This window comes from Melanostigma gelatinosum (assembly GCF_949748355.1).
Source record: "Melanostigma gelatinosum genome assembly, chromosome: 11".
In the NCBI taxonomy this organism is placed as follows: domain Eukaryota; kingdom Metazoa; phylum Chordata; class Actinopteri; order Perciformes; family Zoarcidae; genus Melanostigma; species Melanostigma gelatinosum.
This window is the reverse complement of record NC_136644.1, coordinates 25506175-25576528: the sequence shown is the minus strand read 5'-3', so window position 1 is coordinate 25576528 and position 70354 is coordinate 25506175. Positions and strand designations below refer to the sequence as shown.

The 70354-nt window shown below is 44.3% G+C and overlaps 6 protein-coding genes and 1 long non-coding RNA gene across 8 annotated transcripts in view; 5 read left to right on the top strand and 2 right to left on the bottom strand.

The window, feature by feature from the left end:
- LOC306785093 (slit homolog 1 protein-like) overlaps positions 1–8078 on the bottom strand; it is a gene marked incomplete at its 5' end in the record, with an annotated part of 100001 nt that extends 91923 nt beyond the window's left edge. Inside the window, 4 exons of the mRNA XM_079279318.1 lie at positions 1–35; positions 128–199; positions 736–807; positions 7759–8078. The exon at positions 1–35 is cut by the window's left edge and continues 37 nt beyond it. Coding sequence (XP_079135444.1) covers positions 1–35; positions 128–199; positions 736–807; positions 7759–8078 — 499 coding nt within the window. The remainder of the gene's footprint in view (positions 36–127; positions 200–735; positions 808–7758) is intronic.
- Positions 8079–10139: 2061 nt separating this feature from the next.
- Positions 10140–18697, bottom strand: arhgap19 (Rho GTPase activating protein 19). Of its 2 annotated transcripts, none has more exons than XM_079278928.1 (12): positions 18643–18697; positions 17745–18019; positions 17353–17433; positions 17044–17253; positions 16600–16826; positions 15430–15516; positions 15197–15262; positions 14756–14965; positions 14533–14634; positions 13785–13895; positions 13068–13169; positions 10140–12953 (listed from the first exon to the last, which is right to left on the bottom strand). In XM_079278928.1, exons 1-12 carry the CDS (start codon positions 18684–18686, stop codon positions 12891–12893), a joined length of 1578 nt encoding a protein of 525 aa, XP_079135054.1. In that variant the 5' UTR covers positions 18687–18697; the 3' UTR covers positions 10140–12890. The 2 variants fall into 2 exon arrangements, with proteins under 2 accessions (XP_079135054.1, XP_079135055.1); XM_079278929.1 differs by having other exon boundaries at positions 10140–12950.
- An 8859-nt stretch (positions 18698–27556) lies between these two features.
- Positions 27557–38857, top strand: LOC306785092 (basement membrane-specific heparan sulfate proteoglycan core protein-like; the record flags this gene model as incomplete). The annotated part of the gene is made up of 16 exons (XM_079279317.1): positions 27557–27635; positions 27957–28115; positions 28333–28593; positions 28699–28965; positions 29120–29389; positions 29721–29981; positions 30387–30656; positions 30841–30905; positions 31218–31271; positions 31302–31434; positions 31652–31921; positions 32253–32344; positions 32703–32934; positions 33152–33356; positions 38083–38140; positions 38774–38857. The coding sequence occupies 16 exons, from the start codon at positions 27557–27559 to the stop codon at positions 38855–38857; spliced, it is 2760 nt and encodes a 919-aa protein (XP_079135443.1).
- Positions 38858–44370: 5513 nt separating this feature from the next.
- Positions 44371–48717, top strand: LOC306785091 (Schwann cell myelin protein-like; the record flags this gene model as incomplete). The annotated part of the gene is made up of 9 exons (XM_079279316.1): positions 44371–44554; positions 44626–44847; positions 45563–45916; positions 45998–46225; positions 46606–46866; positions 46972–47232; positions 47342–47420; positions 47529–47586; positions 47681–48717. 9 exons carry the CDS (start codon positions 44371–44373, stop codon positions 47765–47767), a joined length of 1734 nt encoding a protein of 577 aa, XP_079135442.1. The 3' UTR covers positions 47768–48717.
- A 5533-nt stretch (positions 48718–54250) lies between these two features.
- LOC306784812 lies at positions 54251–55494 on the top strand. Its single transcript, XR_013772384.1, has 3 exons — positions 54251–54330; positions 54439–54496; positions 54591–55494. It is a non-coding gene; the product is annotated as an uncharacterized lncRNA (long non-coding RNA).
- A 1633-nt stretch (positions 55495–57127) lies between these two features.
- LOC306785090 (B-cell receptor CD22-like) lies at positions 57128–64897 on the top strand (the record flags this gene model as incomplete). Its single annotated transcript, XM_079279315.1, has 8 exons — positions 57128–57138; positions 59209–59222; positions 60171–60440; positions 60772–61032; positions 61438–61581; positions 62517–62689; positions 63484–63739; positions 64620–64897. The coding sequence occupies 8 exons, from the start codon at positions 57128–57130 to the stop codon at positions 64895–64897; spliced, it is 1407 nt and encodes a 468-aa protein (XP_079135441.1).
- Positions 64898–70232: 5335 nt separating this feature from the next.
- Positions 70233–70354, top strand: part of LOC306785089 (uncharacterized protein) — a gene marked incomplete at its 3' end in the record, with an annotated part of 1597 nt that continues 1475 nt past the window's right edge. Inside the window, exon 1 of the mRNA XM_079279314.1 lies at positions 70233–70354. This exon is cut by the window's right edge and continues 78 nt beyond it. Coding sequence (XP_079135440.1) covers positions 70249–70354 — 106 coding nt within the window. The 5' untranslated portion in view covers positions 70233–70248.

Here is a 70354-nt window from a genome sequence, read left to right as displayed (position 1 = left end):
CTGGAAGTTGGCCGAGATGGTTCTTGTTGAGGCGACTGGAGGAACAGAAACACGTTGGATTAGCGAATGCCGACGTGAAATAGAAGTGTGTGTGTGTGTGTGTGTGTGTGTGTGTGTGTGCGCTCACAGTCTCTCCAGCTCCTTCAGCTCATCAAAGGCTCCTCGCTCCACGTGACTGATCTGGTTCTCCATCAGATGGCTACGATAACAATAAAAGAGACAAAGAAATGAACACCGAACACACATGAAGGAATATATTGCTGTTGATTCAGACACGTATTCTTATTATGGTCTGATCAAAGGTCCTCATAGCTTTATGTTCCTAAAATATAATTAAGAAAACAAAAAACTTTGACGTGTTGTTATATTTTGCCTTTACAACATAGTGGACCACCGGTGTCACACTCAATCCCCTCCTGACAGCAACGAGCCCCGGGGGCCCCCAGCGGGCTGCTGATCTGATCTGAGCAGGCCTCCTGAGGAGTCATTCGTTCCCGGCCCGTCGTCTCTTTTAACACCTCGTGTCCGTCGCTGACGCTCCGCAACAGTCCCGGTCATCGGGTCAACACGGGAAACCCACTCTCCCAGAGGGCCACGTGCACCCGGGTCAAAGGGCGGCGGATGAACCCCTCCCTGTTGTAAATGTGACTGACGCCCAAAACAAGCACCTGTGTGTGGCTCGCGTGTCACTGCGGAGCATCGCTCTGTGAACGGGTGAATGCGGCTGCCACTTACAGGACCCTGAGGTGTTTGAGGCCAGAGAAGTCCGCCTTGGTGATGGTCGTCAGGTTGTTTCCGTTCAGGTCGCTGAAAAACAAGCAAACGGGACAACAGCAGCAGATCAGAGAGCAGGAAGTGAAGCGGCTCAATGTCGGTGCGTTCAAAATACTCAATGAAATCTGAGACACGTGCAACATGACATGGTGCAATTGAAAATGTTGTGGATCGGTCGAGATTCAAGGACCACTGATTGGTCGATGCAGCAACCTCCGGTTCTGCCGAGTGAAACCGAAACCAAAGTGCCTTAAAGCTGCATTCTCTCTAGTGTCCACCAGGGGGCGACTCCTCTGGTTGTATAGAAGTCTATAGAAAATGACTCTACTTCTCTCTTGATTTATTCCCTCAGTAAACATTGTAAACATGAGTTTATGTCTCAATCTCTAGTTTCAAGTCTTCTTCAATCCAGCGTGATGTTCATTTCGTACATTTAGAGTCAAGTAGATCATATCTGGAGCTCCCAGAGACGTATACGTCTCTACGTCACTCCTCCGCATTCCAAACATGGTACCTTGTGTGTGTGATCAGTTTTACTCTATTTTAGCAGCCACGTGATCCGGCGTGTATCATCCTCGAGCTCTATTTGTTCTGAAGATGAAGCTTTCCAAGGACACTTTCCATCAACGTACGCTGTGGAAGTGTCCGTGTACTGTACAGCCCATTGTTCCTGCTCTTTCAACTCATTTTCAGTTTGCAGAGAAGAGTTTTTTGTTTTTTTTACTGTGGGAGGTCACTGCGAGGGCAATCTGCATGTCTTTGTTTTGTTTCACTGTAAATCAGCCAGCGTCAGCTGAAAGCTGCAAGAAGAAGCGACCGAGCTCCTCAGCTGCTCCCTGCAGGGCGTCAGTGCTGCTGCACTCACTCCAAGCCCCTCACGGTGGAGGCGCCAGGCAGTTGGTAAACACACTTGAGGTAGAAGCTGTTGTCAGTGCGTGTTACGTGATATTGTCATTAGGCCGGCTCCGTTCTCAACACTGGCTGCTCCCACACCGGGAGGGGTTCAACCCTCCGCCCTCATTGTCCGCTTTGATTGACAGCTGCGGAGAAAGAGAGGGGATGATGTCACTCTTCCGACGAGGCTTTGTGGAAGGAGAGGGAAACTGAACCCAGTGTGCGTACCAGTGTGTGTGTGTGGTGTCATGTTACTGTACTACTGTGAAGGGTGGAGCAGAGTGTGACCTTGTCCTGTACCGTTTAAGAGAGAGAGAGAGAGAGAGACAGAGAGAGCGCGAGAGCGCGAGAGCGCGAGAGCGCGAGAGAGAGAGAGAGAGAGAGAGAGAGAGAGAGAGAGAGAGAGAGAGAGAGAGAGAGAGAGAGAGAGAGGACCCACGCCGGTATGATCTCAGATTTTCAAAGCGATATTCTTTTTGGCGGGACCAGTACACGCCGGCACCCTTTGCTTCTGAAAAGTGAAGCCAATGCTGATTCACCAGGTGCTGAATCCTCAGTGTGTGACTGAATGAAGGGGACACAACATGGAGGCAAAGATGTCTGTAAAAGTCAATCAACACCATAATTAGAAGACTGAAAACAACAACCGTAACGGCAACATGCAACAGGATTGGGGGATTGGAGTCACGGGGAAGTCAGAGATGCACATAACACACGTGCTCCTCTCTTCTGTTATGTGAAATCGTTACTTCCGCTTCCTGTCAATGGATTGGCGACGGACGCAGGTCTCTTACAAGTGATCAATCCAGTTGTTGTTTTTGTTGCTTTGGCTCTCGCAGCTGCTCCAACAATGTCACACGAGCTGGCACGGAGGACTGCAGCACGAGAGTCAAGGCTGTGGCATTTATTTTGGAGTGGAAGGCGACGTAATCTCATCCTACGGGGAAAAGAAACATTTTTGGAGGTCTTACAGTCTGAGGGTGGAGGTAGTACTGAGAGGGGGGGGGGGCAGACTGCAAGAGATTGGCTGGGACGGACGGAGGGAGGGATGGATGGATGGAGACGGGGTCCAGAATCACTCCCTGGATGTGTGTGAAATCACGCCGACAGTTCGACCGCACAGGCAAAACAAGCACGAGGAGGGAGAGAGATGAACAGCGAGGCGATGGCCATGTTGTCGCGTACGGATACTCGGATACACACACACACACACACACACACACACACACACACACACACACACACACACACACGAGTCTGAAAAATATCAGCCGCTGATTGCAAAGAAATCCTCTGCAGCCCTGACGAGGCGTGGTTAATGGAGTTCTGTGCAGCATGGCGGGGTCAGGGGTCAGCCGAGCGACAGACTCCCCTCGGGTGGCGACTCGGCCAAACAATAGCTCATTAAAGCAGAACGCGTCTCACACACACACACACACACACACACACACACACACACACACACACACACACAGTCACAGCCTCAGTGGGCAGCGAGGCAGTTGATCCGCTCAGCTCTGCTCTCCACTGTTAGATCTGACATATAGACAGGAAATATAGAGACGACAGTGAGTAGAGGCACTCATCCAGAAGTAGAGCCGAGTATCGAATCCTTTTTAAGCGCCATTAATTCCTCAACAGAGTGAAGCATCGAACACTGTGTCACAGTCACGTCACCCATTGGTCAGTGGACCGAGTCACAGTCACGTCACCCATTGGTCAGTGGACCGAGTCACAGTCACGTCACCCATTGGTCAGTGGACCGAGTCACAGTCACGTCACCCATTGGTCAGTGGACGGCCGTGTTGAAGTCCTGAGTTCGGCATTTTGGCCGAAGGGAGCGAATGCAAGTTTTAAGACATGCAGCATTGGATCCTGATCACATTGTCAGGGAGGGGCATTAAACTGCCAGTATTTAAAGTCAAATCATCACATTTCTTACCAACCCTTTTAAAAAGCAATACCTATTCAGAGCCATTGTGTGCAACCCGGGGCTGGTTTCTTTGGTCACACGAGAACAGAGCAACCAGCCCAAGACGTTACTGAGCTGGAGGTTTCTCAGGACCTTCAGTTGGAAACATCTGATTGTGGCCAATGCCCCCCCACACGCCGTCCTGCTGCTCTCAACCGTCATCTCCCCACCAGCAAAAGACAACCACTGAAATGTTACAGAGTCGAGACAGGACTGCACTGCAGATGTATAAGCAATCTTAGTCCCCCCCCCCAACACCTCTTTCATAGCACCATCCTTCCCTCTGTCACCTCCCCTTCTACCCCCTCCCTTATTTGGCCTCTCGTCCCTCCTCCTGTTCACTCCCTTCATCACATCTTTCTCCCCAGATGCAGCACTGTGGCTGTGACTATACACACACACACACACACACACACACACACAGATCTAATGACACTTCATTAGCGGCGTCTGAGGGGCTGCGGGGGAACTGGTTAGATGATTATAAGAGATGGACAGAGAGAGAGACAGAGGGAGAAGCTGAGGTGGCAGGCATTGCTAATGAAACAAAGTGTGTGTGTGTGTGTGTGTGTGTGTGTGTGTGTGTGTGTGTGTGTGTGTGTGTGTGTGTGTGCGTGTGTGTGTGTGTGTGTGAGAGAGGGAGACGGAGACAAAGATTGGGAATTGATATTGAAATGGAAGAAAAACTAAATCATTCGGCTCCTTTACAACTCTTTTTAAGATAGAGCAACCAACTCAACGCCATTCTGTTTGTGCTGCTCACAGTAGTGGAACAAACTAAAATCTAGCATGTCTCTTTCCAGAGACAATGTCCAGGTTACTCTGGATAAACCAAAGACGTCTCTGTGGACAGTTTCCACGTTCCCAAAGGGAAACAGCTGACTGAGGTCTGCGGGTCGTCCTGAGGGATCTGGACAGCTTCAGGAAGTCGTGTCGTGTGTTCACTCTCCAGAACGTAAAGTCGATGCAACGTCCTCAGAAGTGTGCTGTGCGTTCTGTGGTCTGTGTGACTCTAAATGGACCATAATGTACTAAATGAACATCATGCTGTGTTGAAGAAGACTTGAAACTAGAGATTGAGACATAAACTCATGTTTACAATGTTTACTGAGGGAATAAATCAAGAGAGAAGTAGAGTCATTTTCTATAGACTTCTATACAACCAGAGGAGTCGCCCCCTGGTGGACACTAGAGAGAATGCAGCTTTAACACATGAAGCATCGGCTTCACTCTTCAGAACCATGATGTTCATTTAATAAATGATGGTCCATTTAGAGTCAAACCATAAAGCATAAAGCAGAGTATGCATCAATATAACAACATCATTTTAAGGGGCCATTGCTCATTATTATCAAAATGACCATTTTCTTTTTACAAAACAACAATAGCCGACAATAGTTTACTGTGCGCTTGTGTTTCTTCGAGCAGGAAACAAACCGATTGATTTAAACTCTGGGTTTGAACTGGTCTGCTCTCTTCAACAACTCCCAAACATCACTCCTCCAGTACAAAGACATTTAGGATTGACCGGCGTTTCACCGACACCACGGCGCTTAAGTCCGGTCTCTTCTCTCGCTCGTGGACACGTCTGCACAGACATCCTCTTCCTCTCACACACGCTCAGCTCAAATAACCGTTCTCACCGGGGCCCGGAGGGGCATCCATTTCTCCGCGTTGCCATGACAATCCAAGGAGGGGGGGGGTTAGTGTGACTGGTGCAGTCACCTTGATGAATTACCCTCTTATTGCTGCCCGTCTCCCAGGGAATACTGTACACACACACCAGTGACTCTCTCTCCCCCAGCGGCTAGCTGTCCAGCTGACACACACACTCAGATCACTTTACATGCTAATTGGGCGACGAGCCCTTTTAACAAATAGCTGTTTAATGAGTTACTGCAGGGCAGAGGCTGTCTGCGTCTGCAGGACGGTGGACTGCTGCTCAGGGAGGAGGAAAGAATCCAGAGGACACACCGAACGGCACGGAGTGACCCGGACCAGTAGCCTATCAGACGCTGAGCATCCTGGCATAAAATGTCATGACATGAACTACATCTTCCCGCTCGACGGAGTGAAACTAGCAATAAAACGCGTGTCAGCGGGTGACACAATAAAGGATCGTTTAACTCAGTTACAACGACTTTGTCCGGGAGGAAACCATCTCAGGGATGTAGAATAAAAAAGACAAACGAGCACGCGGGTCTGCAGGCTCACAGCTGATTTTTTCCAGGCCATTCGTCTTTGACCGGGGGGGCCCGAGGCCCCGGCCCCCCCGGTCATAAAGATATCAGCCTCAGAGCGGAAAACATCCTCCACGCTACAGTAAACCAGAGAGGAGGAAGGATAATGTGTCTCTGCCGGGCACCGCTGACAATCATCAATTATTCACACACACACACACACACACACACACACACACCCTGTATATATATATATATATATATATGTATATATATATATATATATATATATATATATATATACATATATATATATATATATATATATATATATACATATATACATATACATATACATATATATATACATATATACATATACATATACATATATATATACATATATACATATATATATATATATATATATATACGTATATATATATATATATATATACATATATATATATATATATATATATATATACGTATATATATATATATATATATATATATATACATATATATACATATATATATATATACATATATATATATATATATATATATATATATATATATATATATATATGTATATACATATACACAAACACACAACGATGCAATGTTCATTAGGTTTTAGTTTTTTTTAAATAAAAGATGAGAGGAAAATTCTCTCGAACAACATTTGAAGATATTGGGGACATGACTTGCATTTCTGGGCTCATTTCTTTGGGAGCATCTTCGTTTCTTTTGTAGATAATTGTCAAAAGGGTTGAAACGGTTGCACTACAGCAGAGGTTACGCAGCAGTGGCAGTAAATCAGAATCAAACAGCGAGGGTTCATTCAGCGAGCACAAGGAGAGGAAATGACTGCGAGAGGCAGCAATTAAAGACGCCGACGGTGTCATCAGCGGACCACAATGCAGTGCAGCTACGTTACATCTTTGAGAGGATCAGTATGACCGTAACTTTGGGGTTTTTTTGGAACATTTGGCTTGTTCGCGCTGCTTCTCCGGCGGCTACGGACACTCTCATTGCACCCGTTGGTTTGTTGACTGCCGTTTCGAAACCTTGAGTTCAGCGATTTGGATTGAGGCCGTCGCCATCTTGGTTTTCTGCAACCAGTGAATGGATATCTGGACTGAGGAGGAGTGACGTAGAGACGGCATATTCGGCTCTGGTACGGACCTGTCAATCACAGTAAGCCCCGCCCTATGCTACTCCGACTGCTTTTTAAATGTTGGAACACATCGTAAAGACAAATCAACCATCTGAGTTTTGTCAGTGGTGGTTTGTTTCCCCCTTTAGTGATTTGACTGTCTCCACCATATGTACAAACGTTATGTTGTATTGTGAGTCTGTCTTACGGCAAGAGGTGCAACATACACAAACAAAATGAGAACATCTGGGCTTCTATCAGGTCGGTTAGTCGACCAATCGGTCATTTTGGTTTCAGTCAACTAAGATTTATTCGTCAATTAGTAGTTTTTTTATGCTTTTCTCGTGCTGAGTGACGTATTTCAAACACAAGATTTAAACTGGAGAAACTGAGCTTTACAGATCTATTGATTAAATCGACTAATTGTTTCGTCAACTGAGAATTTCTTGGGTGGAGGACGGCCCAAGAGATTATCGTGAAGTTGTAGCTGAACAAGATAGAGAGATGAGGTGAATGAGGAAGGAGCAGGAGAGAAGAAGACGATATGCTTGGAATTTGTCTCTCATAGGCGATGAGGAATTTACACACTGAATGATATTTGTGAATCGTGATAAGATGGAAAAAATGACAGAAAAATTAACCTTGTGCTGGCAACAGGGAACAATTACAGGAAAGAGCAATGATGCCGCAGACCAGCACTCTGAATCCTGTGAGTCAAGTGGAAAAGTGTGTGTGTGTGTGTGTGTGTGTGTGTGTGTTGGTGCAGGACTACTCACAGCCTCTCGGTCCCTCTGGGGATGTTCCTGGGTACGGAGTGGAGCCCCAGGCCATGGCAGTCCACCGTGTTCCCCAGGCAGCTGCAGGGAGCGGGGCACGCCTCCACACCCCGTCCTGCCACCAGCACCAGGACTCCCCACGCCAGCATCATCCGCAGCCCAGACGGATGAGCTCTGCCTGGGGCCGCCGCTGCCGCCGTCCTCCAGCCTCCTGACCCAGCTTCATCACCGCTTCTCCCAGCAGGCATCCTGCTCTTCTCCTGCGGCACTCCACCACACTGCAGAGACCAGCCGACAGATCCTCTCCCCTCCTTCACCATCCTTCTTCCAGGGAAGACTGACCGCCACCAGCAGCACCAGCAGCACCAGCAGCACCAGCAGCACCAGCAGCAGGACAACACCTCCAAAAGTGCACGAAAATGCTTAAAGTCCAACGAGTGAAATGCGTGAAAGAGGCTGAGACAGAAGGCAGCACAGCCAGGTGAAGTTCAGCTGCAACTTGATGTCAAGGAAAAAAGACAAGTATATCCTCCTCTTCTTCCTCCTCCTCTTCCTCTTGTTGTCTCTGGCTTTAGAGCTCCCTCCAGTTGGCTTCTCTTCTTCTACTCCTGTGCTCTCTCTCTCTCTCTCTCTCTCTCGTGCAGCCGTACAGTGTTTGCCTCTCCCCTCCACTTTTCATTGAGTCATTGTGCACTGAACAGTGAGCCACTAGAAAAAAAATAGAAAGAAAGGGGGGGACTCCCTCACTCCCTCTATCTCTCTCTCTCACACACACACACACACACACACACACACACACACACACACACACACACACACACACTCTGAGCAATCATCCATCAAAAGCTTTTACAAATAACAGCACTGAGACTCCTCCCACGCACCCCCCCCTCCCTCCGCCTCCAGTCACACAGTCTCACACACACACACACACACAGCACCCGGAGTGAACTCACATCTATTCAGTGACAGCAGTAGCCGCCACCTCCAGTGACGGCAGCCTTTTTGTCTCTCTCCCTCTCTCGCGCTCGCCCACACGCGCTCTCCTCCTTTGGGCAAGAAAAGGGGGGGGGGGGGGTTCTGCTAAACGTGATAAGATTCGGTTCAGTGCCATGACAGCACACCGGGCTGAGGAGCCTGGGTTAGTGTGTGTGTGTGTGTGTGTGTGTGTGTGGGGGGGGGAGCTTCCTCAGAGGTCTATTATGAATTCACTGGGCTCTGAAATCAGAAACGCTGCTTCTGTTTCATACCGTTTTACCGAGAAGAAGAAAAACAAACGTGAGTCATCAGGACGGTGAATATATGCCGCTCAGAGGTTTCTGCCTTTTTATGGATAAAATGTGGAACAAGTAAAAATCATCATTGATTAATGCCCCCCCCCCACACACACACACACACCATAACGTGATATTTGCTAATTCTGTTTCACCGATTCCAAAATGTACATGAATAGTTATGTTTGAGAAGCTTAAAGCTGCAGATGTTTGTTTTATAAAAGACGTTCTGCCATTCTATCGAGGAGAACCTTAGAGCTCCATAAACAGATGAATAAATCATCAGCATCACGAGGCGTTAAAGTTCTGCTGTAATAAGCTCAAATGAATACATTGTGTTGTTTTAGTCATACTCAGCATGACGTCATCGCTGATCTGGAAGCGAAGCCGCGAGGTCACGTGGAGAGTAATTACGTTTCCCCGGAACAACGGGCTCGATTGAGCGTTCGCTTGCAGTGTGACGATGCACACCTGGGGGCAGTTTACCCGCCTTCTTAATTCACCGCCACGCGCGTGATTATTGCTCCTCCCCGCGGACTCCCTCGCGCGACGGGTTCATTTAAGCGCCAAAAAACAAACTCAAACGAAGAGTCGACTGTCGACCAGCGGTCATGTCCGGTTCAGATCAAGCTGCAGAACTCAAAATGACAAAACATAAATACCGAAAGGAGAGAAGTGTGTGTAATTAATATATCACAACCTCCGCTCAGTGGAATGTTTGACTGTGCAGCATTCTACCACGACTCAGTGCACTCAGTGGAGGCTGAGAACCCTGAGGAACCACTGCTGACCCCCCAGCTGCTGACCCCGCGCTGCCTGACCTCTGACCTTCCTGGAGAGGGGAAAGAATTTCTCAATAAAATAGGATATTATTATTATTATCACTATAATGATGATTAAATAAGGAGAAGTTGTGAAGATGGGCAACAGAGTTAAAGGCAACATGTCAGAACATGAGCGCGTCTTTGTCTCTGTTGTTTGGTAGCTCCCCCTAGTGGGCAGGCACGAGTACTGCAGTGGAGTTATTCCCTCATACTGACGTCACAGTGGAAAGACTAACAAAACAAATACAATCAGGTGAATGAATAAAACAGACGTTCTGTAGGAAACAGTAAAAAAGGTTTAATCCTAAGGGGGGGGGGTGTTCGCTCAGGAATCAATGTGCTGTACAAGAGGAACTTATTTTACACTAAAATACAAAAAAATATATACAAAAACAAAGGTTACCACAGAATAAACACTCGGATGAGTTCGTCATGACACTGGATGAATCATGTTTTTTTTCTCCATCACCGTTAACCAAACGAAACTTTCAAAGTGATGTTTCTCCATCATCGTTTTTAATGACGCAACAAACATTTAGGTTGAGTTGAAAAGGACTTAAGCTCCACCCACAACGCTGCTGTTGGCCCAGTGAACAGAAGAAGTCCTCAGTGACAGAGATCAGTAACTAAATGTTTCACATTTATGAAAAAGAGATAAAGACAACAAACATCTTCACATCGTACAGAATGTAACGGCTCTCTGAGGAAGAAGAGAAAACTAAATAATGAATGAAAGTCAAAGTACCTTATTAAGTCTCGCTCATGAATTCCACCCACACAAAAAAAGACTGTCGTTTCCCAAACAGCAATAAATAAAATAAAAACAGAATCCACTGAGCGCTCCTTTAAAACAGTCTGTTGAGACCAGAAGAGGTTCTGCTGATGAATTCAGTCATAAAGATTTAGAAATAAAATAAAGGTCCACATGTAGAGTAGACCACTGATCAAAGAACACGACAATGTTCTGTAAAAACAAAAGGAGGTAATGTGTCCCAGCGTCCACCTGCACCGACATGTCAGTCACGTTCAATCACTTTCACCAAACCCATCGATACGACGTCCACCACTCTCTCCACAGACCCGAAGCACCGGGACCGGATCCCTCACACCGTGGTACCGGAGCATCCATCCCCAAAGACCGGATCCCTCACACCGTGGTACCGGAGCATCCATCCCCAAAGACCGGCTGCACCGGGACCGGATCCCTCACACCGTGGTACCGGAGCATCCATCCCCAAAGACCGGATCCCTCACACCGTGGTACCGGAGCATCCATCCCCAAAGACCGGCTGCACCGGGACCGGATCCCTCACACCGTGGTACCGGAGCATCCATCCCCAAAGACCGGCTGCACCGGGACCGGATCCCTCACACCGTGGTACCGGAGCACCCATCCCCAAAGACCGGTGCACCGGTACCGGATCCCTCACACCGTGGTACCGGAGCACCGGTACCGGATCCCTCACACCGTGGTACCGGAGCACCGGGACCGGATCCCTCACACCGTGGTGTACTACACAAGTGTGACGACACAATGAACTGAGCAGAAGTCAGCTCAGTTGAACCGTGACGAGTGGCGCTGAAGGACCGGAGAACTGTGCATTACACATATTTACAGGAGCATTTAGTCACATTTTCAGTGTTTGAACTATTTTTCACTGACAAACTTTAAGCAATGCCAATCAAAAGAAATGAAAAGACTAAGAAGGTGGATTGTTCCCTGTATCTAGATTTGAGTCAGGATTTTGTATTTCATCGGGTCTCCTCTCGACCTCTATGCCGACTGTGTCCGAGCTCGGGAGCCGTTGGGCTCGGCGTGAATAACTGGAGGTTAGGTTTCATCACAATGAGAATGAAACAGGAACAGGTGACGCTGCCTGACGTCAGGTTCCTTTCCTGCGTCACTCAGACTCGTGCTGAACCACCAGCGGCCTGTTCTTCACGCGGTGCGCCTCAGATACCAGACGGGTGCCGAGAAGAGACTTCTGCTCACTTCACAACACAACTTCCATTTAAACCACCGGCACCACAACGCTTCCCTCCACCCGAGCCGCCATCAGCCGGCTGAAGACAACAGAAAGGGAATAAAATGTTTAAAACAATAAAGAAAAAGGTATTTTAAGTCCTGTGAGTGCAACGTTTCATGTTAGGCAGATTCATATTGAATGTTTTACGATGAATGGTGATCATTCAGGATGAAGCGTTATAAATAAAGTAGAAACAATCATCAAGTGACCAAAGAGTCACAAAAACATCGGACCGGAAACAAAAAGCAACATCACAGTTTACAAACGCAGAACGAGATCAAATGCAGAACGTGTCCAGCGTGTCCCGGCTCCTCTACAGCAGACGGTTAGCCGCTCGCGGTCACAGGTTCTGATGCGGTCGCTACGACAACACGACGCATCCCGTCTCAGCTGGTCACATGAAGGTGGAGCTGCGCTTCATCACACATTGCTCCACAACGCTGGAGCGCGAACAGTGACGACGCGTTGTTGTCCTGGTGCGTTTGTTCTTAAAACGACTTTTCATCGACTTCAAACCCGAAAGATTCCGATTCAATTTCACAACTCGAAAAGCAGAAAGAGTCCAAAGTGCCGTCAACGTCACAATTCACGTGGTTAAAAAAGAAAGAAAGAAGAAGTTACGAAAGAGAGGAATTTGCATTCTAGTCCCACTCTTGTTCTCACAAACAAATACCTTTTGGGCATCGATGATTATTACTGAACTGAATCATGCTGAACGATATTCATTGTCTATCTTCACGTATTTTATGAAAGAGAATTGTTTTTGAAGCATTTCTGGAAGTGAAAAAACACAGATTTAGCTTATTGGATATCGTATGGAGGTCAGAAGTGTTTGGTGTTCATCGGAGTGCGTTTCTTTATATCCCGACCGTCGAGGATTTATTCAACAGTCGGCAGCAGTTTGTAAGTCGTGGTGAGTTCCGGTCACAGTAAAAACAAGAGACGTACGACCATGAACAACCATATTAATACAAGTCCTGTCCGAGACCAGGAGGAGGAGTCGGGTTTCATTCCAGTGAGATCTCCTGAGCAGGAGAGAAACACATCCTGGTCACAGAGGGGGAGTCCTGCTGAGAGAGGGAGGGAGGGAGGAATTGGAGAGCGTGAATTTAGCGTTCAACAAGCGGTTACGTTGGTGTGCCGCCAGATGAACGAACGGTATTTGGGGATCGTTGGCGTCGTACCCTGGAGACCTTTGAAGCTTTGTCCTTCTTGAAAGTAAAGTCTGAGTTTTTCACCACCAGCGCCGCTTTCCCCAACACGAGAGCGTTCAGCGGGCCGCTCACCTGCACACACACACACACACACACACACACACACACACACACACACACACACACACACACACACACACACACACACACACACACACACACACACACACACACACACACACACACACACACACACACACACACACGATTTCTGGTGATTTTGCGTCAGATGGAAGAAAACAATAAACTGTCATTCAACCACAATCAGAGCTCAACACGTGATTAAGCGTGATGAAGCGTGATGAAGCGTGATGAAGCGTGATGAAGCGTGATGAAGCGTGATGAAGCGTGATGAAGCGTGATGAAGCGTGATGAAGCGTGGTTAACAGGGCGTCAGCTTTCGGTCGCCATCTTTAGTATATTTGAGTAATTAAGACACAAACATCAGCACAATAATGACAGTGAGGATGTTTTCCGTGCAGCTCAAAGACTCAGGAATACTTCGTCTCCCAAGACTTCACACATTTCCTTTTCATTCAGGTTCATCTGCACATTCGTTTGTGTTGTTCACAGGTTAGTCGAACTTTTCCCTGCGCAATCTCAGAGCCAAGGAAGCAGATCATACAAAGCCAACTAAAGAGAGAGAAAGCACAAGAACACGAGGAGCGTGCGGCGTCGTGGACTTACTTGCAGGGCGACGTTCTCTTTTCCGGGCTTCCTTCCTGTTTTGGTGACGATGTCAGGGGAGACGTGTCGGACCCGCCTCTCGCCCGTCAGCTGCTCGCCGCGAGCTCTGCGCTGTTAGCGGAGCATCAGGAGGGAAAGTTATGAGCGGCTTCGTCGCGTTTAAGTCAAATAGTGAAATAAGTCAGACGGAGCGCGTCGAGGAGCCCAGTGTCCCGTCTGTTTATGTGGTTTAATACACTGAAAAACTCGATGAGAGTGGAAAACATTCAACAACATGATTATCACCATTAACAAAACCACCCAGAACTGCTCGTCAGTGTCAGACCAGCAGTCGGGAGAATCTAGCAAGCAAACGTTTGCACCTGTGAGGCTCGAACCTCAACCTGAAACTGTAACTACTCGTCATTACGGGTCATGGGACTTCTGAACAAAGAGACTCAAGGACTCTGACTAATCGCTGGAGCGCTAATTTAAATCGCCAGCCACAGAAATAGTGTTTGCTGTTACAAACATGGTCCCAACAGTCAGCAAAACAAACTAAATATCATATGTTGTGGTCACTTCCGTCCTCAAAGGCCGTACGGAACCAAACACTTGAGTGATTCATGATCACAACAAAAGGCTCTTGTACGACACGAACACAATGACTTCCATGATCTTAACGTGACTGCCAGTGAAGTGTGGAATACATCAGGGTCATGTCTACTTGCTGTATTGTTCTGCTGCGCCTTTGGGGCTTGTTCAGTACCTTGATGAGGCCTCCGAAGGAGCGGGAGCGCGGGTGTTTCTTGCTGGGCGCCGGAGGCTCCGGCTCGTTCGTCGGCGTCCCCGACGTCGTCTGCTTGACCAACTGCACATTGGACGAAGAGAACAACGCGTACACTGGATGTTAAAAAGACGCTGAACACACAAACTGACTTGGTGGCAGTTGAACAGCAGTCACGTTTGTCTCAGGTGAATAAAAGGCGAACCTGTCGGACGAGTTTCTTCTTCTTGGCGGAGTCGGGCATGTTGTGGTGGACGTGTCTGAAGAGGTCCTTCAGAGCCTCTTCTGTGTATTGCTGCGCCGGCGACTGGTACCGCTCCTCCTGAGAGCCGGGGCCCCGAACGGCCGTCCTCTTCAGGGGCAACGCGGCCCGCTGAGCGGGGGAGCAGCTCGCCGTCAGCAGCTCCAGATCGTCCTGAGAGAGGCGGCGGCAAGTTGTTCGGCCATTTTTAACAGCGGTTTCTCAAATTGTCGCAACGTGTTTTTCTGAATGGTGTTGAGTGGAGTGAGCAGGGAAGAGTCCACTCTTCTACACTTGTAACCAGAGACCACATAACAGAGGCCGCAGCAGGTATATACAGCAGGTATATACAGTATATTCATCAAATGAAATGTCACTTAAAGAGGAGGGGGCGTGAAGCTTAACCTTGGTGTGCAGAGCCGTGGTCCCAGTGAAGTGCACTCTGGCATAATCCCTCAGGTAGACCGGAGCCTGAGCGACACACAGCAGACACGAGTCACTCATCCTCTGCGTTTCATATCCATTAAACACGTCACATGCTACGCTTCTGTGACTCAAGAGCGGTACCGACTTCATGCTCAGAGAACAACAGAACTCATTCACTTCTAGCCGTTCGGCCTCGTGTCTCGGCGACTCACCCTGAAGAGCTTCTGCGAGTGTTTGATGAGGAAGGCCATGCTGCTGTTCAGCTTCTTCAGGTTGTCCTTCAGGTCAGTGGCCGTCATCTGAAGGACACAACGGCATCACTCAAAGACGATGATACTCCATCGCTACGGCCGACACCTCCAAGTATATACAAATCACAACATAATAATATAGATTGATCAACAGCACCGGTTAGGAGGAAAAGTATGCGTTTTGGGTTTTGGGATGAACGTCTTTAAAGTGTTATAAAGCGTTTGTGTTGCACTAGAGTATTTGTACTGTATATTTACACCAAATTGAACCTTTTCATTCCACAGAGAGGCTTCTAGGATAATGTGGAAGTAAACAGAAATGTCCTTTAAGGTGGATGAATATGTGTTAGTGGTGTAATGGACCAGTGATCCGGACTGATCCCCATCACGGCTCTTCACTCCCGTGAACCAGTTTCACGTTAAATACAGTTTTACTGACGATCGTTGTCCTCCAATATTCAGTCAAATATTTACATCATTCATGCGTTTCTAGTCTCTGATTATGTTTCATTGTAAACAACCAATCAGTGTTTAGACCAACAGGAGGAGAGCAACGTTAGCAGCACCGCTAACGGAGGTTCACCTCAGTTACCGGTGCATTATGATGCCTTCAGGCTCTGCTCAGGGAAAAGGAGTACTCATAACGTTTTGTTGATAACTTGAATAAAGTAGTTTGAAGATGTTTTCACAACATAAACAGATGTTAGAGATGAACTGTGAGATGTTTACACTAACTCATCATTAAAACTACTAATTACAAGATGTATTCATCATTAAAAATACAATCTGTTATTTTCTTATCATTTGAATTGTGTGAAAGAAAGCCACTATGAATGACTTTCACAGAGTATCAGGATAACATTTAGACTGTTCAGAGACTTCAGAGCGGTTGAAATGAATTCTGGGACGGATGGATCCGTGTGCACCAGCTGCTACAATCAAACAACAATCCGTTAATATGGATCATCAGTGATCGGCGGCAAAGAAACGTGATCAGGGATCGAAAAGTTATATTTGCTCCTTTCGTTCTGATCCGATCTGTGAGCAAAACAGTGTTCGGCCATGATGTTCCCATACGTTAAAAGACCCCGGTCCTCTCACCCTCATTGTGCAATAAAGTACAAATCTTACATGTCGGGGCCAGACGACATGCGGCGCAAACATGAGCGCCAGGTTGAAGGCGGACATCTTGTTCTCGTCCTGCTGCCGGGCCGTGTGGTAGAGCAGGTCCAGCAGCAGCTTGAGCAGCGAGCGGTTGGCCTGAGGCAGCAGCAGGAAGAGGAGCTGCAGGGCCTCTATCTGACGCTCCTTGTTGGGTACCGCGGTCTTGTTGCCGTGCTCGTCAAACAGAGTCATTTCTGGAGGCGGGACAAGGGAAGTGAAGTCATGAATAGATTTACCAAAATCACTGCAGAAGAAAAACAAAAGGGTTGCCTTGAGCAACTGTCCATGACAAATACTTCAGAGGTCCTGCTTTCTAAATTACGCAACATGTTTTTGCTGTAACGTCACGCTGACAGTGCTGCTCTAAGCGTTTAACACAAACACGGCACTGTTTTGGTCCAGTGTTCATACCAGCTATCTTCAGGTGTGCGTGGAAGTGTCTGTGTGTGAGCAGCGGCTCGGGCAGTTCTCCCAGGAACGTCTTGAGCAGCGTGGCCACGTCGTTGGGGTGGAAGTCTCCGGACTTCAGGTCCACATCGACCCCGCTGTTGAGGAGGTCCTTCAGGGTCTGCTGACGGACACTGTTCCCCGGAACCCGGAACAGACCCTCAACGTGCAGATCTGAGTGCGAGGTGGGTGCCAGCCAGTAAAAAGCGTTATTCTAACTACGCGCGTGCTCGAGCTACTGACGTTCGATTGTTTTTTTATTTAACGACTCACTTTTGCTGAGGTACTCGATGAGCTGGTAGATCTGGGCAATGCTGCTCTCCGTCAGCGGGGTTCCAAACACAACACCTTTATCTGCGAGCGCATCAGGAGAGAGCAGCGTCAACATTAACTTCCCGTAAAAGCTCTTCCATGTCTGCATGACAACAGGCCAGCCTCATCACAAAGAAAACGGGTTTAAAGCCGACGTTACCTCGAAAAAACTAATCTGATGACATAGTTTCAGAAGGTATTGGTACACAAAATCAAACGGCTACACAAATAGCAGGTAGCCACACCTCCTGCTGTGCTTTTGTCAGCTTCAAATCGAATTGTAGAGATCAAACAGAGTTCAAAAACAGAGCTGGATATTCACTGGGGCTGCTGCTGCCGGTCATTCCTCTGACCTTTGCGTTTGAGGAAGTTGAAAGAGCGAAAGAAGCCTCCGTTTCCACCCGTCTGGGTCTTCGGGCCTTCCTCGCCAAGGAGCTGTGCAAACTCTGTCCCGGGAAGATCGATGAGGCGAGTGATGTTACTGAGCACCAGCTCCAGGAAAACATCGGGGCTCTCGTGGCGGAGCTTTTCCACAAAGAAGTCCGGGTTGAAGATGACCGGTGGGCGGCCAGCGCGGGAGCCCCCCGGTGATTCCTCGTGATTGATCACCATGCTGCACACTGTACCTCTGAGGGGGGGGGGGGGGGGGGCACAGGAAGACTGTTAACAGAGGACATCATACAACCTAATCACAGCAATGGAGGAAGAAAACACAGAGTCATGAATGTGTGTGCTTCAACAAATAGAAGATCTTAATATTTAGGGATCTTTCAAATTCCACATGAATTGAAATGTGCGTGCACAGAGTACAGCCCTGATGACGTGTCATTAGGCGCTCGGGCTTTAGAGAGCTGCTTCTACAGCCACAAAAGGCCGAATAATGACACAACACGTCTGACAAGTCCAGCAGAGCTTGACCACTATGAGCCAAACAAAGGCAGGAATCAATGCAGATTATTAATATCACGTTCATACATCTTCTATGTCACGTACAACAGTTACATAGAAGGAGGAAACATATACGCAGTGGGTTCAGTCCACAGTCCTGCATACTGAACGTTAACTTAGTTAAATGAACGTGAGCTGACGTCACACCAACACACGATCCCTCAGCTGAGCTAACCGTGCTAACGTTAGCTAAAGCACGCAGATAATTCCCCACGTACAAATGTAAATACTACTCTAACACTGCGTCAATGGAAGTAGCACTGGAAACACGTATACACGCGCGCTTTCGTTCGTTCTTCTTACCTTCTGTTGTGTGTGTTGTCGTCCACATCTTTACCCGCAGCCATGTTCCGTTTGAATCCGCCAGGCCCCGCCCATCTCCTTCACCATTGGTCCGTTTGTCGAACGTCGGCGTGGAACGTCGGGTGCGATCTGACATGTCCCGCGCTGTGATTGGTCGGTTTGAATTGATGCAGTTTTGTTCAGGAGGAAAACAAACAGACATCAGAATCAGAAGCAGCTTTATTGGCCATGTAGGCGGACAAATTTGACCCCGGTTTACACATTGCTCTCAACGTGCATACATGGAATATACAAATACACAAGAACAATATAAAAACAAGGACATTGAAGACAACAAAGCAGAACAGAGAAACTAAGCATACACATGTCACTACTGTGTACAATATAAATATACATCGAAGAACATTTATGAACACAAACAACATAAACGACAATGGATGTAGGATATTAATGCAAACAGAGGTAGTAGTGCAGTATGACTGATTCATTGTTCATCAGACTGACGGCAGAAGGAAGCTGTTCCTGTCTGGTGGTTTTGGCGAACAGAGCTCTGTAGCGCCCTCCAGAGGGGAGGAGTTGGAACAGCTTGTGTCCAGGGTGTGAAGGGTCTGCAGATCTTTCCTGACTCTGGAGGTGAACAGGTCCAGGATGGAGGGCTGGAACCAATGATCCTCTCTGCAGACCTGACAGTCCGTTGCAGTCTGTTCCTGTCCTGTTCAGTGGCCGATCCAAACCACAGAGACAGAGGAGCAGAGGACAGACTGGATGATGTTGGAGTAAAACAGAAATGATGATACATCAATAACACTCAATGGCACGATATGCAAAAGCACATTTCATCACAGTGTACATCACATGTATACATTTCTTCTATCATGCTCTCTCTCTTTTTTTATTGGGTAAAAAGGAAGATGGACTATAGCCGAGTAGACAAAAAGTATCAGCGGTACAATGACGAAGCAGAGGAGCAGTAACTAAAGGATACAGAGGTGCACAGGTACGAAACAGAAACAGGATTAGAATGTGCAACTTGATTTCATTTGTAACATATGAAAGCTTGGGAATGGCTTTCGATAAACTTGCCTTATGTGTTTGAAATGTGCGATGTAGCTCAAAGGTTTATTGTTGTTACATTCTAATTAAGTGATGAGACCGAAGTGTTGTTATATCCAGTCTGGTTACGAAGAAACATTTCGATATCTTTCCAAAACACATGTGTGAAGGAGCGATGGCAAAGCAAATTCACAAGTGTGTCCGGCTCAGCGCAACAAAAGGTGCATTTAACATCCATGTCTCACGATGTTACACAGGTAAATGTTATGCAAGATGTTCATGTGAATTATTATGATTATGAACATGGAATTGGAAGGGGACAAATACATGCTTTGTGCCAGTTTGCATGATTTAAATTGTGAAGTAGTCCCACCAACTTTACCGCTAATGATAATAATAAGAGATAAAAGCTTCACATAAAACAGCTGCTAGTGAACATTTTAATGTGATGAGAGTCTCACCAGCTGTGGCTTCTCCCTGTGGCCAGAACAGGTAGTGCAGCTCTGAGGTCACCAGGGTTGGGATGAATTTACTGCCACCAGAGATAACTCCCACTGTACTCCATGCTGGACATGGTTGGAGTTCAAGACCTTTGTGGTCTTCAGAAGATGAATAATACTGCCTTTGGTGATCACCTGTCTTTTCCTCTGTCGAGACGGTGACGAGAATCTTGCAGCACAAACAGCTGCAAGATTGACTTCTTCATTGCCGCTTATGTATTTAGAGGCCTCAATGTGTTAATGCGCATTTTAACGTAAAGAGGAAGGAAACCAGGGCGGCGTTTTAACAGCTTGATAACTGTTTAACATAACTGTACCACCCACAGGAGACACAAGCTGACTTCAAAGACAACACGCTCCTTTTCAAAGTAGAAATGTTTCTGGTGACTTACTGACATGAAGTGTTTCTGATCTGCTGATTTAACAGAGAGGAGCAGCTATGAGTTCAACAGCAGCAGCCGCTGGATTTGTTGTCTTCCTTCTCTCTGTACGAGGTACTGTACATCTACATTTATACTGTGAGGCCGTTAGTGCTCCTCAGGACAACAGAGGAAGCTGTGTTTTCAGTTCATCAACAGATCTGATGTTATAAATGTGGTGCAACATCCACTTTCCTTTCTTTAGATTGAAGTGTTTACAGGACGACCAACACTGAGCTGTTTTTAACAGCAGCAGCATCTCTGTCCACTTGTACCTGAACATCATCAACTGTATGAACTGAAGAATCGTGCTCCATTAAAGACAGTAAAGTTGTGTTTATGTGGATGAAAGTAATGGCTGTACGCACATTAACATGATCTCTCTGTGGAACTTCCTCTAATCGTTCGACCGCAGTGAGAGTCTGTTATTCATTCTGAGTCTCTTCCTGGTTGGTGTCTCTTTGAGTGACATGTTGTAAGTTGGGGCCAGAGATGCTGCAAAGTCAGGTTTTGGGGTTTTAGAAAAACAAATTACATTTTTGTAAATTGAATTCACATCTGAAGTTTGTGTTTGTGTCGACTTCTGACTGTCAGTGATCCGTTCTCTACATTTCACACTGTTCTCTCACTCCTCAGTGTTCTGCATTTCTCTACAGTTTCCATTCACTCTGCAGCAGCTGACCACAGACAGAGAACCACAGAGCAAAGAAGACTCTTTATCTCATGAACTGCACCCTTCTCATATTGAAACTTCTGCTGTTTGATCTTGTTCACTGTGTTTGAGTTGACGGGTTCAATACGTTGCTGTTCCTTCCAACTGCAGAGATCATGTGTCGATGGTTGACTCTTTCTTTCCTTCACTGCTCATGAGAGTGTGTCCTCTGATGTCGCTCTGAGTCTGACTGTGGTTCCTGATGTGCTCTGTGTTTCAGTGATACAGAGTCAGGATGTCTGGGGAGTGACTTACAGTGCTACTGAGGTCTGTGCTGTAAAAGGATCAACAGTGGTAATACAATGCAGATACACATTCCCATCTAGAACACAGCACGGTGATGTCAGCAACAGATTCTGGTTTACTAAAGAGAAAGATGGTGAACCTGTGGATCTGACAACAGACTCTGAGTATTCAGGTCGTGTGACGTCTTACTGTTATAACAAAGTCTGCATTCTGACGATCACAGACCTGAGAGAGAGCGACTCAGCTGAGTACAAGTTCAGGCTCACAACAAACCAACCAGATGGGAAATATACTCGTTCACCTGGAGTCACTGTGTCCGTCACAGGTAACATTTTAATTCACATGTTAATCATCTCCAAATGTTCAACATCTAGAGAACTAGAATATAAAAGTCTTGTGTGAATGTTGACAGTTTAATAAAATAACATTTCTGATCCTTCTTCTCACTTCCAGGTCTCCAGGTGGAGGTGAGCAGAGATGATTCTACCAGGTCGTATCTGAAGTGTCTCAGCAGTTGTGTTCTGCCTGAACGTCCTGACTACTTCTGGTACAAGAATGGACTGAAGATCAACATAGGAGCATATTATTCTCATTACGTCTACTATGGTTATGCAGACAGCTATTCCTGTGCTGTAACAGAACATGAGGATCAGCGTTCTCCTTCAGTGTGTAAGTTTACTCCACTGTGGCAGCCTGTGGAGGTTCAACAACATCTCATATGGCGGCACCAGACTGACACTGTATGTGACTTTAGAGGAACCAAAAGTATGAAGCACAACATTCCTCAGGAGGTAGAGCTGTGGTCCACTAACCAGAGGGTCGGTGGTTCAATCCCTGGCCCCTCAGTCTACATGTAGAAGTGTCACACACACACTGACACAAGAATACAATTATAATCACAGCTGTAAACACACTGAAGTCTTCTAAGTCTTAAAGTACACACAGCTGTGTATTTATGAATTAATGATGTGATGAAAAGAAACAAAAAGAAAAACTAGAACTCGTAGAAGAAACTGGATAAAATACTATGATTTTCATACAGTGTGTTTAGCTGACTCAGCTGAATTATGTCCAGAACATAACTAGAAGTGATCTGCCAGCTGGGTGAAGAAACAATCAATAACTCCCTACAACAGCTGGAAGTGAGAGGACAGACTCAGCTAAGGACACAAGCAGCATCTAAAGAGAAGAACGTGTGGAGTTGTTGAACATCACAGATGATGAAAGCTTCTTATTGTCACTTTACACCAGCAGGAGTCTCACCTGTGACAGCTCCAGGATCAGCACTCTGGACAGCTGCTGTGATACATAATAGAGACAGTCTGAAACAAACGAACTGAAATATTCATTTAAATGGTAAATATTCTATGATAACATATTATAATCTTGAAGTATGTTTATTCTCTTTCTCCTCCAGATGCTCCAAAGCTTCCCTCTGTGTCAGTGAGTCCCTCTGCTGAGATAGTGGAGGGCAGTTCAGTGACTCTGACCTGTAGCAGTGATGCTAACCCAGCAGCTAACTACACCTGGTACAAGAAAGGAAATCCATACCGTCGTCCTCTCAGTAGAGAACCTCAGCTCGTCTTCAGCTCCATCCAGTCCTCTGACTCTGGACAGTATTACTGTAGAGCTGAGAACCAGCTGGGGACGAAGAGATCTGAATTCATCTCTATTGATGTGAAATGTGAGTGAAACAGTTTATTAAAGATAACAAACATCTTAAATCTGTCCAGTGTTTGCAGGAGAAGAGTTCACTGATCATAACTACTTTCTTCAGCTCTACTTGCTTCACATTCAGTCTGCTGTAATTCACTGAGCAGCTTCAGGACATTTTAGGGTTTTATTCTGTTTTGGGATCCAGATTCAAACCGTCACACATCCATTTGTCAGAACACCTTCAAAGTCTGAAATGCTGCTTCACACAAACATTCACAGGTTTTATTGAAATACCACTTGTTCTTCTGTTTGAACACAATCTTTACCGAGAATAATCTCTGTTAACACGTCTCCTCCAGATGGTCCAAAGCTTCCCTCTGTGTCAGTGAGTCCCTCTGCTGAGATAGTGGAGGGCAGTTCAGTGACTCTGACCTGTAGCAGTGATGCTAACCCAGCAGCTAGCTACACCTGGTACAAGGAGGACCAATCAGTGCTCAGTGGAGAACCTCAGCTGGTCTTCAGCTCCATCCAGTCCTCTGACTCTGGACAGTATGACTGTAGAGCTGAGAACGATCTGGGGATGACGTCTGAATCCGTCTTTGTTAATGTGAAATGTGAGTGAATTTAAAACAGCTTCAATCTGTAAAATGTGTTGCATCCATGAGGACACATCCACAGCCGTCCACTGCTCCGGTAGATGTTGAAGAGCTCGTATCAACTATTGGGTTTCATATTCACTGGACTGATTTATACCACAATCGCTCCTCAGAAGTTTCAGATGCTGCAACACAACTTAACCTCGAATAATCTCTGTTAACACGTCTCCTCCAGATGCTCCAACGCTTCCCTCTGTGTCAGTGAGTCCCTCTGCTGAGATAGTGGAGGGCAGTTCAGTGACTCTGACCTGTAGCAGTGATGCTAACCCAGCAGCTAGCTACACCTGGTACAAGGAGAACCAAACACGTCCTCATGGAGAAGGAGGTATCTATCGTTTCACCTCCATCAGCTCTGAGGACGGAGGGATCTACTACTGCAAGTCTGAGAATAAACATGGATGGATCGACTCTTCATCTCTAGTTATAGATGTCCAGTGTGAGTCAAGTGACTAACAAGGTTCATTGTATTCCCCATTTTACAAAAGTCTGTGTACCATGCATGCTAAAATGAATACAATATTTACCGATATGTCTCCTCCAGATGGTCCAAAGCTTCCCTCTGTGTCAGTGAGTCCCTCTGCTGAGATAGTGGAGGGCAGTTCAGTGACTCTGACCTGTAGCAGTGATGCTAACCCAGCAGCTAGCTACACCTGGTACAAGGAGGATGGAAATCCAGACCCTCGTCCTCTCAGTGAAGAACCTCAGCTCGTCTTCAGCTCCATCCAGTCCTCTGACTCTGGACAGTATTACTGTAGAGCTGAGAACCAGCTGGAGACGAAGAGATCTGAATTCATCTCTATTGATGTGAAATGTGAGTACAATAAAGGTAATAAGGAGCAGACACATGACATCTGTCAAATTGTTTGCTCTTTATTAAAAGAACACGACACATGAAGTAGAATTTAATGTTCAACAAGAAACCTACAAACTGGTCTGGCCAGTTCTTTTTTATGAAGCCTGTGGTGTTTAAATAAAGATGCTATTGATCAACTTATAATAATATATATTCATGTCCAGATGGTCCAAAGCTTCCCTCTGTGTCAGTGAGTCCCTCTGCTGAGATAGTGGAGGGCAGTTCAGTGACTGTGACCTGTAGCAGTGATGCTAACCCAGCAGCTAGCTACACCTGGTACAAGGAGAACCAAACACGTCCTCATGGAGAAGGAGGTATCTATCGTTTCACCTCCATCAGCTCTGAGGACGGAGGGATCTACTACTGCAAGTCTGAGAATAAACATGGATGGATCGACTCTACGTCTTTGTCAGTAGATGTTCAGTGTGAGTACAAAACATCATCACATCTGGTGTCCTGGTGGCCCAGCAGTGAGGGACATGTTCCATGTAGACACACCTGGTTCACCTGTTATTTATTTGGAACAGAACTCTCATTGAAACTCTCCAGAGAAGTGATGTGAATTTCTTTTTTATTATATTGTATTCATCCCGGTATGGCGGAAATGTGTCTCTGCATTTGACCCATCCCTGTATATAGGGAGCAATGGGCTGCCCATGACAGGCGCCCGGGGATTTTCCAAATTCATTTTGACTGTAATCTTTTTGTGAAGATTGTTGTTCACAAAATACATGAACTTAATTCAAAATGCATGTGACGAAGCCACGTTATTATTTACTACATACATCAACATCTAATGTGAAAGTCTTAAGTCTCTCTTTCTCCTCCAGATGGTCCAAAGCTTCCCTCTGTGTCAGTGAGTCCCTCTGCTGAGATAGTGGAGGGCAGTTCAGTGACTCTGACCTGTAGCAGTGATGCTAACCCAGCAGCTAACTACACCTGGTACAAGGAGGATGGAAATCCAGACCCTCGTCCTCTCAGTGAAGAACCTCAGCTCGTCTTCAGCTCCATCCAGTCCTCTGACTCTGGACAGTATTACTGTAGAGCTGAGAACCAGCTGGGGACGAAGAGATCTGAATTCATCTCTATTGATGTGAAATGTGAGTGAAATCTCTAATTTATAAAGGAACATACATTGGTCAGTTCCCAGGAAAAGGGGGTTCTCCTCTGTTTCACATGCCGTACTCATACAACATGTAGCATTTATGCAACTTGCAGTTCAATTATTTTTATTTCTATTTATTTATGCATGTCCAGATGCTCCAACGCTTCCCTCTGTGTCAGTGAGTCCCTCTGCTGAGATAGTGGAGGGCAGTTCAGTGACTCTGACCTGTAGCAGTGATGCTAACCCAGCAGCTAGCTACACCTGGTACAAGGAGAACCAAACACGTCCTCATGGAGAAGGAGGTATCTATCGTTTCACCTCCATCAGCTCTGAGGACGGAGGGATCTACTACTGCAAGTCTGAGAATAAACATGGACGGATCGACTCTTCATCTCTAGTTATAGATGTCCAGTGTGAGTCAAGTGACTAACAAGGTTCATTGTATTCCCCATTTTACAAAAGTCTGTGTACCATGCATGCTAAAATGAATACAATATTTACCGATATGTCTCCTCCAGATGGTCCAAAGCTTCCCTCTGTGTCAGTGAGTCCCTCTGCTGAGATAGTGGAGGGCAGTTCAGTGACTCTGACCTGTAGCAGTGATGCTAACCCAGCAGCTAACTACACCTGGTACAAGGAGAACCAATCAGTGCTCAGTAGAGAACCTCAGCTGGTCTTCAGCTCCATCCAGTCCTCTGACTCTGGACAGTATGACTGTAGAGCTGAGAACGATCTGGGGATGACGTCTGAATACGTCTTTGTTAATGTGAAATGTGAGTGAATTTAAAACAGCTTCAATCTGTAAAATGTGTTGCATCCATGAGGACACATCCACAGCCGTCCACTGCTCCGGTAGATGTTGAAGAGCTCGTATCAACTATTGGGTTTCATATTCACTGGACTGATTTATACCACAATCGCTCCTCAGAAGTTTCAGATGCTGCAACACAACTTAACCTCGAATAATCTCTGTTAACACGTCTCCTCCAGATGCTCCAACGCTTCCCTCTGTGTCAGTGAGTCCCTCTGCTGAGATAGTGGAGGGCAGTTCAGTGACTCTGACCTGTAGCAGTGATGCTAACCCAGCAGCTAACTACACCTGGTACAAGGAGGATGGAAGTCCAGACCCTCGTCCTCTCAGTGAAGAACCTCAGCTGGTCTTCAGCTCCATCCAGTCCTCTGACTCTGGACAGTATTACTGTAGAGCTGAGAACCAGCTGGGGACGAAGATATCTGAATTCATCTCTATTGATGTGAAATGTGAGTGAAACAGTTTATTAAAGATAACAAACATCTTAAATCTGTCCAGTGTTTGCAGGAGAAGAGTTCACTGATCATAACTACTTTCTTCAGCTCTACTTGCTTCACATTCAGTCTGCTGTAATTCACTGAGCAGCTTCAGGACATTTTAGGGTTTTATTCTGTTTTGGGATCCAGATTCAAACCGTCACACATCCATTTGTCAGAACACCTTCAAAGTCTGAAATGCTGCTTCACACAAACATTCACAGGTTTTATTGAAATACCACTTGTTCTTCTGTTTGAACACAATCTTTACCGAGAATAATCTCTGTTAACACGTCTCCTCCAGATGGTCCAAAGCTTCCCTCTGTGTCAGTGAGTCCCTCTGCTGAGATAGTGGAGGGCAGTTCAGTGACTCTGACCTGTAGCAGTGATGCTAACCCAGCAGCTAACTACACCTGGTACAAGGAGGATGGAAATCCAGACCCTCGTCCTCTCAGTGAAGAACCTCAGCTCGTCTTCAGCTCCATCCAGTCCTCTGACTCTGGACAGTATTACTGTAGAGCTGAGAACCAGCTGAGGACGAAGAGATCTGAATTCATCTCCATTGATGTGAAATGTGAGTGAAATCTCTAATTTAAAAAGGAACATACATTGGTCAGTTCCCAGGAAAAGGGGTTTCTCCTCTGTTTCACATGCCGTACTCATACAACATGTAGCATTTATGCAACTTGCAGTTTAATTATTTTTATTTCTATTTATTTATGCATGTCCAGATGGTCCAAAGCTTCCCTCTGTGTCAGTGAGTCCCTCTGCTGAGATAGTGGAGGGCAGTTCAGTGACTCTGACCTGTAGCAGTGATGCTAACCCAGCAGCTAACTACACCTGGTACAAGGAGAACCAATCAGTGCTCAGTGGAGAACCTCAGCTGGTCTTCAGCTCCATCCAGTCCTCTGACTCTGGACAGTATGACTGTAGAGCTGAGAACGATCTGGGGATGACGTCTGAATACGTCTTTGTTAATGTGAAATGTGAGTGAATTTAAAACAGCTTCAATCTGTAAAATGTGTTGCATCCATGAGGACACATCCACAGCCGTCCACTGCTCCGGTAGATGTTGAAGAGCTCGTATCAACTATTGGGTTTTATATTCACTGGACTGATTTATACCACAATCGCTCCTCAGAAGTTTCAGATGCTGCAACACAACTTAACCTCGAATAATCTCTGTTAACACGTCTCCTCCAGATGCTCCAACGCTTCCCTCTGTGTCAGTGAGTCCCTCTGCTGAGATAGTGGAGGGCAGTTCAGTGACTCTGACCTGTAGCAGTGATGCTAACCCAGCAGCTAACTACACCTGGTACAAGGAGAACCAAACACGTCCTCATGGAGAAGGAGGTATCTATCGTTTCACCTCCATCAGCTCTGAGGACGGAGGGATCTACTACTGCAAGTCTGAGAATAAACATGGATGGATCGACTCTTCATCTCTAGTTATAGATGTCCAGTGTGAGTCAAGTGACTAAAAAGGTTCATTGTATTCCCCATTTTACAAAAGTCTGTGTACCATGCATGCTAAAATTCATACAATATTTACCGATATGTCTCCTCCAGATGCTCCAAAGCTTCCCTCTGTGTCAGTGAGTCCCTCTGCTGAGATAGTGGAGGGCAGTTCAGTGACTCTGACCTGTAGCAGTGATGCTAACCCAGCAGCTAGCTACACCTGGTACAAGGAGGATGGAAATCCAGACCCTCGTCCTCTCAGTGAAGAACCTCAGCTCGTCTTCAGCTCCATCCAGTCCTCTGACTCTGGACAGTATTACTGTAGAGCTGAGAACCAGCTGGGGAGGACGTCTAGATACATCTATGTTGATGTGAAATGTGAGTAAAATCTCCAATTTATAAAGGAACATACATTGGTCAGTTGCCAGGAAAAGGTTGTTTTCCTATATTTCACATATGCCACACATGTATGTAGCATTTGTGCAACTTGCAGTTCAATTCTTTTTATTTCTATTTATTTATGCATGTCCAGATGGTCCAACGCTTCCCTCTGTGTCAGTGAGTCCCTCTGCTGAGATAGTGGAGGGCAGTTCAGTGACTCTGACCTGTAGCAGTGATGCTAACCCAGCAGCTAACTACACCTGGTACAAGGAGGATGGAAGTCCAGACCCTCGTCCTCTCAGTGAAGAACCTCAGCTCGTCTTCAGCTCCATCCAGTCCTCTGACTCTGGACAGTATTACTGTAGAGCTGAGAACCAGCTGGGGACGAAGAGATCTGAATTCATCTCTATTGATGTGAAATGTGAGTGAAACAGTTTATTAAAGATAACAAACATCTTAAATCTGTCCAGTGTTTGCAGGAGAAGAGTTCACTGATCATAACTACTTTCTTCAGCTCTACTTGCTTCACATTCAGTCTGCTGTAATTCACTGAGCAGCTTCAGGACATTTTAGGGTTTTATTCTGTTTTGGGATCCAGATTCAAACCGTCACACATCCATTTGTCAGAACACCTTCAAAGTCTGAAATGCTGCTTCACACAAACATTCACAGGTTTTATTGAAATACCACTTGTTCTTCTGTTTGAACACAATCTTTACCGAGAATAATCTCTGTTAACACGTCTCCTCCAGATGGTCCAAAGCTTCCCTCTGTGTCAGTGAGTCCCTCTGCTGAGATAGTGGAGGGCAGTTCAGTGACTGTGACCTGTAGCAGTGATGCTAACCCAGCAGCTAACTACACCTGGTACAAGGAGAACCAAACACGTCCTCATGGAGAAGGAGGTATCTATCGTTTCACCTCCATCAGCTCTGAGGACGGAGGGATCTACTACTGCAAGTCTGAGAATAAACATGGATGGATCGACTCTACGTCTTTGTCAGTAGATGTTCAGTGTGAGTACAAAACATCATCACATCTGGTGTCCTGGTGGCCCAGCAGTGAGGGACATGTTCCATGTAGACACACCTGGTTCACCTGTTATTTATTTGGAACAGAACTCTCATTGAAACTCTCCAGAGAAGTGATGTGAATTTCTTTTTTATTATATTGTATTCATCCCGGTATGGCGGAAATGTGTCTCTGCATTTGACCCATCCCTGTATATAGGGAGCAATGGGCTGCCCATGACAGGCGCCCGGGGATTTTCCAAATTCATTTTGACTGTAATCTTTTTGTGAAGATTGTTGTTCACAAAATACATGAACTTAATTCAAAATGCATGTGACGAAGCCACGTTATTATTTACTACATACATCAACATCTAATGTGAAAGTCTTAAGTCTCTCTTTCTCCTCCAGATGGTCCAAAGCTTCCCTCTGTGTCAGTGAGTCCCTCTGCTGAGATAGTGGAGGGCAGTTCAGTGACTCTGACCTGTAGCAGTGATGCTAACCCAGCAGCTAACTACACCTGGTACAAGGAGGATGGAAATCCAGACCCTCGTCCTCTCAGTGAAGAACCTCAGCTCGTCTTCAGCTCCATCCAGTCCTCTGACTCTGGACAGTATTACTGTAGAGCTGAGAACCAGCTGAGGACGAAGAGATCTGAATTCATCTCTATTGATGTGAAATGTGAGTGAAATCTCTAATTTATAAAGGAACATACATTGGTCAGTTCCCAGGAAAAGGGGGTTCTCCTCTGTTTCACATGCCGTACTCATACAACATGTAGCATTTATGCAACTTGCAGTTCAATTATTTTTATTTCTATTTATTTATGCATGTCCAGATGCTCCAACGCTTCCCTCTGTGTCAGTGAGTCCCTCTGCTGAGATAGTGGAGGGCAGTTCAGTGACTCTGACCTGTAGCAGTGATGCTAACCCAGCAGCTAACTACACCTGGTACAAGGAGAACCAAACACGTCCTCATGGAGAAGGAGGTATCTATCGTTTCACCTCCATCAGCTCTGAGGACGGAGGGATCTACTACTGCAAGTCTGAGAATAAACATGGATGGATCGACTCTTCATCTCTAGTTATAGATGTCCAGTGTGAGTCAAGTGACTAACAAGGTTCATTGTATTCCCCATTTTACAAAAGTCTGTGTACCATGCATGCTAAAATGAATACAATATTTACCGATATGTCTCCTCCAGATGCTCCAAAGCTTCCCTCTGTGTCAGTGAGTCCCTCTGCTGAGATAGTGGAGGGCAGTTCAGTGACTCTGACCTGTAGCAGTGATGCTAACCCAGCAGCTAACTACACCTGGTACAAGGAGAACCAATCAGTGCTCAGTAGAGAACCTCAGCTGGTCTTCAGCTCCATCCAGTCCTCTGACTCTGGACAGTATGACTGTAGAGCTGAGAACGATCTGGGGATGACGTCTGAATACGTCTTTGTTAATGTGAAATGTGAGTGAATTTAAAACAGCTTCAATCTGTAAAATGTGTTGCATCCATGAGGACACATCCACAGCCGTCCACTGCTCCGGTAGATGTTGAAGAGCTCGTATCAACTATTGGGTTTCATATTCACTGGACTGATTTATACCACAATCGCTCCTCAGAAGTTTCACATGCTGCAACACAACTTAACCTCGAATAATCTCTGTTAACACGTCTCCTCCAGATGCTCCAACGCTTCCCTCTGTGTCAGTGAGTCCCTCTGCTGAGATAGTGGAGGGCAGTTCAGTGACTCTGACCTGTAGCAGTGATGCTAACCCAGCAGCTAACTACACCTGGTACAAGGAGGATGGAAGTCCAGACCCTCGTCCTCTCAGTGAAGAACCTCAGCTGGTCTTCAGCTCCATCCAGTCCTCTGACTCTGGACAGTATTACTGTAGAGCTGAGAACCAGCTGGGGACGAAGAGATCTGAATTCATCTCTATTGATGTGAAATGTGAGTGAAACAGTTTATTAAAGATAACAAACATCTTAAATCTGTCCAGTGTTTGCAGGAGAAGAGTTCACTGATCATAACTACTTTCTTCAGCTCTACTTGCTTCACATTCAGTCTGCTGTAATTCACTGAGCAGCTTCAGGACATTTTAGGGTTTTATTCTGTTTTGGGATCCAGATTCAAACCGTCACACATCCATTTGTCAGAACACCTTCAAAGTCTGAAATGCTGCTTCACACAAACATTCACAGGTTTTATTGAAATACCACTTGTTCTTCTGTTTGAACACAATCTTTACCGAGAATAATCTCTGTTAACACGTCTCCTCCAGATGGTCCAAAGCTTCCCTCTGTGTCAGTGAGTCCCTCTGCTGAGATAGTGGAGGGCAGTTCAGTGACTCTGACCTGTAGCAGTGATGCTAACCCAGCAGCTAACTACACCTGGTACAAGGAGGATGGAAATCCAGACCCTCGTCCTCTCAGTGAAGAACCTCAGCTCGTCTTCAGCTCCATCCAGTCCTCTGACTCTGGACAGTATTACTGTAGAGCTGAGAACCAGCTGAGGACGAAGAGATCTGAATTCATCTCCATTGATGTGAAATGTGAGTGAAATCTCTAATTTAAAAAGGAACATACATTGGTCAGTTCCCAGGAAAAGGGGTTTCTCCTCTGTTTCACATGCCGTACTCATACAACATGTAGCATTTATGCAACTTGCAGTTTAATTATTTTTATTTCTATTTATTTATGCATGTCCAGATGGTCCAAAGCTTCCCTCTGTGTCAGTGAGTCCCTCTGCTGAGATAGTGGAGGGCAGTTCAGTGACTCTGACCTGTAGCAGTGATGCTAACCCAGCAGCTAACTACACCTGGTACAAGGAGAACCAATCAGTGCTCAGTGGAGAACCTCAGCTGGTCTTCAGCTCCATCCAGTCCTCTGACTCTGGACAGTATGACTGTAGAGCTGAGAACGATCTGGGGATGACGTCTGAATACGTCTTTGTTAATGTGAAATGTGAGTGAATTTAAAACAGCTTCAATCTGTAAAATGTGTTGCATCCATGAGGACACATCCACAGCCGTCCACTGCTCCGGTAGATGTTGAAGAGCTCGTATCAACTATTGGGTTTTATATTCACTGGACTGATTTATACCACAATCGCTCCTCAGAAGTTTCAGATGCTGCAACACAACTTAACCTCGAATAATCTCTGTTAACACGTCTCCTCCAGATGCTCCAACGCTTCCCTCTGTGTCAGTGAGTCCCTCTGCTGAGATAGTGGAGGGCAGTTCAGTGACTCTGACCTGTAGCAGTGATGCTAACCCAGCAGCTAACTACACCTGGTACAAGGAGAACCAAACACGTCCTCATGGAGAAGGAGGTATCTATCGTTTCACCTCCATCAGCTCTGAGGACGGAGGGATCTACTACTGCAAGTCTGAGAATAAACATGGATGGATCGACTCTTCATCTCTAGTTATAGATGTCCAGTGTGAGTCAAGTGACTAAAAAGGTTCATTGTATTCCCCATTTTACAAAAGTCTGTGTACCATGCATGCTAAAATTCATACAATATTTACCGATATGTCTCCTCCAGATGCTCCAAAGCTTCCCTCTGTGTCAGTGAGTCCCTCTGCTGAGATAGTGGAGGGCAGTTCAGTGACTCTGACCTGTAGCAGTGATGCTAACCCAGCAGCTAGCTACACCTGGTACAAGGAGGATGGAAATCCAGACCCTCGTCCTCTCAGTGAAGAACCTCAGCTCGTCTTCAGCTCCATCCAGTCCTCTGACTCTGGACAGTATTACTGTAGAGCTGAGAACCAGCTGGGGAGGACGTCTAGATACATCTATGTTGATGTGAAATGTGAGTAAAATCTCCAATTTATAAAGGAACATACATTGGTCAGTTGCCAGGAAAAGGTTGTTTTCCTATATTTCACATATGCCACACATGTATGTAGCATTTGTGCAACTTGCAGTTCAATTCTTTTTATTTCTATTTATTTATGCATGTCCAGATGGTCCAACGCTTCCCTCTGTGTCAGTGAGTCCCTCTGCTGAGATAGTGGAGGGCAGTTCAGTGACTCTGACCTGTAGCAGTGATGCTAACCCAGCAGCTAACTACACCTGGTACAAGGAGGATGGAAGTCCAGACCCTCGTCCTCTCAGTGAAGAACCTCAGCTCGTCTTCAGCTCCATCCAGTCCTCTGACTCTGGACAGTATTACTGTAGAGCTGAGAACCAGCTGGGGACGAAGAGATCTGAATTCATCTCTATTGATGTGAAATGTGAGTGAAACAGTTTATTAAAGATAACAAACATCTTAAATCTGTCCAGTGTTTGCAGGAGAAGAGTTCACTGATCATAACTACTTTCTTCAGCTCTACTTGCTTCACATTCAGTCTGCTGTAATTCACTGAGCAGCTTCAGGACATTTTAGGGTTTTATTCTGTTTTGGGATCCAGATTCAAACCGTCACACATCCATTTGTCAGAACACCTTCAAAGTCTGAAATGCTGCTTCACACAAACATTCACAGGTTTTATTGAAATACCACTTGTTCTTCTGTTTGAACACAATCTTTACCGAGAATAATCTCTGTTAACACGTCTCCTCCAGATGGTCCAAAGCTTCCCTCTGTGTCAGTGAGTCCCTCTGCTGAGATAGTGGAGGGCAGTTCAGTGACTGTGACCTGTAGCAGTGATGCTAACCCAGCAGCTAACTACACCTGGTACAAGGAGAACCAAACACGTCCTCATGGAGAAGGAGGTATCTATCGTTTCACCTCCATCAGCTCTGAGGACGGAGGGATCTACTACTGCAAGTCTGAGAATAAACATGGATGGATCGACTCTACGTCTTTGTCAGTAGATGTTCAGTGTGAGTACAAAACATCATCACATCTGGTGTCCTGGTGGCCCAGCAGTGAGGGACATGTTCCATGTAGACACACCTGGTTCACCTGTTATTTATTTGGAACAGAACTCTCATTGAAACTCTCCAGAGAAGTGATGTGAATTTCTTTTTTATTATATTGTATTCATCCCGGTATGGCGGAAATGTGTCTCTGCATTTGACCCATCCCTGTATATAGGGAGCAATGGGCTGCCCATGACAGGCGCCCGGGGATTTTCCAAATTCATTTTGACTGTAATCTTTTTGTGAAGATTGTTGTTCACAAAATACATGAACTTAATTCAAAATGCATGTGACGAAGCCACGTTATTATTTACTACATACATCAACATCTAATGTGAAAGTCTTAAGTCTCTCTTTCTCCTCCAGATGGTCCAAAGCTTCCCTCTGTGTCAGTGAGTCCCTCTGCTGAGATAGTGGAGGGCAGTTCAGTGACTCTGACCTGTAGCAGTGATGCTAACCCAGCAGCTAACTACACCTGGTACAAGGAGGATGGAAATCCAGACCCTCGTCCTCTCAGTGAAGAACCTCAGCTCGTCTTCAGCTCCATCCAGTCCTCTGACTCTGGACAGTATTACTGTAGAGCTGAGAACCAGCTGAGGACGAAGAGATCTGAATTCATCTCTATTGATGTGAAATGTGAGTGAAATCTCTAATTTATAAAGGAACATACATTGGTCAGTTCCCAGGAAAAGGGGGTTCTCCTCTGTTTCACATGCCGTACTCATACAACATGTAGCATTTATGCAACTTGCAGTTCAATTATTTTTATTTCTATTTATTTATGCATGTCCAGATGCTCCAACGCTTCCCTCTGTGTCAGTGAGTCCCTCTGCTGAGATAGTGGAGGGCAGTTCAGTGACTCTGACCTGTAGCAGTGATGCTAACCCAGCAGCTAACTACACCTGGTACAAGGAGAACCAAACACGTCCTCATGGAGAAGGAGGTATCTATCGTTTCACCTCCATCAGCTCTGAGGACGGAGGGATCTACTACTGCAAGTCTGAGAATAAACATGGATGGATCGACTCTTCATCTCTAGTTATAGATGTCCAGTGTGAGTCAAGTGACTAACAAGGTTCATTGTATTCCCCATTTTACAAAAGTCTGTGTACCATGCATGCTAAAATGAATACAATATTTACCGATATGTCTCCTCCAGATGCTCCAAAGCTTCCCTCTGTGTCAGTGAGTCCCTCTGCTGAGATAGTGGAGGGCAGTTCAGTGACTCTGACCTGTAGCAGTGATGCTAACCCAGCAGCTAACTACACCTGGTACAAGGAGAACCAATCAGTGCTCAGTAGAGAACCTCAGCTGGTCTTCAGCTCCATCCAGTCCTCTGACTCTGGACAGTATGACTGTAGAGCTGAGAACGATCTGGGGATGACGTCTGAATACGTCTTTGTTAATGTGAAATGTGAGTGAATTTAAAACAGCTTCAATCTGTAAAATGTGTTGCATCCATGAGGACACATCCACAGCCGTCCACTGCTCCGGTAGATGTTGAAGAGCTCGTATCAACTATTGGGTTTCATATTCACTGGACTGATTTATACCACAATCGCTCCTCAGAAGTTTCACATGCTGCAACACAACTTAACCTCGAATAATCTCTGTTAACACGTCTCCTCCAGATGCTCCAACGCTTCCCTCTGTGTCAGTGAGTCCCTCTGCTGAGATAGTGGAGGGCAGTTCAGTGACTCTGACCTGTAGCAGTGATGCTAACCCAGCAGCTAACTACACCTGGTACAAGGAGGATGGAAGTCCAGACCCTCGTCCTCTCAGTGAAGAACCTCAGCTCGTCTTCAGCTCCATCCAGTCCTCTGACTCTGGACAGTATTACTGTAGAGCTGAGAACCAGCTGGGGACGAAGAGATCTGAATTCATCTCTATTGATGTGAAATGTGAGTGAAACAGTTTATTAAAGATAACAAACATCTTAAATCTGTCCAGTGTTTGCAGGAGAAGAGTTCACTGATCATAACTACTTTCTTCAGCTCTACTTGCTTCACATTCAGTCTGCTGTAATTCACTGAGCAGCTTCAGGACATTTTAGGGTTTTATTCTGTTTTGGGATCCAGATTCAAACCGTCACACATCCATTTGTCAGAACACCTTCAAAGTCTGAAATGCTGCTTCACACAAACATTCACAGGTTTTATTGAAATACCACTTGTTCTTCTGTTTGAACACAATCTTTACCGAGAATAATCTCTGTTAACACGTCTCCTCCAGATGGTCCAAAGCTTCCCTCTGTGTCAGTGAGTCCCTCTGCTGAGATAGTGGAGGGCAGTTCAGTGACTCTGACCTGTAGCAGTGATGCTAACCCAGCAGCTAGCTACACCTGGTACAAGGAGAACCAAACAGTGCTCAGTGGAGAACCTCAGCTGGTCTTCAGCTCCATCCAGTCCTCTGACTCTGGACAGTATTACTGTAGAGCTGAGAACCAGCTGGGGACGAAGAGATCTGAATTCATCTCTATTGATGTGAAATGTGAGTGAAATCTCTAATTTAAAAAGGAACATACATTGGTCAGTTCCCAAGAAAAGGGGTTTCTCCTCTGTTTCACATGCCGTACTCATACAACATGTAGCATTTATGCAACTTGCAGTTCAATTATTTTTATTTCTATTTATTTATGCATGTCCAGATGGTCCAAAGCTTCCCTCTGTGTCAGTGAGTCCCTCTGCTGAGATAGTGGAGGGCAGTTCAGTGACTCTGACCTGTAGCAGTGATGCTAACCCAGCAGCTAGCTACACCTGGTACAAGGAGGATGAAGACTCACCAAAAGCATCAGGACAGATCTTCAACATCACTGACTTCAGAGCTGAACACAGTGGGAGTTATTCCTGTGAAGCCGTGAACATGAGAGGACGTAGTAACTCCACCTTACACCTGACTGTTGTAGCAGGTGAGTTTCTCCAAGACACTAATCGTCTGATTAACAAACAGCATCGTCTGATAAGTTTATTCATGAATCAAACCGTTCTGATCAGGTAAAGTGTTTATCTAATAACTGTCTGTCTCCAGTTCTAGATAGAACAACAATGATCATACATAACACCAGGTTGACTCTGGTGGCTGTGATTCCCATTTCTCTGCTTCTCTTTTGTCTGTGGATGAGGTAAAACTACGAGAACTAATCCTCACTGATCTTTCACTTTGAATACTTCCTTCAATAGTTTTGGAGTTGTCATTAAATGTTTATTCATTTGTGGTCTTTGTTTGTTGTTGGATTCAATCCAGGAAGAAGAAAGCTCGGAGCTCCACCACTGAACCACATGAACCCATAGAGACTGTGGAGGTGAGAGAGACATTTGGCCTCAGTGACAGAACTCACCAAAGGGCCATTGTTCTTATTATGAGGTCATCAAGATAATTAACACCTAACTTTATTAGTGATCTTTATTTTTATCAACCACCTTTGTGTATTTACCCTCCAACATTTTACAACCACGTTTACTACAAATGTTCTTTGTTTTAAAGGAAAGTCTCTAACTGACCCTCCCCCTTGGTTAGTTTTTGCATGCCAGCATGTCAAGAATACTTTTCAACAATATCAGTAAGAGATATTCCGAAGGAAGTAATGGCAGATTTGTAGAATAATCGGAAAATATCAGAGAGACGTAGACAGAAAAGACAACATGTATTTGAGCAACGTATCCTCAAACAACGGTTTGTATGAAATCCTTCGATAAGTTTCTCCTCATTTTTCGTGCGTTTTTCTACAAAAACCAGCCACACGAGTCAATTTCAGCTCGTTACACGCACACAGTCTGTTCAAAAGAAACTTCTGTCTTCACAGAAGATAACTTAGTTAGGTTTACTCAACACAACTACTTAATTAGGTTTAGGAACAGATCTTTGTTGAAGTTAAAATAACTAATTATTGGCCTTTGCGAGGCCTTTGACTCTCGTCTTGTCGTCTCTCCATCAGTTGGACTCTGATCCTGAGTATGAGAACGTCTCAAACACTGCAGCACAGACAGAAGACTCAGAGGAGCAGGAGGACCGGGTGTGAAGGTCAGTCGGGTTTCAGTCTGCTGCGTCGGGAAAATAAAAACAACTCGGATTAACTTATACTTCCATTTCTGAGAAATAACTTCATGTGGTTTTCTTCAGATGCAGTTAAACCAGAGGGAGACTCAGCTGGATGGAGACAGAGAGTACACTGAAGTGGACGTATTTACCTTCAATATACAAAGTTATTATCTGAGGTCTTTACACCGGCTTCCTGTCGATCAAAGAATTCATTTTCAAAATATTACGGTATGTTCATAAAGCACTGAATGGTTTATGTCTGATCCTCTGCTACATTATGAACCATCCGCACTGTAACTTGTATTCCTGTATTTCATACCAGGCTTATTCTATTTCATCTTGTTTTTATTTTATTGTCTCTTGGCTCCAAAATTACATTTTTAAATTGTATTTAAATGTCATTTTATTATTATTATTATTTTTGGACTTTGTGATGTTTTAGGTAAAGTGCTTTAAATTACCTTGTTGCTGAAATGTGCTTTATAGATAAACTTGCTTTGACATGTCAGTTTCCATTAACAGCGACGTGTAGCAGAATATTCATAATTCATGCTTTATGTACCTGTGCAGGTGCATTATGTATGTATATGATTTAACTTTAATGTAATAAATGGCTTTTAGAAATACTGATTGTCATCACATCACGTCTGTCTGAGCAGAGAAATCCATTGAAGTCTGTTCAACTCAGTTATTGAAGCAAAAACATACCCAAATACAATAAAAGTTACCATTAGATGACAGTTTTGTATATTTAAACATAACATTTCAGAAAACTTTAAATACAAACAATAATAGTCTTAATGTGAGTAGTGAACTGGTGTAGTTTGATGGTGATATCTATGAGTTAATTATTTTACCCTATTCACCTGTAGTGTCTCCACTTAAACACTCTCGTGTACGTTTTTGATCCAATGAGTGAATGAGGTGAGTTTTATTTTGTCGTCTCTCCTCAACAGTTAGACTCTTGTCCTGCGTATGAAGACGTCTCAGTCTTAACGTCACAATTAAAGGCTTTTACACATCGGGCACGTGACCAAAAGTTTCTTGAAAAGTCTTCACAAACCTGCAGAGATTCATTGACACAGACTTCTAAAAAAGGCAAAGCTGCTTCTCTCTCAGTCACTTTCACTTTTTGTCACAACCAGCTTTTTATGCAACCTGAAGGTAACCGTAGTTCTCCGACACGTAAAAGGAGGAGCGAGCGGACGGGTATTCAGTTTGATGCAATCTGCAACCTCACCACTAGATGTCACTAAACCCTACACACTGGTCCTTTAAAGTCAAGAGTCATCTTCATGTAGTATTTGAAATGTATAAATATTTGGACAAAAAAATAAATGAAACCCACATTTCAGTTAGTTAACAGTCTCTAAAATCACACAGAATTACACTATTTGTTATGATCACTGCAGTTAATGTGGAGCAAGACATTATATATATATATATATATAGATATGTATATATATGTGTATATATGAGTAGTGCAGGTACCTACATGCTTAAGTTTCGTTTTCCAAGCACATGAAAGCCGTGCCAGGTTAGAAGAATCTTACCTCTGTTTTGTAAAACTGTGCCAACCACAATCATCACACCAGGTTCTTTTGTTCTAGACCACATCCTCTTTAAGTTGATGTAGGTGCACAGTATTTGATGAAGAACAGAGATGATCAGTTATGGGTTTAACAGCAGCGACGAGTGGACTCATCGTCCTCTTTCTCTCCGTGTCAGGTACTGTACATTTATTTAGTGCATTTATCACACGTTCAGTGAACTTTTGATGTGTGATGAGATGCAGTTTGTTGAAGACCTTTAACATCCTGCAGACATTCACTTGTCTTCCTGTGAAATTCATTGAACACATTTCTTCTGTGTAGAGATGCTGTTATCACAGCTCATCCAGACACCAAACTCTTGTTTTATTTTAATTCAAATAAAAGTCACTGATACTCGTAATGTTGAAGTGTAAAAATAGAAAATATAGTTATTGCTGCCTGTTAAAATGCACAAATCTGTCGAGAAGAGTTGAGCTCACAGAGAAAGCCGCCTTGGATACATGCATACACGTTCAGGGGAAAGTCAGGATATAAAAAGCATGAAGCATATACTCAGAAATCAACAGTTAAAGTGTAATCGAAAGATAAAGTGTATGATCGTTACATAACGAATGTTTAATACATAGAGTGATTTAACAAATGAAAACCTGATAATAACAATAATATGTGTATCTGAGTATAGTGCAGTCTGTGTGTAGAAAGTATGGAGAAAGAGGAAGTGAGCTGAGTGCAGGCCTTAAGAAAATAACGGCTGCAGAGAGAAGGAGAGAAAACTCGAATAAGTGTTTTAAAAGCAAGCGCGTGCTGAATAAAGCGATTAACAACTGTAACTGATTATAATAACTGTAGCTGATTATAACAACTGTAATGCTGCGTTCACACCGGTCGCGTTGATTTTTTGACGCACTGCAAAAAAGCGTCCAACGCACTGCACAATCGCGTCCGACGCGCCGCCGGTCGTGTTCACACCAAACGCCGCAAAATCTCGTAGCGCCGGAGAGGGGGCGTGGTTTATCGTCCTGGAAGCCGTTCACCTGGCCGCCATTTATTTCCGCTGTCAACCGTGAAAGGAATAAGGACAATTGCTGCTTTGTACGTGTTGTGGAAGTCCCTCAAACATCGGAATGCCAAACGCCGTCATGTCTGGTTCATAATATTGTTCAGAGGAGCTCCGTGGATTGTATCGAGCTGTATTCACTGTGTCTAGCAAGCCACCGGTCGCTGTTTACTACAGCTGTAGGAACACTAAAACTGATTTGGCTGTGATTCAACGGCAATAAACCGACAAAAAGGGACTCCGAAATAACTACGTAATGATGCCGATTTGTACTTGTCTTCTCCGACAAAAAGGGACTCCGAAATAACTACGTAATGATGCCGCCGATTTGTAGGTTACTTGTCTTCTCAATGGAGCTCTGATGGATCGGTGCTAGGCTATGCTAACATCGTAGCAGCTCCACCAGCACTCAATAACGTCGCGTAGACGTAAATACGGCAGCGTCTATTCATTGTTTGTACCGTGTGGTTTACACACACACATGCATACACATAGTTTGGTCCGGTCTCTGTTGATATGAGGTATCGTAGAGCTCTGGGTGAACACAGACGGCTACAGGATTTATTTCCTGATTCAACAACGGCAGAAAGCCAGTGATGACAGGGGGAGCAACTCAACGCTGATAGGCTATCGCGCCACAGCGTCACGCGATTATGTCGCTGAAGTTGAAAAATTTCAACTCGCGCGTTGGCGATTTTGCGGCGTCCAACGCGTCCACCGCACTGCAATAACGCGTCCAACGCGCCACGCCATCGCAAAATCGCGGCGCGCCAGTCTCATCGCGTCTGTGCATAGACTTTGTATATAATCTAGACGCGCGTCAAAAAATCAACGCGACCAGTGTGAACGCAGCATAACTGAGTATAACAACTGTAACTGATTATAACAACTGTAACTGTGATTATGATAACTAATCTGCGTTAGAAATGTGTGAGTGTAGGAAAAGGGGACGTGCAACAGATGTTGAACACCCAGACACGTGCAGAGCTTGATTAAGTAAGCGCCCAGACAGGGAAGTTGGGGTGATTTCGTCATGCACACACACACAAAATGTAGGTACTTTTCGAAGCACCTGCACCAAATCAATGATGTCATGTTAATCATGGGCTGAGGGAGGCCGTGTTGGGGAAGAGGGGGGAGAGACGCGAGAGGCAGCCCAAAAGTGTTATAAAAGAAGTAACTTGCAAACAGCAAGACGAGAATTCACGATGGGACGCCGACCGAGCCATCCATGGAGAAACACTGGACCTCGTTCGTCAGCCGCGTCGGAGGACTTCGTCTCTGTTCACGGAAAGAAAACCGCTGTTCGTGGACAAAGATTGAAAGACGGAGATTTTCCTCTCCCCACTGCTCGACTTTAACAACTGAACAACGGAGGAACGCGGCAGTCCTAGAAAGACTTTGTACTGAGCCTTGAGGACTGTTGAACGGACTCCGCTGTGGGAGCAGGAGGACCGAGGGTCCGGCCGGACCTTCGCTCCTAACAACTCCAAAATAACATTTTCACCGAACCATTTAAGATCCAGCTCCACCCGAGCCGTCTCGCCATCTAAAACCAATGAGTATAATCTAAGAAGATGATTAAAGTAACGAATCAAGTGTAGTAACATTTTAAGTGAGCTGTAGCTTAACCCTTGCTAACTAACTAAATATAACCTGCAATAAATATCTAATCTGCATTTAAAGTAAATTTCTCAAGTGCATTTATTTGCTCAAGTAGTAAAAGTTCCTCTTGGCAGTAAAAAGTTAAATCCATTGTCTGTCTAACAACTGAGTTCTGTAAGGTTATCCTAGAGACCGAATCCACTTAACAATCCCTTACGGTTTTAGAAGTGATCCTAGCCGTTAAAACCTAACCTGGCATTTACCAAGAGCACGGATCCAGAAGAGGGAAGCTGTCATAACCGACGCGACCGGTAGGAGCGCCCGGGGTCAGGGTGGCCCCTCGACCGAGTGCGCTCAGACCGGAGGAAGCAGGGTAGACGTCGGAAGTAACGGCAGTTAGCAGAGCCAGGCGAGAACACCAGCTCGACAATCTTTTAATAGAGAGCTGAGTCAGTAAGCAGCCCCGTATCGGGCCAGAAGTACCCCAGGATCTAACATGTGTAGAGATGCTGTTATCACAGCTCATCCAGACACCAAACTCTTGTTTTATTTTAATTCAAATAAAAGTCACTGATACTCGTAATGTTGAAGTGTAAAAATAGAAAATATAGTTATTGCTGCCTGTTAAAATGCACAAATCTACTTTAATGACAAAGGTAAATTCCCATTCTGCTTTCTAGCTAAACAGGAAGTGGTTTAAAATTGTGTCTACTGATGTATTTCTTTTGTTACGTTATTTTTTGTGTGTTATCGATCTTATTATCCCTAGCTGAGATAATTAACTATGCCTTAGTGTCCCTCTACAATAATCTGTGTTTTGTTCTCACACATGTCCACAAAGAGGAAACGAACCACGCACAACAGACCACACCTTTCTAAGAATTCACACTCTGGCCTTCATGATTCATTCTGATCTTTCACTCCACTTTCAGCCTCTCTGATGTCCTGCCTCAGTGCACAGGGAGATCTTCTATTGTCCCTTTGCACCCTGTACAACTCAGCACTTCTTTCTCTGCGTTTTCTTTCTCGTTTCCATAAATCACATTTACCTTCACTGCAGATGAAAGTCATTCATCTGATGTGACCTATGGTGACTCTGTGGTTTCTAACGTGTTGGTGATGCTCTGCGTTACAGCGGCACGATGCGGGAACGGGCCGACTTGCGTCTCTGCTCAGATCTGCGCTGTGAGAGGATCCACAGTGGACATACGCTGCAGACAGACACCCGCAGCCAAGAGACGTTCTGTCCCGGTGGAGAAGATATCGTGGTTTACTGAAATGCAGGAAGAAGGACCCGTGGATCTGAGAGAGGACTCGGAGTACGCGGGTCGCGTGCAGTATTACTGCGATATGACCACCTGCACTTTAAGAATCACAGACCTGAGAGAGAGCGACTCAGCTGAGTACAAGTTCAAGTTCAGAAACAAGCGAGTCCCCGCTGGAGTCACTTTATCCGTCACAGGTAACACTTCCTACCAATGTTCACCATCTGTGTTTGTTGTTGTGTATTTGCATGTTTGTTCTTCTTCACAGATCCAGATCTCCAGCTGCAGGTGAGGAGATCATATTCCACCTGGGCTCAGCTGTTTTGTCGCTGCACGTGTCATCTACCCGATCGTCTCTCCTACATCTGGTACAAGAACGGACAGAGAGTTGTGGAGGAAACATCTCCTTCATATTCAGACTACTTTGATCCTGCAGACAGCTATTCGTGTGCTGTCAGAGGATACGAGGACTTCCCTTCTGCTTCAGTGTGTGAGTTACAGTCTTCCTCTAACAGAGCAGCATCTAGTGGAGCGTTTAACCCACACTGTGCCATCACTGCATGTGTGTGTTTACAGGTTTTCTCTCTTTCTGACTCGTGTAGACCACCATGTCCAACGTACGCGCTCTCACAGGCTAAACCTTCCATGGTCAGCTATCAGTGATGAGGCTCGTAGTGCGTTAAAAGTAGTTTATTCCGTGAAAAGGAAAATAAACAAAAATATATCCCTTTTTTAAAGAGCATAACACGCTTTTGTAATAAACATAAAATAAACAGAACTGTTAACAATATAACATGGCTCTTACAAGTATCGACACTGTAAACACGTCTTCTACAAACTTTAGAACTTAAGATAGTCGAACACGCTGTCTTATTTATTCTCACAACACCAACATAGTATTCTGAGGTGAAACCACATCTCCTTTTTGAAACAGCGACTCTGAAACTTCTCTAAACACAATCTAGCAAGAGGGAGAGGGACTCGAACTGACCGCTGTAAAAAGTGGAACACAAGACCTGCTGTGTCAATCACAGAACAGCCCATGTAAAAACACAGATGTAGTTCACTTTTTACAGCGTTGTGTTCACAGAGCAGACACTGTGATGTGACTGAGGTCAGTGTTGTCAGGTTATTACCTGCTCTGTGTTAACACAATATAAGATGTCGTTGTAACTGCTGATTAAAGATGATATTGTATATTTCAGGTGTCGTGGGTCAGACCTGCAACAGAGTGACGTACGCTGACAGAAGCATCTGCGCCTCCAAAGGCTCATCGGTGGACATTTCTTGCACTTACAACAGTCATGAAGATGATGTTGAATCTAGATTCTGGTTCAGTTCTGATCATCAGCAGAGGCGGTATCTCACACCACCTGAGGACCTGAGTGAAGACTCCCGGTATGCAGGTCGCGTTCAGGTCGTTGACACAGAGAGAGGACGCTCCACTCTGAGAATCACTGACCTGAGAGAGAGAGATTCATCCGAGTACCACTTCACATTCAACACAGCCAGCTTTGAATGGAGGAGCAGTTTACCTGCTACAACTGTGAGCGTCACAGGTACAGATGAGCTGATCACCAGTGATCCACGCTAACTGTCTTAATGTCTGTGGTTAGTTAGTGACCATTCATATCGTCCAGCCCTCCAGGTGCAGGTGAGCAGAGTAACAGTCCACCAGTCTCACACCGAGGCAGAGCTGAAGTGTCGGAGCAGCTGCAGTCCAGCGGCTCGTCTTTCCTACGTCTGGTTCAAGAACGGAGAGAAAAACACGAGCCAGGAAACTTCTACTTTCACAGATGACTTTTATCCCGGAGACAACGTGTCCTGTGCTTTCAGAGGACACGAGGAGTCCCGCTCTGATTCACTGTGTGAGTTTACTGTGTGCTTCGTATGATGTTATCTGGTTAATCCAAGGTAACAGACAGAAACACCCACCGAGATCACCTTTTACATGTTTGCACTGATCAACCGTTGTAGTTCATCAACCAAACTCATTGATTTGACCCAAAAGAGAGAAAATCTGATATTTTTAAAATTGTATGTATTGGTTTTCAGTTTTACAGTTCAACGCAAATTCAATTTTGCTGCTTAAGAATTCAACATGAAAAGATTCATTGATGTGATGTGTAACAAAAACAATCTGTAATCATCTATAACTTAATTACTTAAATTAACAATTAAAACACGACATATATATAAATTGTATTCTCATCTTAAAGTTGATTTGTGTTCATATCTTCTCCTCCAGATGGTCCAAAGCTTCCCTCTGTGTCAGTGAGTCCCTCTGCTGAGATAGTGGAGGGCAGTTCAGTGACTGTGACCTGTAGCAGTGATGCTAACCCAGGAGCTAGCTACACCTGGTACAAGGAGAACCAAACACGTCCTCATGGAGAAGGAGGTATCTATCGTTTCACCTCCATCAGCTCTGAGGACGGAGGGATCTACTACTGCAAGTCTGAGAATAAACATGGATGGATCGACTCTTCATCTCTAGTTATAGATGTCCAGTGTGAGTCAAGTGACTAACAAGGTTCATTGTATTCCCCATTTTACAAAAGTCTGTATACCATGCATGCTAAAATGAATACAATATTTACCGATATGTCTCCTCCAGATGGTCCAAAGCTTCCCTCTGTGTCAGTGAGTCCCTCTGCTGAGATAGTGGAGGGCAGTTCAGTGACTCTGACCTGTAGCAGTGATGCTAACCCAGCAGCTAACTACACCTGGTACAAGGAGGATGAAGACTCACCAAAAGCATCAGGACAGATCTTCATCATCACTGACTTCAGAGCTGAACACAGTGGGAGTTATTCCTGTGAAGCCGTGAACATGAGAGGACGTAGTAACTCCACCCTACATGTGCTTCTTTTGGCCGGTATTCATGAGTCTTTCACTGCACTTAACATGACATGAACCACCTGAACAGCCATCTTTTGGACTCAAAGACTCGGTGATGAACCATCAGTGCTTCTATCTGATTACAGGTGCATCGAGATCAAGGATCGGAAGAACACTCGCTCTCTTCCTGTTTCTCATCGTCATCTCTGTCTACCTGTGGATTAGGTGAGCATCACTATAATCATATCAACGAATTCTCATAATTCAGCCGTCGGCTCAATACAAACATTGATGAATTCAATGATTTGTTTCTTTCACTCTCCTATCAATAAGATACGGGTTTCCCAATCAACGGCGTGAGCTCAGACTGAGACGAAACAGCATCTCACAGGTGAGAAGAAAAGTTCAACAATGTGTCTTGGTCTCACACTTCATGGTTTGCTGTTTTTATACAGACGTGTTGTCTTCTGTCTGTACGTTCGTAGGCCAACGTCCGTCTCCTTCTTGTGAAAGCGATTTTTCAGGAACCCCAGGAGGGAGTTTCTTCAAGGTCCACCTGGACTCACGGATGAAATGATTCTAATTTGGTGGTCAATGTGAGCCCACGTTCGTCCCATCCTTGTGAATGTAATATCTCGGGAACGCCTGGAGGGAATTTTACTGCATCTGGAACAAACATCCACTTGGACTCAAAGGAGGAATTGTTTGAATTTAGCAATCTAAGGTCACTGTTTATGACAACTTCACAGCAATGTCTAAGAGCATAAAATGACGACGTGATGCCATTTTGGACGGACATGGCTGTAAACAGTAACTTGGTTGGTTGGCGGAGGCACACAACCAAGAACTGGTAACTGCAGTTTAGCCCTGCTAGCGTTGTGGCTTTAGGGACGGCAACGTGAAGTCTGTTTATCGGTCGATCGATCCGCCACTTTGGTCCGGACTGAAACGTCTCACAGACTGCAGGGTGGATTGCCGTAACATTTTGAACAGACATTCATGGTTTCCAAACGACGCATCCTCTTGACTTCCGATGTTTCAGATGTTTCCTGTAGCGCCACCACGAGGTTGAGATTTTTGATCTTTGTTGAAGTAGCTCAACAGCGACGATGAATTCATCTTCTGGCGCGATGATCCGATAAAAACTTTAATTTTGTCCAACACTTTAGTTTTTGAAAAATAATGACATTCCCATCAGCCTCAGCTGTACTTTGTGTTTACTGCTAATTAGCAACGGTTGGCATGCTAACACGCTAAACTAAGATTGTATGCATGGTGAACAGTATGTTAGCATTTTCATTGTTTTTTAGCTAATGTTAGCATGGCTCTAGACTCCGAAGTCTCATTTCAGTTACTACCCAAAGAATTGTATTTACCTCCTTGAATTTCTTAACAATACTTTTAGTGTTACATTCGCTGTTACGGCCCTGTTGTTCTGTAAGTCAGCGACTTTAGGGACGGCTACGTCGACAGTCGGTCCTCCCTGAAATATCTCAACAACTATTTGATTGATTGCCTTGAAAAGTTGTATGGACATTCGTGGTCCCTTGAGGATGAATCCTACTGACTTTGTTGATCTCCTGAATTAAAATTGAATATGTCAAACACTTTGATTTATGATGAAATGCAACACTCACCCTCTGCTTTACTTTGTGTTTACTGCTAATTATCAAACGTTAGCCTGTTAACACAGATATGAATGCTAATATTGGCATTGTTAGCATGTTAGCATGCTGACATTAGCATTTAGCTTAGAGCACCACTGTGCCTCAGTGCAGCCTCACACAGCTCGTTTCATGTTGCTGGGTTGTTCTATGATTGAATTTACTTCAGATGTCCTTTTGAATTAGACGACCTCTCAAAGCTGAAACAGGAAGCGGTGACGTGCTAGACGCAGACCTCACCATAACATCAGCTTTCCACACTGATTCAAACTTCTGTGCACTTTCCTCACATACCACAGTGCTTTACCTGTGTCCAGTATCCAGTTAGACTGGAGCTCTTAATACATTTGACCTGACATGAAATATGAGAAAGAAAAAGTTGTAATTCTTCCTAAAATTGTGTCAGAGACACACACTGACTCTCTTACTGTCATTTGTATACAACATCATTTCAAGAAGTTCATGCATCGTTTGCAAAACAACAGCAAGAATGATTTCTTCATTTCAACTTGAGGGTTTACAGTCATTAGTGTGTTCATGCACACTAATAGTGTAAAGAGGAAGGAAGCCAGGTCAGTGTTGAACAGCAGCGTTGAACCAATCACAGGAGACACAAGCTGACTTCAAAGGAGGAGTTGGAACAGCTTGTGTCCAGGGTGTGAAGGGTCTGCAGATCTTTCCTGACTCTGGAGGTGAACAGGTCCAGGATGGAGGGCTGGAACCAATGATCCTCTCTGCAGACCTGACAGTCCGTTGCAGTCTGTTCCTGTCCTGTTCAGTGGCCGATCCAAACCACAGAGACAGAGGAGCAGAGGACAGACTGGATGATGTTGGAGTAAAACAGAAATGATGATACATCAATAACACTCAATGGCACGATATGCAAAAGCACATTTCATCACAGTGTACATCACATGTATACATTTCTTCTATCATGCTCTCTCTCTTTTTTTATTGGGTAAAAAGGAAGATGGACTATAGCCGAGTAGACAAAAAGTATCAGCGGTACAATGACGAAGCAGAGGAGCAGTAACTAAAGGATACAGAGGTGCACAGGTACGAAACAGAAACAGGATTAGAATGTGCAACTTGATTTCATTTGTAACATATGAAAGCTTGGGAATGGCTTTCGATAAACTTGCCTTATGTGTTTGAAATGTGCGATGTAGCTCAAAGGTTTATTGTTGTTACATTCTAATTAAGTGATGAGACCGAAGTGTTGTTATATCCAGTCTGGTTACGAAGAAACATTTCGATATCTTTCCAAAACACATGTGTGAAGGAGCGATGGCAAAGCAAATTCACAAGTGTGTCCGGCTCAGCGCAACAAAAGGTGCATTTAACATCCATGTCTCACGATGTTACACAGGTAAATGTTATGCAAGATGTTCATGTGAATTATTATGATTATGAACATGGAATTGGAAGGGGACAAATACATGCTTTGTGCCAGTTTGCATGATTTAAATTGTGAAGTAGTCCCACCAACTTTACCGCTAATGATAATAATAAGAGATAAAAGCTTCACATAAAACAGCTGCTAGTGAACATTTTAATGTGATGAGAGTCTCACCAGCTGTGGCTTCTCCCTGTGGCCAGAACAGGTAGTGCAGCTCTGAGGTCACCAGGGTTGTGATGAATTTACTGCCACCAGAGATAACTCCCACTGTACTCCATGCTGGACATGGTTGGAGTTCAAGACCTTTGTGGTCTTCAGAAGATGAATAATACTGCCTTTGGTGATCACCTGTCTTTTCCTCTGTCGAGACGGTGACGAGAATCTTGCAGCACAAACAGCTGCAAGATTGACTTCTTCATTGCCGCTTATGTATTTAGAGGCCTCAATGTGTTAATGCGCATTTTAACGTAAAGAGGAAGGAAACCAGGCCGGCGTTTTAACAGCTTGGTAACTGTTTAACATAACTGTACCACCCACAGGAGACACAAGCTGACTTCAAAGACAACACGCTCCTTTTTAAAGTAGAAATGTTTCTGGTGACTTACTGACATGAAGTGTTTCTGATCTGCTGATTTAACAGAGAGGAGCAGCTATGAGTTCAACAGCAGCAGCCGCTGGATTTGTTGTCTTCCTTCTCTCTGTACGAGGTACTGTACATCTGCATTTATACTGTGAGGCCGTTAGTGCTCCTCAGCACAACAGAGGAAGCTGTGTTTTCAGTTCATCAACAGATCTGATGTTATAAATGTGGTGCAACATCCACTTTCCTTTCTTTAGATTGAAGTGTTTACAGGACGACCAACACTGAGCTGTTTTTAACAGCAGCAGCATCTCTGTCCACTTGTACCTGAACATCATCAACTGTATGAACTGAAGAATCGTGCTCCATTAAAGACAGTAAAGTTGTGTTTATGTGGATGAAAGTAATGGCTGTACGCACATTAACATGATCTCTCTGTGGAACTTCCTCTAATCGTTCGACCGCATTGAGAGTCTGTTATTCATTCTGAGTCTCTTCCTGGTTGGTGTCTCTTTGAGTGACATGTTGTAAGTTGGGGCCAGAGATGCTGCAAAGTCAGGTTTTGGGGTTTTAGAAAAACAAATTACATTTTTGTAAATTGAATTCACATCTGAAGTTTGTGTTTGTGTCGACTTCTGACTGTCAGTGATCTGTTCTCTACATTTCACACTGTTCTCTCACTCCTCAGTGTTCTGCATTTCTCTACAGTTTCCATTCACTCTGCAGCAGCTGACCACAGACAGAGAACCACAGAGCAAAGAAGACTCTTTATCTCATGAACTGCACCCTTCTCATATTTAAACTTCTGCTGTTTGATCTTGTTCACTGTGTTTGAGTTGACGGGTTCAATACGTTGCTGTTCCTTCCAACTGCAGAGATCATGTGTCGATCGTTGACACTTTCTTTCCTTCACTGCTCATGAGAGTGTGTCCTCTGATGTCGCTCTGAGTCTGACTGTGGTTCCTGATGTGCTCTGTGTTTCAGTGATACAGAGTCAGGATGGCTGGGGAGTGACTTACACTGATACTGAGGTCTGTGCTGTAAAAGGATCAACAGTGGAAATACAATGCAACTACACATTCCCATCTAGAATACAGCTCCGTGATGTCAAGAAATCATTCTGGTTTACTAAAGAGAAAGATGGTGAACCTGTGGATCTGAAAACAGACTCTGAGTATTCAGGTCGTGTGAAGTACGTTTATGATTCGACGAGATTCATTCTGACAATCACAGACCTGAGAGAGAGCGACTCAGCTGAGTACAAGTTCAGGCTCACAACAAACCAAGGTGGGAAATATACTGGTTCACCTGGAGTCACTTTGTCCGTCACAGGTAACATTTGAATTCACATGTTAATCATCTCCAAATGTTCAACATCTAGAGAACTAGAATATAAAAGTCTTGTGTGAATGTTGACAGTTTAATAAAATAACATTTCTGATCCTTCTTCTCACTTCCAGGTCTCCAGGTGGAGGTGAGCAGAGATGATACCTTGTCGGTGCTGAAGTGTCTCAGCAGTTGTGTTCCGCCTGAACGTCCTTCCTACTTCTGGTACAAGAATGGACAGAATATCTACAGTGGATCATATTCTTATCTTTACGTCTACTATGGTTCTCTTTACGTCGAATATGGTTCTGCACTCAGCTATTCCTGTGCTGTAACAGAACATGAGGATCAGCGTTCTCCTTCAGTGTGTAAGTTTACTCCACTGTGGCAGCCTGTGGAGGTTCAACAACATCTCATATGGCGGCACCAGACTGACACTGTATGTGACTTTAGAGGAACCAAAAGTATGAAGCACAACATTCCTCAGGAGGTAGAGCTGTGGTCCACTAACCAGAGGGTCGGTGGTTCAATCCCTGGCCCCTCAGTCTACATGTAGAAGTGTCACACACACACTGACACAAGAATACAATTATAATCACAGCTGTAAACACACTGAAGTCTTCTAAGTCTTAAAGTAGACACAGCTGTGTATTTATGAATTAATGATGTGATGAAAAGAAACAAAAAGAAAAACTAGAACTCGTAGAAGAAACTGGATAAAATACTATGATTTTCATACAGTCTGTTTAGCTGACTCAGCTGAATTATGTCCAGAACATAACTAGAAGTGATCTGCCAGCTGGGTGAAGAAACAATCAATAACTTCCTACAACAGCTGGAAGTGAGAGGACAGACTCAGCTAAGGACACAAGCAGCATCTAAAGAGAAGAACGTGTGGAGTTGTTGAACATCACAGATGATGAAAGCTTCTTATTGTCACTTTACACCAGCAGGAGTCTCACCTGTGACAGCTCCAGGATCAGCACTCTGGACAGCTGCTGTGATACATAATAGAGACAGTCTGAAACAAACTAACTGAAATATTCATTTAAATGGTAAATATTCTATGATAACATATTATAATCTTGAAGTATGTTTATTCTCTTCTCCTCCAGATGGTCCAAAGCTTCCCTCTGTGTCAGTGAGTCCCTCTGCTGAGATAGTGGAGGGCAGTTCAGTGACTCTGACCTGTAGCAGTGATGCTAACCCAGCAGCTAGCTACACCTGGTACAAGGAGGATGGAAATCCAGACCCTCGTCCTCTCAGTGAAGAACCTCAGCTGGTCTTCAGCTCCATCCAGTCCTCTGACTCTGGACAGTATTACTGTAGAGCTGAGAACCAGCTGGGGACGAAGAGATCTGAATTCATCTCTATTGATGTGAAATGTGAGTGAAACAGTTTATTAAAGATAACAAACATCTTAAATCTGTCCAGTGTTTTGCAGGAGAAGAGTTCACTGATCATAACTACTTTCTTCAGCTCTACTTGCTTCACATTCAGTCTGCTGTAATTCACTGAGCAGCTTCAGGACATTTTAGGGTTTTATTCTGTTTTGGGATCCAGATTCAAACCGTCACACATCCATTTGTCAGAACACCTTCAAAGTCTGAAATGCTGCTTCACACAAACATTCACAGGTTTTATTGAAATACCACTTGTTCTTCTGTTTGAACACAATCTTTACCGAGAATAATCTCTGTTAACACGTCTCCTCCAGATGGTCCAAAGCTTCCCTCTGTGGCAGTGAGTCCCTCTGCTGAGATAGTGGAGGGCAGTTCAGTGACTCTGACCTGTAGCAGTGATGCTAACCCAGCAGCTAACTACACCTGGTACAAGGAGGATGAAGACTCACCAAAAGCATCAGGACAGATCTTCATCATCACTGACTTCAGAGCTGAACACAGTGGGAGTTATTCCTGTGAAGCCGTGAACATGAGAGGACGTAGTAACTCCACCCTACATGTGCTTCTTTTGGCCGGTATTCATGAGTCTTTCACTGCACTTAACATGACATGAACCACCTGAACAGCCATCTTTTGGACTCAAAGACTCGGTGATGAACCATCAGTGCTTCTATCTGATTACAGGTGCATCGAGATCAAGGATCGGAAGAACACTCGCTCTCTTCCTGTTTCTCATCGTCATCTCTGTCTACCTGTGGATTAGGTGAGCATCACTATAATCATATCAACGAATTCTCATAATTCAGCCGTCGGCTCAATACAAACATTGATGAATTCAATGATTTGTTTCTTTCACTCTCCTATCAATAAGATACGGGTTTCCCAATCAACGGCGTGAGCTCAGACTGAGACGAAACAGCATCTCACAGGTGAGAAGAAAAGTTCAACAATGTGTCTTGGTCTCACACTTCATGGTTTGCTGTTTTTATACAGACGTGTTGTCTTCTGTCTGTACGTTCGTAGGCCAACGTCCGTCTCCTTCTTGTGAAAGCGATTTTTCAGGAACCCCAGGAGGGAGTTTCTTCAAGGTCCACCTGGACTCACGGATGAAATGATTCTAATTTGGTGGTCAATGTGAGCCCACGTTCGTCCCATCCTTGTGAATGTAATATCTCGGGAACGCCTGGAGGGAATTTTACTGCATCTGGAACAAACATCCACTTGGACTCAAAGGAGGAATTGTTTGAATTTAGCAATCTAAGGTCACTGTTTATGACAACTTCACAGCAATGTCTAAGAGCATAAAATGACGACGTGATGCCATTTTGGACGGACATGGCTGTAAACAGTAACTTGGTTGGTTGGCGGAGGCACACAACCAAGAACTGGTAACTGCAGTTTAGCCCTGCTAGCGTTGTGGCTTTAGGGACGGCAACGTGAAGTCTGTTTATCGGTCGATCGATCCGCCACTTTGGTCCGGACTGAAACGTCTCACAGACTGCAGGGTGGATTGCCGTAACATTTTGAACAGACATTCATGGTTTCCAAACGACGCATCCTCTTGACTTCCGATGTTTCAGATGTTTCCTGTAGCGCCACCACGAGGTTGAGATTTTTGATCTTTGTTGAAGTAGCTCAACAGCGACGATGAATTCATCTTCTGGCGCGATGATCCGATAAAAACTTTAATTTTGTCCAACACTTTAGTTTTTGAAAAATAATGACATTCCCATCAGCCTCAGCTGTACTTTGTGTTTACTGCTAATTAGCAACGGTTGGCATGCTAACACGCTAAACTAAGATTGTATGCATGGTGAACAGTATGTTAGCATTTGCATTGTTTTTTAGCTAATGTTAGCATGGCTCTAGACTCCGAAGTCTCATTTCAGTTACTACCCAAAGAATTGTATTTACCTCCTTGAATTTCTTAACAATACTTTTAGTGTTACATTCGCTGTTACGGCCCTGTTGTTCTGTAAGTCAGCGACTTTAGGGACGGCTACGTCGACAGTCGGTCCTCCCTGAAATATCTCAACAACTATTTGATTGATTGCCTTGAAAAGTTGTATGGACATTCGTGGTCCCTTGAGGATGAATCCTACTGACTTTGTTGATCTCCTGAATTAAAATTGAATATGTCAAACACTTTGATTTATGATGAAATGCAACACTCACCCTCTGCTTTACTTTGTGTTTACTGCTAATTATCAAACGTTAGCCTGTTAACACAGATATGAATGCTAATATTGGCATTGTTAGCATGTTAGCATGCTGACATTAGCATTTAGCTTAGAGCACCACTGTGCCTCAGTGCAGCCTCACACAGCTCGTTTCATGTTGCTGGGTTGTTCTATGATTGAATTTACTTCAGATGTCCTTTTGAATTAGACGACCTCTCAAAGCTGAAACAGGAAGCGGTGACGTGCTAGACGCAGACCTCACCATAACATCAGCTTTCCACACTGATTCAAACTTCTGTGCACTTTCCTCACATACCACAGTGCTTTACCTGTGTCCAGTATCCAGTTAGACTGGAGCTCTTAATACATTTGACCTGACATGAAATATGAGAAAGAAAAAGTTGTAATTCTTCCTAAAATTGTGTCAGAGACACACACTGACTCTCTTACTGTCATTTGTATACAACATCATTTCAAGAAGTTCATGCATCGTTTGCAAAACAACAGCAAGAATGATTTCTTCATTTCAACTTGAGGGTTTACAGTCATTAGTGTGTTCATGCACACTAATAGTGTAAAGAGGAAGGAAGCCAGGTCAGTGTTGAACAGCAGCGTTGAACCAATCACAGGAGACACAAGCTGACTTCAAAGGAGGAGTTGGAACAGCTTGTGTCCAGGGTGTGAAGGGTCTGCAGATCTTTCCTGACTCTGGAGGTGAACAGGTCCAGGATGGAGGGCTGGAACCAATGATCCTCTCTGCAGACCTGACAGTCCGTTGCAGTCTGTTCCTGTCCTGTTCAGTGGCCGATCCAAACCACAGAGACAGAGGAGCAGAGGACAGACTGGATGATGTTGGAGTAAAACAGAAATGATGATACATCAATAACACTCAATGGCACGATATGCAAAAGCACATTTCATCACAGTGTACATCACATGTATACATTTCTTCTATCATGCTCTCTCTCTTTTTTTATTGGGTAAAAAGGAAGATGGACTATAGCCGAGTAGACAAAAAGTATCAGCGGTACAATGACGAAGCAGAGGAGCAGTAACTAAAGGCTACAGAGGTGCACAGCTACGAAGCAGAATCAGGATTAGAATGTGCAACTTGATTTCATTTGTAACATATGAAAGCTTGGGAATGGCTTTCGATAAACTTGCCTTATGTGTTTGAAATGTGCGATGTAGCTCAAAGGTTTATTGTTGTTACATTCTAATTAAGTGATGAGACCGAAGTGTTGTTATATCCAGTCTGGTTACGAAGAAACATTTCGATATCTTTCCAAAACACATGTGTGAAGGAGCGATGGCAAAGCAAATTCACAAGTGTGTCCGGCTCAGCGCAACAAAAGGTGCATTTAACATCCATGTCTCACGATGTTACACAGGTAAATGTTATGCAAGATGTTCATGTGAATTATTATGATTATGAACATGGAATTGGAAGGGGACAAATACATGCTTTGTGCCAGTTTGCATGATTTAAATTGTGAAGTAGTCCCACCAACTTTACCGCTAATGATAATAATAAGAGATAAAAGCTTCACATAAAACAGCTGCTAGTGAACATTTTAATGTGATGAGAGTCTCACCAGCTGTGGCTTCTCCCTGTGGCCAGAACAGGTAGTGCAGCTCTGAGGTCACCAGGGTTGTGATGAATTTACTGCCACCAGAGATAACTCCCACTGTACTCCATGCTGGACATGGTTGGAGTTCAAGACCTTTGTGGTCTTCAGAAGATGAATAATACTGCCTTTGGTGATCACCTGTCTTTTCCTCTGTCGAGACGGTGACGAGAATCTTGCAGCACAAACAGCTGCAAGATTGACTTCTTCATTGCCGCTTATGTATTTAGAGGCCTCAATGTGTTAATGCGCATTTTAACGTAAAGAGGAAGGAAACCAGGCCGGCGTTTTAACAGCTTGGTAACTGTTTAACATAACTGTACCACCCACAGGAGACACAAGCTGACTTCAAAGACAACACGCTCCTTTTTAAAGTAGAAATGTTTCTGGTGACTTACTGACATGAAGTGTTTCTGATCTGCTGATTTAACAGAGAGGAGCAGCTATGAGTTCAACAGCAGCAGCCGCTGGATTTGTTGTCTTCCTTCTCTCTGTACGAGGTACTGTACATCTGCATTTATACTGTGAGGCCGTTAGTGCTCCTCAGCACAACAGAGGAAGCTGTGTTTTCAGTTCATCAACAGATCTGATGTTATAAATGTGGTGCAACATCCACTTTCCTTTCTTTAGATTGAAGTGTTTACAGGACGACCAACACTGAGCTGTTTTTAACAGCAGCAGCATCTCTGTCCACTTGTACCTGAACATCATCAACTGTATGAACTGAAGAATCGTGCTCCATTAAAGACAGTAAAGTTGTGTTTATGTGGATGAAAGTAATGGCTGTACGCACATTAACATGATCTCTCTGTGGAACTTCCTCTAATCGTTCGACCGCATTGAGAGTCTGTTATTCATTCTGAGTCTCTTCCTGGTTGGTGTCTCTTTGAGTGACATGTTGTAAGTTGGGGCCAGAGATGCTGCAAAGTCAGGTTTTGGGGTTTTAGAAAAACAAATTACATTTTTGTAAATTGAATTCACATCTGAAGTTTGTGTTTGTGTCGACTTCTGACTGTCAGTGATCTGTTCTCTACATTTCACACTGTTCTCTCACTCCTCAGTGTTCTGCATTTCTCTACAGTTTCCATTCACTCTGCAGCAGCTGACCACAGACAGAGAACCACAGAGCAAAGAAGACTCTTTATCTCATGAACTGCACCCTTCTCATATTTAAACTTCTGCTGTTTGATCTTGTTCACTGTGTTTGAGTTGACGGGTTCAATACGTTGCTGTTCCTTCCAACTGCAGAGATCATGTGTCGATCGTTGACTCTTTCTTTCCGTCACTGCTCATGAGAGTGTGTCCTCTGATGTCGCTCTGAGTCTGACTGTGGTTCCTGATGTGCTCTGTGTTTCAGTGATACAGAGTCAGGATGGCTGGGGAGTGACTTACACTGATACTGAGGTCTGTGCTGTAAAAGGATCAACAGTGGAAATACACTGCAGATACACATTCCCATCTAGAATAAAGCTCCGTGATGTCAGCAACAGATTCTGGTTTACTAAAGAGAAAGATGGTGAACCTGTGGATCTGACAACAGACTCTGAGTATTCAGGTCGTGTGGAGTACAGATGTTATAAGAAAGTCTGCACTCTGACAATCACAGACCTGAGAGAGAGCGACTCAGCTGAGTACAAGTTCAGGCTCACAACAAACCAAGATGGGAAATATACTGGTTCACCTGGAGTCACTTTGTCCGTCACAGGTAACATTTTAATTCACATGTTAATCATCTCCAAATGTTCAACATCTAGAGAACTAGAATATAAAAGTCTTGTGTGAATGTTGACAGTTTAATAAAATAACATTTCTGATCCTTCTTCTCACTTCCAGGTCTCCAGGTGGAGGTGAGCAGATATAATTCTACCAGGTCGTATCTGAAGTGTCTCAGCAGTTGTGTTCTGCCTGAACATCCTTACTACTTCTGGTACAAGAATGGACAGAAGATCTACGGAGCATCATATTCTTCTGTTTACGTCTACTATGGTTATGCAGACAGCTATTCCTGTGCTGTAACAGAACATGAGGATCAGCGTTCTCCTTCAGTGTGTAAGTTTACTCCACTGTGGCAGCCTGTGGAGGTTCAACAACATCTCATATGGCGGCACCAGACTGACACTGTATGTGACTTTAGAGGAACCAAAAGTATGAAGCACAACATTCCTCAGGAGGTAGAGCTGTGGTCCACTAACCAGAGGGTCGGTGGTTCAATCCCTGGCCCCTCAGTCTACATGTAGAAGTGTCACACACACACTGACACAAGAATACAATTATAATCACAGCTGTAAACACACTGAACCTTCTAAGTCTTAAAGTAGACACAGCTGTGTATTTATGAATTAATGATGTTATTAAAGGAAACTAAAAGAAAAACTAGAACTCGTAGAAGAAACTGGATAAAATACTATGATTTTCATACAGTCTGTTTAGCTGACTCAGCTGAATTATGTCCAGAACATAACTAGAAGTGATCTGCCAGCTGGGTGAAGAAACAATCAATAACTCCCTACAACAGCTGGAAGTGAGAGGACAGACTCAGCTAAGGACACAAGCAGCATCTAAAGAGAAGAACGTGTGGAGTTGTTGAACATCACAGATGATGAAAGCTTCTTATTGTCACTTTACACCAGCAGGAGTCTCACCTGTGACAGCTCCAGGATCAGCACTCTGGACAGCTGCTGTGATACATAATAGAGACAGTCTGAAACAAACTAACTGAAATATTCATTTAAATGGTAAATATTCTATGATAACATATTATAATCTTGAAGTATGTTTATTCTCTTCTCCTCCAGATGGTCCAAAGCTTCCCTCTGTGTCAGTGAGTCCCTCTGCTGAGATAGTGGAGGGCAGTTCAGTGACTGTGACCTGTAGCAGTGATGCTAACCCAGCAGCTAGCTACACCTGGTACAAGGAGGATGGAAGTCCAGACCCTCGTCCTCTCAGTGAAGAACCTCAGCTGGTCTTCAGCTCCATCCAGTCCTCTGACTCTGGACAGTATTACTGTAGAGCTGAGAACCAGCTGAGGACGAAGAGATCTGAATTCATCTCTATTGATGTGAAATGTGAGTGAAACAGTTTATTAAAGACAACAAACATCTTAAATCTGTCCAGTGTTTGCAGGAGAAGAGTTCACTGATCATAACTACTTTCTTCAGCTCTACTTGCTTCACATTCAGTCTGCTGTAATTCACTGAGCAGCTTCAGGACATTTTAGGGTTTTATTCTGTTTTGGGATCCAGATTCAAACCGTCACACATCCATTTGTCAGAACACCTTCAAAGTCTGAAATGCTGCTTCACACAAACATTCACAGGTTTTATTGAAATACCACTTGTTCTTCTGTTTGAACACAATCTTTACCGAGAATAATCTCTGTTAACACGTCTCCTCCAGATGGTCCAAAGCTTCCCTCTGTGTCAGTGAGTCCCTCTGCTGAGATAGTGGAGGGCAGTTCAGTGACTCTGACCTGTAGCAGTGATGCTAACCCAGCAGCTAACTACACCTGGTACAAGGAGAACCAAACACGTCCTCATGGAGAAGGAGGTATCTATCGTTTCACCTCCATCAGCTCTGAGGACGGAGGGATCTACTACTGCAAGTCTGAGAATAAACATGGATGGATCGACTCTACGTCTTTGTCAGTAGATGTTCAGTGTGAGTACAAAACATCATCACATCTGGTGTCCTGGTGGCCCAGCAGTGAGGGACATGTTCCATGTAGACACACCTGGTTCACCTGTTATTTATTTGGAACAGAACTCTCATTGAAACTCTCCAGAGAAGTGATGTGAATTTCTTTTTTATTATATTGTATTCATCCCGGTATGGCGGAAATGTGTCTCTGCATTTGACCCATCCCTGTATATAGGGAGCAATGGGCTGCCCATGACAGGCGCCCGGGGATTTTCCAAATTCATTTTGACTGTAATCTTTTTGTGAAGATTGTTGTTCACAAAATACATGAACTTAATTCAAAATGCATGTGACGAAGCCACGTTATTATTTACTACATACATCAACATCTAATGTGAAAGTCTTAAGTCTCTCTTTCTCCTCCAGATGGTCCAAAGCTTCCCTCTGTGTCAGTGAGTCCCTCTGCTGAGATAGTGGAGGGCAGTTCAGTGACTCTGACCTGTAGCAGTGATGCTAACCCAGCAGCTAACTACACCTGGTACAAGGAGAACCAAACACGTCCTCATGGACGTGTTTGGTTCTCATGAATCTGCAAAGTCAGGTTTTGGGGTTTTAGAAAAACAAATTACATTTTTGTAAATTGAATTCACATCTGAAGTTTGTGTTTGTGTCGACTTCTGACTGTCAGTGATCTGTTCTCTACATTTCACACTGTTCTCTCACTCCTCAGTGTTCTGCATTTCTCTACAGTTTCCATTCACTCTGCAGCAGCTGACCACAGACAGAGAACCACAGAGCAAAGAAGACTCTTTATCTCATGAACTGCACCCTTCTCATATTTAAACTTCTGCTGTTTGATCTTGTTCACTGTGTTTGAGTTGACGGGTTCAATACGTTGCTGTTCCTTCCAACTGCAGAGATCATGTGTCGATCGTTGACTCTTTCTTTCCTTCACTGCTCATGAGAGTGTGTCCTCTGATGTCGCTCTGAGTCTGACTGTGGTTCCTGATGTGCTCTGTGTTTCAGTGATACAGAGTCAGGATGGCTGGGGAGTGACTTACACTGATACTGAGGTCTGTGCTGTAAAAGGATCAACAGTGGAAATACACTGCAGATACACATTCCCATCTAGAATAAAGCACGGTGATGTCAAGAAAGCATTCTGGTTTACTAAAGAGAAAGATGGTGAACCTGTGGATCTGACAACAGACTCTGAGTATTCAGGTCGTGTGAAGTACAGATGTTATAAGAAAGTCTGCATTCTGACAATCACAGACGTGAGAGAGAGCGACTCAGCTGAGTACAAGTTCAGGCTCACAACAAACCAACAAGGTGGGAAATATACTGGTTCACCTGGAGTCACTTTGTCCGTCACAGGTAACATTTTAATTCACATGTTAATCATCTCCAAATGTTCAACATCTAGAGAACTAGAATATAAAAGTCTTGTGTGAATGTTGACAGTTTAATAAAATAACATTTCTGATCCTTCTTCTCACTTCCAGGTGTCCAGGTGGAGGTGATCAGATATGATACCTGGTCGTATCTGAAGTGTCTCAGCAGTTGTGTTCCGCCTGAACATGCTTACTACTTCTGGTACATGAATGGACAGGATATCTACGGAGAATATTCTTATCTTCACGTCTACTATGGTTCTGCAGACAGCTATTCCTGTGCTGTAACAGGATATGGGGATCAGCGTTCTCCTTCAGTGTGTAAGTTTACTCCACTGTGGCAGCCTGTGGAGGTTCAACAACATCTCATATGGCGGCACCAGACTGACACTGTATGTGACTTTAGAGGAACCAAAAGTATGAAGCACAACATTCCTCAGGAGGTAGAGCTGTGGTCCACTAACCAGAGGGTCGGTGGTTCAATCCCTGGCCCCTCAGTCTACATGTAGAAGTGTCACACACACACTGACACAAGAATACAATTATAATCACAGCTGTAAACACACTGAAGTCTTCTAAGTCTTAAAGTAGACACAGCTGTGTATTTATGAATTAATGATGTGATGAAAATAAACAAAAGAAAAACTAGAACTCGTAGAAGAAACTGGATAAAATACTATGATTTTCATACAGTCTGTTTAGCTGACTCAGCTGAATTATGTCCAGAACATAACTAGAAGTGATCTGCCAGCTGGGTGAAGAAACAATCAATAACTCCCTACAACAGCTGGAAGTGAGAGGACAGACTCAGCTAACGACACAAGCAGCATCTAAAGAGAAGAACGTGTGGAGTTGTTGAACATCACAGATGATGAAAGCTTCTTATTGTCACTTTACACCAGCAGGAGTCTCACCTGTGACAGCTCCAGGATCAGCACTCTGGACAGCTGCTGTGATACATAATAGAGACAGTCTGAAACAAACGAACTGAAATATTCATTTAAATGGTAAATATTCTATGATAACATATTATAATCTTGAAGTATGTTTATTCTCTTCTCCTCCAGATGGTCCAAAGCTTCCCTCTGTGTCAGTGAGTCCCTCTGCTGAGATAGTGGAGGGCAGTTCAGTGACTCTGACCTGTAGCAGTGATGCTAACCCAGCAGCTAACTACACCTGGTACAAGGAGGATGGAAATCCAGACCCTCGTCCTCTCAGTGAAGAACCTCAGCTCGTCTTCAGCTCCATCCAGTCCTCTGACTCTGGACAGTATTACTGTAGAGCTGAGAACCAGCTGGGGAAGGCGTCTGAATTCATCTCTGTTGATGTGAAAGGTGAGTAAAACCGCTCAGTATTTTTACGCCTGCTTTGCTGATCAAACATGTTTTCTTCAGCTGCTGCAGTTCAAGTATCTCGGGGTCTGGTTCACGAGTGAGGGTAAAATGGACCATGAGAGCGCCACTAGATCTTTAGATTTGTTTGAGGAGTTGGTCAAAAGACAATCTTTTGCTGAGGATACAAATTTTAGTCAGACTATTTTAAATATATAATAGGGTTTTAGGTCCAGGGTCTGGATCCGGTCCGCGGTCCACCTTAGTGTACCCTGCATTAATGCATGCCTTTATTACCTGCCGGATTGACTAAGGCAGTGTTCTACTTACTGGGCCTCCATAACAAGAACATAACTCGGTTACAACTACTGCACACTCAGCTGAGAGAGAGCAGACATTACAACCAACCTTAGCGTCTCTTCGTTCAGCACCTGTCTGCTTTTGAACTGATTTTAAGGTCCTTTTATTGATCTATGAAGCTCTTGATCTTGGTCTAGCTTTGGCCTATGAACCATCTAGAACCCTCTGATCTTCTGGTCTTGGCCTTTTAATTGTTCCTGAAGTCAGAACAACAACCCATGGTGAGGAATGCTTTTCTTACTGTGGCCCACGTCTCTGGACCAGCCTTCCTGAGGACTTGAGGGCCGCAGAGAATGTTGGTGATTTTTAAAAGCAAACCCAAGACCAATATTTTTAGTCTGGCTTCTAATTGAGCTTCAGTTGTCTTTCTAGTTATTTCATTTACTACACCTCTTTATTCTGTTTTTTTGAGCTTTATTTATTTCAAATCCTACGACTGGTGTTTCTTCACCATATATATTGATATTTATGTGTGTGGATTGGGGGAGTATTTTTGTTAAACTACGATTGTTGTCTCCTCCAGATGGTCCAAAGCTTCCCTCTGTGTCAGTGAGTCCCTCTGCTGAGATAGTGGAGGGCAGTTCAGTGACTGTGACCTGTAGCAGTGATGCTAACCCAGCAGCTAGCTACACCTGGTACAAGGAGGATGGAAATCCAGACCCTCGTCCTCTCAGTGAAGAACCTCAGCTCGTCTTCAGCTCCATCCAGTCCTCTGACTCTGGACAGTATTACTGTAGAGCTGAGAACCAGCTGGAGACGAAGAGATCTGAATTCATCTCTATTGATGTGAAATGTGAGTGAAACAGTTTATTAAAGATAACAAACATCTTAAATCTGTCCAGTGTTTGCAGGAGAAGAGTTCACTGATCATAACTACTTTCTTCAGCTCTACTTGCTTCACATTCAGTCTGCTGTAATTCACTGAGCAGCTTCAGGACATTTTAGGGTTTTATTCTGTTTTGGGATCCAGATTCAAACCGTCACACATCCATTTGTCAGAACACCTTCAAAGTCTGAAATGCTGCTTCACACAAACATTCACAGGTTTTATTGAAATACCACTTGTTCTTCTGTTTGAACACAATCTTTACCGAGAATAATCTCTGTTAACACGTCTCCTCCAGATGGTCCAAAGCTTCCCTCTGTGTCAGTGAGTCCCTCTGCTGAGATAGTGGAGGGCAGTTCAGTGACTGTGACCTGTAGCAGTGATGCTAACCCAGCAGCTAACTACACCTGGTACAAGGAGGATGAAGACTCACCAAAAGCATCAGGACAGATCTTCATCATCACTGACTTCAGAGCTGAACACAGTGGGAGTTATTCCTGTGAAGCCGTGAACATGAGAGGACGTAGTAACTCCACCTTACACCTGACTGTTGTATCAGGTGAGTTTCTCCAAGACACTAATCGTCTGATTAACAAACAGCATCGTCTGATAAGTTTATTCATGAATCAAACCGTTCTGATCAGGTAAAGTGTTTATCTAATAACTGTCTGTCTCCAGTTCTAGATAGAACAACAATGATCATACATAACACCAGGTTGACTCTGGTGGCTGTGATTCCCATTTCTCTGCTTCTCTTTTGTCTGTGGATGAGGTAAAACTACGAGAACTAATCCTCACTGATCTTTCACTTTGAATACTTCCTTCAATAGTTTTGGAGTTGTCATTAAATGTTTATTCATTTGTGGTCTTTGTTTGTTGTTGGATTCAATCCAGGAAGAAGAAAGCTCGGAGCTCCACCACTGAACCACATGAACCCATAGAGACTGTGGAGGTGAGAGAGACATTTGGCCTCAGTGACAGAACTCACCAAAGGGCCATTGTTCTTATTATGAGGTCATCAAGATAATTAACACCTAACTTTATTAGTGATCTTTATTTTTATCAACCACCTTTGTGTATTTACCCTCCAACATTTTACAACCACGTTTACTACAAATGTTCTTTGTTTTAAAGGAAACAGTCTCTAACTGACCCTCCCCCTTGGTTAGTTTTTGCATGCCAGCATGTCAAGAATACTTTTCAACAATATCAGTAAGAGATATTCCGAAGGAAGTAATGGCAGATTTGTAGAATAATCGGAAAATATCAGAGAGACGTAGACAGAAAAGACAACATGTATTTGAGCAACGTATCCTCAAACAACGGTTTGTATGAAATCCTTCGATAAGTTTCTCCTCATTTTTCGTGCGTTTTTCTACAAAAACCAGCCACACGAGTCAATTTCAGCTCGTTACACGCACACAGTCTGTTCAAAAGAAACTTCTGTCTTCACAGAAGATAACTTAGTTAGGTTTACTCAACACAACTACTTAATTAGGTTTAGGAACAGATCTTTGTTGAAGTTAAAATAACTAATTATTGGCCTTTGCGAGGCCTTTGACTCTCGTCTTGTCGTCTCTCCATCAGTTGGACTCTGATCCTGAGTATGAGAACGACTCAAACACTGCAGCACAGACAGAAGACTCAGAGGAGCAGGAGGACCGGGTGTGAAGGTCAGTCGGGTTTCAGTCTGCTGCGTCGGGAAAATAAAAACAACTCGGATTAACTTATACTTCCATTTCTGAGAAATAACTTCATGTGGTTTTCTTCAGATGCAGTTAAACCAGAGGGAGACTCAGCTGGATGGAGACAGAGAGTACACTGAAGTGGACGTATTTACCTTCAATATACAAAGTTATTATCTGAGGTCTTTACACCGGCTTCCTGTCGATCAAAGAATTCATTTTCAAAATATTACGGTATGTTCATAAAGCACTGAATGGTTTATGTCTGATCCTCTGCTACATTATGAACCATCCGCACTGTAACTTGTATTCCTGTATTTCATACCAGGCTTATTCTATTTCATCTTGTTTTTATTTTATTGTCTCTTGGCTCCAAAATTACATTTTTAAATTGTATTTAAATGTCATTTTATTATTATTATTATTTTTGCACTTTGTGATGTTTTAGGTAAAGTGCTTTAAATTACCTTGTTGCTGAAATGTGCTTTATAGATAAACTTGCTTTGACATGTCAGTTTCCATTAACAGCGACGTGTAGCAGAATATCCATAATTCATGCTTTATGTACCTGTGCAGGTGCATTATGTATGTATATGATTTAACTTTAATGTAATAAATGGCTTTTAGAAATACTGATTGTCATCACATCACGTCTGTCTGAGCAGAGAAATCCATTGAAGTCTGTTCAACTCAGTTATTGAAGCAAAAACATACCCAAATACAATAAAAGTTACCATTAGATGACAGTTTTGTATATTTAAACATAACATTTCAGAAAACTTTAAATACAAACAATAATAGTCTTAATGTGAGTAGTGAACTGGTGTAGTTTGATGGTGATATCTATGAGTTAATTATTTTACCCTATTCACCTGTAGTGTCTCCACTTAAACACTCTCGTGTACGTTTTTGATCCAATGAGTGAATGAGGTGAGTTTTATTTTGTCTCTCTCCTCAACAGTTAGACTCTTGTCCTGCGTATGAAGACGTCTCAGACTTAACGTCACAATTAAAGGCTTTTACACATCGGGCACGCGACCAAAAGTTTCTTGAAAAGTCTTCACAAACCTGCAGAGATTCATTGACACAGACTTCTAAAAAAGGCAAAGCTGATTCTCTCTCAGTCACTTTCACTTTTTGTCACAACCAGCTTTTTATGCAACCTGAAGGTAACCGTAGTTCTCCGACACGTAAAGGGAGGAGCGAGCGGACGGGTATTCAGTTTGATGCAATCTGCAACCTCACCACTAGATGTCACTAAACCCTACACACTGGTCCTTTAAAGTCAAGAGTCATCTTCATGTAGTATTTGAAATGTATAAATATTTGGACAAAAAAATAAATGAAACCCACATTTCAGTTAGTTAACAGTCTCTAAAATCACACAGAATTACACTATTTGTTATGATCACTGCAGTTAATGTGGAGCAAGACATTATATATATATATATATATATATATATATAATGTCTTGCTATACGTCCAACGCGTCCACCGCACTGCAATAACGCGTCCAACGCGCCGCGCCATCGCAAAATCGCGGCGCGCCAGTCTCATCGCGTCTGTGCATAGACTTTGTATATAATCTCGACGCGCGTCAAAAAATCAACGCGACCGGTGTGAACGCAGCATAACTGACTATAACAACTGTAACTGTGATTATGATAACTAATCTGCGTTAGAAATGTGCGAGTGTAGGAAAAGGGGAAGTGCAACAGATGTTGAACACCCAGACACGTGCAGAGCTTGATTAAGTAAGCGCCCAGACAGGGAAGTTGGGGTGATTTCGTCATGCACACACACACAAAATGTAGGTACTTTTCGAAGCACATGCACCAAATCAATGATGTCATGTTAATCATGGGCTGAGGGAGGCCGTGTTGGGGAAGAGGGGGGAGAGACGCGAGAGGCAGCCCAAAAGTGTTATAAAAGAAGTAACTTGCAAACAGCAAGACGAGAATTCACGATGGGACGCCGACCGAGCCATCCATGGAGAAACACTGGACCTCGTTCGACAGCCGCGTCGGAGGACTTCGTCTCTGTTCACAGAAAGAAAACCGCTGTTCGTGGACAAAGATTGAAAGACGGAGATTTTCCTCTCCCCACTGCTCGACTTTAACAACTGAACAACGGAGGAACGCGGCAGTCCTAGAAAGACTTTGTACTGAGCCTTGAGGACTGTTGAACGGACTCCGCTGTGGGAGCAGGAGGACCGAGGGTCCGGCCGGACCTTCGCTCCTAACAACTCCAAAATAACATTTTCACCGAACCATTTAAGATCCAGCTCCACCCGAGCCGTCTCGCCATCTAAAACCAATGAGTATAATCTAAGAAGATGATTAAAGTAACGAATCAAGTGTAGTAACATTTTAAGTGAGCTGTAGCTTAACCCTTGCTAACTAACTAAATATAACCTGCAATAAATATCTAATCTGCATTTAAAGTAAATTTCTCAAGTGCATTTATTTGCTCAAGTAGTAAAAGTTCCTCGTGGCAGTAAAAAGTTAAATCCATTGTCTGTCTAACAACTGAGATCTGTAAGGTTATCCTAGAGACCGAATCCACTTAACAATCCCTTACGGTTTTAGAAGTGATCCTAGCCGTTAAAACCTAACCTGGCATTTACCAAGAGCACGGATCCAGAAGAGGGAAGCTGCCATAACCGACGCGACCGGTAGGAGCGCCCGGGGTCAGGGTGGCCCCTCGACCGAGTGCGCTCAGACCGGAGGAAGCAGGGTAGACGTCGGAAGTAACGGCAGTTAGCAGAGCCAGGCGAGAACACCAGCTCGACAATCTTTTAATAGAGAGCTGAGTCAGTAAGCAGCCCCGTATCGGGCCAGAAGTACCCCAGGATCTAACATGTGTAGAGATGCTGTTATCACAGCTCATCCAGACACCAAACACTTGTTTTATTTTAATTCAAATAAAAGTCACTGATACTCGTAATGTTGAAGTGTAAAAATAGAAAATATAGTTATTGCTGCCTGTTAAAATGCACAAATCTACTTTAATGACAAAGGTAAATTCCCATTCTGCTTTCTAGCTAAACAGGAAGTGGTTTAAAATTGTGTCTACTGATGTATTTCTTTTGTTACGTTATTTTGTGTGTGTTATCGATCTTATTATCCCTAGCTGAGATAATTAACTATGCCTTAGTGTCCCTCTACAATAATCTGTGTTTTGTTCTCACACATGTCCACAAAGAGGAAACGAACCACGCACAACAGACCACACCTTTCTAAGAATTCACACTCTGGCCTTCATGATTCATTCTGATCTTTCACTCCTCTTTCAGCCTCTCTGATGTCCTGCCTCAGTGCACAGGGAGATCTTCTATTGTCCCTTTGCACCCTGTACAACTCAGCACTTCTTTCTCTGCGTTTTCTTTCTCGTTTCCATAAATCACATTTACCTTCACTGCAGATGAAAGTCATTCATCTGATGTGCCCTATGGTGACTCTGTGGTTTCTAACGTGTTGGTGATGCTCTGCGTTACAGCGGCACGATGCGGGAACGGGCCGACTTGCGTCTCTGCTCAGATCTGCGCTGTGAGAGGATCCACAGTGGACATACGCTGCAGACAGACACCCGCAGCCAAGAGACGTTCTGTCCCGGTGGAGAAGATATCGTGGTTTACTGAAATGCAGGAAGAAGGACCCGTGGATCTGAGAGAGGACTCGGAGTACGCGGGTCGCGTGCAGTATTACTGCGATATGACCACCTGCACTTTAAGAATCACAGACCTGA

Excerpts from the sequence above, each read along its gene's own strand:
- arhgap19 (XM_079278928.1), bottom strand. The coding sequence starts at position 18,686 with ATGGCTGCGGGTAAAGATGTGGACGACAACACACACAACAGAAG. Across the intron at positions 14,966-15,196 it reads CCACGGCTCTGCACACCAAG|GACGATCTGGAGCTGCTGAC; the intron begins GTTAAGCTTCAC and ends CGCCTCTCTCAG. Across the intron at positions 12,954-13,067 it reads AAGCTTCAAAGGTCTCCAGG|CAGGACTCCCCCTCTGTGAC; the intron begins GTACGACGCCAA and ends TCCCTCTCTCAG.